This window comes from Rhineura floridana, chromosome 12, assembly GCF_030035675.1.
Source record: "Rhineura floridana isolate rRhiFlo1 chromosome 12, rRhiFlo1.hap2, whole genome shotgun sequence".
NCBI classification, from domain to species: Eukaryota; Metazoa; Chordata; class Lepidosauria; order Squamata; family Rhineuridae; genus Rhineura; species Rhineura floridana.
In genome coordinates this window covers 42,638,420-42,710,007 of record NC_084491.1, presented here as the reverse complement: position 1 = coordinate 42,710,007, position 71,588 = coordinate 42,638,420, and the positions used below count along the sequence as shown (strand labels likewise).

General features: G+C 43.4%; 2 protein-coding genes and 1 long non-coding RNA gene across 7 annotated transcripts in view; 1 reads left to right on the top strand and 2 right to left on the bottom strand.

Moving 5' to 3' along the window:
* ANKK1 (ankyrin repeat and kinase domain containing 1) overlaps window positions 1-4,467 on the bottom strand; it is a 17,388-nt gene extending 12,921 nt beyond the window's left edge. The window contains 2 exon segments of the mRNA XM_061592486.1: window positions 2,719-2,863; window positions 4,132-4,467. Of these exon segments, the coding sequence (XP_061448470.1) occupies window positions 2,719-2,863; window positions 4,132-4,467 (481 nt within the window).
* A 10,489-nt stretch (window positions 4,468-14,956) lies between these two features.
* On the top strand, window positions 14,957-21,775 carry LOC133368651 (uncharacterized). 2 transcript variants are annotated; one of them, XR_009758722.1, is made up of 3 exons: window positions 14,957-15,284; window positions 18,315-18,465; window positions 20,678-21,775. It is a non-coding gene; the product is annotated as an uncharacterized LOC133368651 (long non-coding RNA). The 2 variants fall into 2 exon arrangements; XR_009758721.1 differs by lacking the exon at window positions 14,957-15,284 and adding an exon at window positions 17,614-17,786.
* An 11,805-nt stretch (window positions 21,776-33,580) lies between these two features.
* Window positions 33,581-70,455, bottom strand: TTC12 (tetratricopeptide repeat domain 12). 4 transcript variants are annotated; one of them, XM_061593123.1, is made up of 23 exons: window positions 70,370-70,455; window positions 69,048-69,132; window positions 61,699-61,850; window positions 60,468-60,501; window positions 59,474-59,551; window positions 58,791-58,912; window positions 55,988-56,047; window positions 53,907-53,978; window positions 53,256-53,316; window positions 52,913-53,101; window positions 52,560-52,629; window positions 50,513-50,601; window positions 49,436-49,506; window positions 47,611-47,744; window positions 46,252-46,344; window positions 44,878-44,941; window positions 43,739-43,873; window positions 42,580-42,684; window positions 41,388-41,456; window positions 38,934-39,035; window positions 36,796-36,895; window positions 35,585-35,810; window positions 33,581-33,734 (listed from the first exon to the last, which is right to left on the bottom strand). In XM_061593123.1, exons 2-23 carry the CDS (start codon window positions 69,106-69,108, stop codon window positions 33,659-33,661), a joined length of 2,163 nt encoding a protein of 720 aa, XP_061449107.1. In that variant the 5' UTR covers window positions 69,109-69,132; window positions 70,370-70,455; the 3' UTR covers window positions 33,581-33,658. The 4 variants fall into 4 exon arrangements, with proteins under 4 accessions (XP_061449107.1, XP_061449106.1, XP_061449108.1 ...); XM_061593122.1 differs by lacking the exon at window positions 70,370-70,455 and adding an exon at window positions 70,228-70,333; XM_061593124.1 differs by lacking the exons at window positions 47,611-47,744; window positions 70,370-70,455 and adding an exon at window positions 70,228-70,327 and having other exon boundaries at window positions 49,338-49,506.
* Between the last annotated feature and the right edge of the window lie 1,133 nt (window positions 70,456-71,588).

Sequence of the window (71,588 nt, the reverse complement as noted above, 5' to 3'; positions counted from 1 at the left end):
AAGGACATAGGAACCTTTGGTCCATCTAGCTCAGTGCTGGCTACACTGAGTAGCAGTGGCTCCCCAGGGTTTCAAGCAGGGGATGCTCCCAGCCTTATCGAGAAATGCTAGGATGCAAAGCATGTGCTCCACCACTGACCTACAGCCTCCCTTGTTCTGCACAGAGCCTTTGCCAATACAGGTGGGGAAGCAACAGCCATGAGCCCCCCCAGCCTAACCTTTTCTCTCCCCTGCCTCCTTTTCCACTTTCCCTTGCGTCCCTTGCTCGCTGTGTCATCTCTGAGTCCCCACGCCACTACAACAGACTTCCTAGGAGCCAATCAGCATGAAAAGGAAGGGTGTGTGTTAGCTACTGAGAAGAGTCTTCTTCCCTTGCACTCAGACTGAGGCTGAATGCAATAGTCGCCTACAGCAAAGCGTTTCTATTAGCCACACCTGGTGGGAGAACAGGTTGATCTGCTGATCAGTTGCAAAATCCCTTTGAAGCTGATTAAAAACAAAGACTCGAGCTGCTCCCACCTTTTTACAGTCAAAAGGGGCGGGGCTTGACTAGAGCTGTGTGCCCCTGTTTTCAGAAGGTGGAGAAGCACGGGAACCGGCAGAACAGGGAGTGTCTCTCTACCCTGGCTCCAATCATCACGAAAGGGCAAGGACTCTACTTGCTGGCTTTCATGCTGATTGGCTCATACATAGGGACCCTGCTGGGACCCTGCTCCACACAAAGGAAGGGGTCTACGACCCACAGTGACCCCAGACAACTACTCTCCTGGCTGTCGGAGGCTTTGCACCAATGCCGACCGCAGCTGGAAAGGGCTGTTGCACTCATGCCCCACCTGCGGACCTCCCAGAGACTTCTGGTCGGCCACTGTGATAAACAGGCTACCAGACAAGACTGGTCTTTCATTTGATCCAACAGAGCTCTTCTTATGTTCAGTGCAGGCAGGGAGCCTGAACAGTGCTGCCATTCCCACATTGCATGGTGTGCCCAAGAGAATCTTCAGCGGCATGCAAGCATGCGCCCTTGCCTGTGTGCGGGCGCTTCACCCAAGGAACCCCAAATCCCAGATGCGAGCGCTGTGGTAAAATGTGATTGGGGAATGCTTTGAAGGAACCTGGGGAGATGCCCCGAGGCCCAAAGAGGTGTGTTAAGGAAGAGAAAGGAAATATCCCACAAACATAGAAAACTGTCTCACTGAATCAGACCACTGGTCCATCTAGCTCAGTAGTGCCTACACTGATTGGCAGCAGCACTCCAGGGTGTCAGACAGGGAGTCTCTCCCTGCCAAAAGATGCTGCCGGGAACTGAACTGGGACCTTCTGCATGCAAGGCAGATGCTCTGCCCCTGAGCCAAGACTTCCTCCGGAGCTGCCCCAATTCGTTTCAAGTAGAACGACAGATGCAGTTAGTTAGAATGCAGACTCTGAATGTAATGGTCTTACTGGGGGGAGCAGAGAGGGGCTTTTTTGATGATAATGTGTATTTCTTACTTCAAAATGTGATAAGGCCGCTTGCTGCATTTGGGGGCTTTCCTGCTCGTTCTGCCAAGTGGGGCCCTGGACATCTGCCCCAAAGTTCTGCAGTGACACAGCACTACTTATCTGGTGACTTCAGCCTGTCCTCTTTTTGCCCCCCCTCCAACAGATGCAATTGTTTTCTGCTGGGAAACAATGGGGCGGTTCTATAGAGGGGGGGGCAGAAGAGGTTGGGGGAGGCACGTGCTTTGGGGCATCCTGTCACAAACAGAGGTTTTGGTAAACAGCACTGTGCTGCAGGGTTTTGCAGAACCTGGGGCCTGATCTAGATGCTATTTTACACATAGATGAAAAAATTGACTGCTTCTCCTTACATACCACTACTTTATGAATTGGTCATGTCTTCCCATTATGCCAATTACAAAAATAATTACGTTTTGCTGCAATGCAGCAAACGACACCACTTTTTGAATGCAATAAGAGGGACGCACTTCTTTCACTACACAGTACTCAGCATGAGAGCTTTCTGCTATAGGGCGGTCTAGAAATGTAATTAAATAAATAAAAATAAATAAATAAATATTTGTTTCTCTTAGTTTCTGCATCGCTCCACACTGATTCTAGCTGTCCTACTGCACCTTCAAGAGAGGCATTTCCTCTGAGCATTATAGTGGCTGGGATATATTTTGCAACCAATTTGGCAAAATAGGGACGTGTTGACACCTGTGAAGATACCTCAGCAGATGGTCCAGAAAGCACCTGATTATTCATGATATCCACAAGTTATTTTCCAGGCAGAGTTGATTGTATAGGAGTGTCTGCTGAGGACAGAATAGACAAAGGTTGTGTCTTCAGTCTCTCATCTGCCGTGGGGGGCTTGGATGAAATGGGATGGAACAGTGGCGTTCATATCATAAAAAGGCATTTCTGTTGCAATAGGAAATGCTTCTGCATAGGGGTTATTTAAGGCTGCAGATTCTTTGCGTCCCTTTCCAGTTGAGAGTGCTGGGAAATTTGACATCATGCGGGGTACATATCACACTTTAGAAAGAGTCTTTCCAAACTGTTCATTGATGAAGAAGCCACGTGATGTGGGGCTGAAGGCGTGATATGTCATCCGTCCTCTAATGGCAGATTCATGTTCCTAGGTGAGGATGCAGTCAAAGAGTCTTCAATATTCTTATGATCTTCAGGATGATCTTCAGTGGGAAGCATTAGCACTGAGCTCAGTGGGGGCTTACTTACAGCCTGTGATATCTGAAGGGAGTTTGTCAGTCTCCGAGAGGTAGAGGGCTCCGTCAAGGAGTGCTGTGGGGGAAACTTGGAGAGGGTGCTCAGCATTCAGTTGGGGGTGATAATGTTTTGGTTTGTTGCTCGACAGGCACAATTTCTGGAGGAGAGTGATGGTGCTTAACAGACGTTAGCAGATAGCGAAAGTTGATTGTTCTCTTCCAGTTTTTCGGAATCAAGAGCAGATGACTGAAACTCTTCGCCATGGTCCTTGATCTGTCCAGTTTTTGTTCTCGTGGTATGTTCCATCAACCCGTAGGGGACTGGATTGGCTCTCATAAGAACATAAGAACATAAGAAGAGCCTGCTGGATCAGGCCAGTGGCCCATCTAGTCCAGCATCCTGTTCTCACAGTGGCCAACCAGATGCCCATGGGAAGCCCGCAAGCAGGACCCGAGTGCAAGAACACTCTCCCCTCCTGAGGCTTCCAGCAACTGGTTTTCAGAAGCATGCTGCCTCTGACTAGGGTGGCAGAGCACAGCCATCAAGGCTAGTAGCCATTGATAGCCCTGTCCTCCATGAATTTGTCTAATCTTCTTTTAAAGCCGTCCAAGCTGGTGGCCATTACTGCGTCTTGTGGGAGCAAATTCCATAGTTTTACTATGCGCTGAGTAAAGAAGTACTTCCTTTTGCCTGTCCTGAATCAGGAGGTGCTGGAAGGCTGGTTTGTGGAGAGCTCTTCACTCTCTGTCCTGGGGGTGTGAGGAGTCACAGGCAGTAATGTAGTGTCAAAGTTAGAAGTGCAGGGTTCCTTCATGATAATCACAGCCACACTCCTCCCCCCTCCTTTTTGCTGCAGGGTTGAGAATAAGATCCTTGTGAATGCTTTCTTCCACAACAACAGATGTCCCTAGGAGCAATACGCATGAAAAGAGAGTGTAAGCTACTGAGAAGAGTCTTCTCAGTGGCTGACTCACCTCCTTGCACTCTGATTGGCTCTGATCAGCAGAAAAGGACAAAGAAGCAAGTTAGAAGATTATTTCAGTGGCAACACACTCCCCTTTCATGCTGATTGGCCCATAGGATGCTGGAGACGTAGGGACCCTGCTCCCCAAAAGTAAAGGGTCTAAGACCCCGCGAGACCCTGGACGACTACACCCTTCATCACAAGAAGAACAGGTGCGTCTTGAAGTTACAAACCAGGATGGACAGGTGTGAGTATATTTGGCTTCTTGGTTTCAGCATCTTCAGAAGTGAATACTTCTAGTGATTGGGATTCAGTATGGACAAAGGCAGAGGTGTTGGCTTGAGGTGGACAAGGAAACTCATATCAACTGATGGATGATTGAAAGGGGTAGAGGAAGGCATTTGGGGTATGTGATTCTCATTTGGGGGTAGGGGCTTCACACACCCCAATTTTGCTGATACATCCAACAGCTCATGTTCTGTGACGGCATGGGCAGACATCACTAGCAACTGAGAAGGGACATAGGCATCTGGTCTCTGCGGGTTGGCATCGATAGAGGCTGGCAATCCTCTTTCCAGTGATGCCCCATTTGTCTTTGGCTCATCACGGGCATGAACAGATGTAACCAAACGACGGGACTCATCAATAAAAGAGGCAGAGCCTCCTGTCACTTGTGACTGGACACATGGTGGCCCATTCATGCCTGAAATGCTCACCACTAGCATGGTGTGCCAGTGGGCATATACTTGGGCAGGCAGGGAGAGAGCCTCAGCATTAAAAGGTGCCAGTTTTGGCATAGTACGGTTAAGGAAAGATGTGCTCAGGACATTCAAGTCAGCAGCAGATGTGCCTGTCACATCTGGCTCAACCTGAGAAGGGACAGCTGGCCCTGGGGGTGTTACTCTAATAATGAGTAGTAGCAGCGGAAACGCCTAGCAGTGGCTGCTCAGCCTGCAGAGGCACAAATATGTCTAATGCTGTTCCCTGCAATTCACCATGTGCAAGAGTTGACAACAATGGTCATTTCTGCTCGGAATGGGGAAAATCAGTCGCTGCTGATGTGTTAGATCCATTGTACAGAAAGGCAGAAGCAGAAGCCAGAGCAGAAAGCATAATTGATGGTGCTGAGCATGAGAAGGTGGATCAAGTTCACCAGCTTTCTTTGGTCCATCAAGGATGCCAGGAGCTTGTGGCTTGGGGAAAGCGGGAGCAGCAGAGGTGGCCAGTGGTTCTGACACTTTGAGAGATGGAACAAGTGTATCAAGGGATGGTTGTTGTTCTTCATAGATAGTGGAAGTTGTGTTGGGCAACTGAACCTTGGATATGCCTCACATGATGTACCCAGCAGGAGCAGACATGGTTTGTGATGGTGCCTCAGCATGGAAAGAGATACCCATGCTTGACACTGTAGGTCTTGCACAGCTGAGGTTGACTGGGCTAGTGGAGGCATGCTGTGCATGCTTACCTATGGCTTGCCATAAACAAGGGAAGGAGTTCCTGGTGGTTGTGATGTGGAGTGGGCTGGGAAAGATGCCTTTGGTCAATCCTCAGTCCTGGTTTCTTGCAGATTGGGGGTAGTCAGTGGTCCTCTTAGCTCACCAGCAGCTTGGGAGAGCTTCAAAAGGGTGGTAGGAGTGGTTGTCTGAGGATCAATCTCACGGTGCAAAATTAAGCCCTTGGGAAGATGCTCTGCTTTGTTAAGCATGCCTGATCTGCTGAGCAGGGAAAACTGGGGAGGGAATGGCAATTTGGACACAACCTTTTGGCTGGTGCCTCCTCGCCTGTCAGGTCATGGTGAGGATTCTGAAGAGAGGGTGTCTGGAGTCAACAATAATGGGACAATGTAGGTGCTGCTTTGAGAAGCAGTCAAAGATTCAGGGTTTTCACTCATTTTACGCTCAATGGTTTCATCTTTTGCCATCTCTCTGTGTGGAGTGGAAGCCAAGGAGGTCAGCTGTACCATTGTCATCCTGGAAATAATTGCCATCTACTCTTCTGATGGGCCAGAGAGCTGTGGAAGTCCCCTCAAAGGACAAACTCTGCGCCTGCATCAGGAGACCTGGAGTTCTGGCATCAGCTGTTTTCATATCCAACTGGGTTTGCCGACTCTTAACTTGGCTCCGTTGGCTTGCTTTGACAGTCAATGTGAACAATTTCTCCATCCCTTCCTTTGCAGAAGTTTGCATAGTTTCCATAGGATGTCCTTTGGATTCTGTTCTGTTCTTGACCAAAGCAAAGGTGTGGGGATTCCTAGTGGCTATTACTAGAGAGAGTCTGGCAGACAATCCCACCCTCTTCCCAGCAGTCCCCGAGGGTCCTGAACCAGACAGCAATGTTGCAAGTTGATCCACTGCTGCTGGCTCACTGAGGATGAAGGCAGACTGCTTCAAAGTCATGCTGAGCTCCTGTGAGGTCACCTTCCCTTTTCCTTCTCCCTAGACAGAAATGTTTTGGCAGAGGGCTGAAGGATGTTGCTTTTGACTTTGCCGTGCCAGTGGTAAGCAAAGACTTACTAGTGACAGGAGCTTTGCTTTGGCAATCTAAAATGTTTCCATTCAAGAAGGGAACAGAGCTTGCAGGCAGGCTGGCTAGAATGGGAGGTGCCTGGCCTCCATCTTCTGAGATTTCTTTCACCTCCGTTCCACTGACCTTGTGCAAGATAGAAACACCCTTATTAGCAAGGTCTGATGTCAAGCTGTCAAACTGGAGTGTCAGTTCCTCAGTGTTGTCTTCTCTCCTTGAAGCCAGGTGACTCTTGGACGTCACCAGACTGTCTTCAATAAAGCTTTGGCTCTGATCTGCTGAGTGACTGGACCACAGTTCACTCTTGGAGGCACCTAAAAAAAAACATTTAAAAATGCATACCACAAAGGTTTTAAAAATGGCAATCAAGAAAGTGGCTGAGAATCTGGAAGTAATTATGTTTCAGAAAATAATGGATGAGATTGAGATAACGAAACAAACCCTGCGACAGGGCAGTAAGGAGCTGAAAATTGAACTGAGCAAAATGACGCAGGAGCTTAAAGAAATAGGGGATCCTGTGAGAGAGGAGAATGAGATCAGAGATGAGAAAAGAAAAAATAAAGGGAAGATACAAGCCCTGGAGATTGGAACAAATGTGGAATTGGAAAAAGATCTGGAGTTTATGGATATTAGAAATAAAATCTACTGTTTGGAATTTAACGTTATCTCTGAAGAAATTAATGAAGATATTAGAGATAAAGTTATCAATGGCTTGGATAATCTTCTGGACTGGAATGACGTGATGGAGCTTGATATAGAGAAAATCTATGGAATTAACTGCAGCCATGTGACAATGGAAAAACTCTCAAGAGATGAGCCAGTGCATTTTGTAAAAAAGAAGAACAGAGATATGACTTTACAACAATATTTCAGCAACTTATTCAGAATTGATGGCAAGAAAATATTTGGGATAGAGGAAATTCCCATCAGACTCTTATTATATGACTATGGCTATGACAGCAAGATTATTATGGAATACTGATAATGGAAGATTGGACACTGAAATTACTGGACTTAACAGGACTATTGAAGATGGAAGATGGAATTAATAGGGATAATGGAATAATGGCTATTGAAATTATTGGACTTAACAGATTTGATGAGATGGATTAATCGATATGTTTATTTGGACTATGGTTATGACAATAAGATTATTATTATTATTAACGAGATGGATTAATCGACATGTTTATTTGGAGAAAAATTGATAGATATATTTCTTAAAGAATTGAAACCTCTCTTTGACTTTTTGTGGAAAGAATAAAGTAATGTTTATGAGATTTGATGATTAATTAAGATAACTACTGGAAGAAAGTGATTTTATAATATAATTTAAGAGACAGGATTGTTATATATTGTAGACCTATAACTGATTTGATCTGCGACAAATGGGAAGTCAACATTTTATTTTTTTGTTTAATCATTTTTGTTTTGTTTTGTTTTTTGTCTTTGAATGTTTTATGATTTTGTTTTGTATGTTTTATGAAAATTTGAATAAAAATTATTGTAAAAAAAAAAAATGCATACCACAACAAGAAAAAAGCAAGTGGTAATATGGTTGATTGCATTTGTTTGTGATAACCATTCAGTGCCAAGAGTGAAATCAGTTTTTAAACCTCCACCATCAGTTTGCCCTCTCCTGGAGTTCCTTTGAAATGTAAGAGCAGCCAGAGAGAGCTGTAATCTTGAGACGATTTAGCCATTTAGTGCAGTGTAGTTTTAGTATTGAATATTTATGTTTCACTTATCTGATTTGGTGACGTGCAAATCAGAGCATCCACACAAATGGTGGATACAAATGGATGGTGGCTTTTAGCTGTGGTTTCCCCAATATTATTTGTACACCACTTGAAGATCTTTTTGATCAGGTGGTTTATAAATTTTCTAAATCAATCAATCAACACAGCCCACGACTTTCAGGCTGAATTTGCACCCCTTTAAGACACCCAAAGGAGTGCTGGAAGCAAGGCTGTCTGCAGCGAGACTCTGGTACCAGGCCACCAGCACTCGCTCGCTCTCTGCAAGCCCAGCACACAGATCCCTGTGCTTCAAGAGCACCATCTAGGCTGCCATACCAGGTGCACTTGCGCTTCCAGTCAGCTGACCCTCAAGGGCCAGTCCCATGCCACCAGGCTCTATAAAACCGTAGCATCAGAATTGCTCCTGAGTCCAAGCACTATATTTTTAGCATCCCACGCTTCAACTTCCTTTACCTGATTGCTGCCTTGGAGCTTGGTGCCGAACTGAGACCTGTTAATCAAGTTCTCTGTCCGGCCGTCCCCTAACCATCATCACCGCCATCTCAATATTTTTTTCACAGCAGTAACACACAATCAAGTGACAGGTTCCTTCACTCAAAATTGATCTTGATAAAACTACCCCTGTAAATCCTCATAAATGTCAACCTCCCAATGAAGAGATTTCTCTGCACAACAGTGGAGACCTAAAGTGGCTGTAAATCTGGTTTAAGTGGGAACATAAAGTTGGTTCCCAGCTGCTTTGTGTCATCAGCGAGGTCCAAAACAAACCATACATACAGTATTATCTTCCCCTCAGAGGTCTCCAAATAAAAAAAAACATTATTTTAAATTTCTGGATAATAAAGGGCTCTTTTAAACAATCTCTTATTTTTACTCACTCAATCAATCAATCTTTATTGATACAGTCATAGACCAAAAGACATTTATAAATAAAACTACATACATTTATAATAAAAGGTTACAAAGTTGCAGTCATGTTAAAACAGTAAAACAATAAAACAACAAGGAAAACACTATCACCACTGCTCGGACTTCCGGGAAGGGTGACTTAGCCTGTGCCTGCTTTTGAGACGGGCTCCTGCCTCAAAAGAAGCTTATTCAGATATATCAGTCAGTTTTTTCTTTTTTTTTGACTGATTAAACTTCTCCCGGGTAGGGAGAAACGAAGAGATTAACCTCAAAGCCTATTTTTGTTGGGACGACCAGATCTCATTAATTTATGGGACGAGGTCCAGCCGACGAAGGTGGGACGGATTTTCAACAGCAAGCTCTATCTGTTAAAGCGAACGTTCATCTTATCTTCTAAGAGAGAACGCACTAACAGGCAAGCACCCTTCTTTCTATATTTTTCTTTTACTTGACTTAAATTGTTGCTGTTTAAAAGAGATTTGCCAGATTGATCGGTTTTTGACATCTCACTGGGGAGCCGTAACTTCTCTCTGCTACGCACTAATTAATAGCTTATCTCTGTTTTTGTTGCAAAAAGCTGTCCTGGATTTGCATTCTAAAGATACACACAGAAGAGGGATTTCTATTCCAGATTTTTATTTTGAAAAATATTATACTGTTTTGAGACTACTCTCTTTTTGGTCTATTTTATTTTGACGAATCTGTTTCTTGACGATTGCCATTAATTGCTTCGATCCTGGGAACTGCATTTTGTTTACTTAACTATTGGAGAGATAAGGCTGTCTGCTCTGTTTATACTGTGATGTCACCAAGTTTGGAGTATTAACCCAATTGTTGCTGAAATAAGAAGTGGTTTTCCTATATTTTTCTTTTAAAATGGCAATTAAGAAAGTGGCTGAGAATCTGGAAATAACTATGTTTCAGAGAATAATGAATGAGATTGAGATAACGAAAATTGAATTGAGTAAAATGAAGCAGGAGATTAAAGATATAAGGGTCCCTGTGAGAGAGGTGACCCTGGAAGGGGTCCCTGTGAGAGAGGAGACCCCGGAGATTGGAATAGGGGTCCCTGTGAGAGAGGAGACCCTGGAGACTGGAATAGGGGTCCCTGTGAGAGAGGAGATCCCGGAGATTGGAACAAACGTGGAACAGGAACAAGATTTGGAGTCTATGGACTTTAGAAATAAAATCTATTGTTTGGAACTCAATGTTATCTCTGAAGAAATTAATGAAGACTCTAGAGATAAAGTTATCAATGGCATGGATTATCTTCTGGACTGGAATGATGTGATGGAGCCCAATATAGAGAAAATCTATGGAATTAACTGCAGCCATGTGACAATGGAAAAACTTTTAAGAGATGACCCAGTGTATTTTGAAAAAAAGAACAGAGATATGATTTTACAGCAGTATTTCAGCAACTTATTCAGAATGGATGGCAAGAAAATATTTGGGATAGAGGTAATTCCCATCAGACTCTTATTATATGACTATGGCTTTGACAGCAAGATTATTATGGAATACTGATAATGGAAGATTGGATATTGAAATTACTGGACTTAACAAGACTACTGAAGATGGAAGATGGAAAATGGAACTAATAGAGATAATAGAACAATGGCTACTGAAATTACTGAACCTAACAGATTCTGATGTGATGGATTAATTGAAATGTTTATTTTGACTATGGTTATGACAATAAGATTATCATAATTAGTAATGAGATGGATTAATCGATATGCTTATCTGGAAAAAAAAAATTGATAGATATATTTCTTAAAGAATTGAAACCCCTCTTTGACTTTTTGTGGAAAGAATAAAGTAATGTTTATGAGATTTGATGATTAAGTAAGATAACTACTGGAGGAAAGTGATTTTATAATATGACTTAAGAGACAGGATTGCTATATATTATAGACTTATAACTGATTTGATCTTTGACAAATGGGAAGTCAATATTTTACTCTTTATTTTTTTTTTTTTTCTTCTTTTCTTTTTTTCTTTTTGTTTAACTATTTTTGATTTTGTTTTTTGTCTTTGAATGTTTTATGATTTTGTCTTGTATGTTTTATGAAAATCTGAATAAAAATTATTGAAAAAAAAAAAAAAGGAAAACAGTTACAGTTGGGTGGCGGAAGCTTCTGAAGGGATAGATGCCTTCCGAATTGATTGAGCCGCGAAAATGTATTTAGCAACTGGCAAGATAGTATCCTTATTAGCTGCTGACAAAAGATGTAAAAGTAAACAGTTAAGCGGTTTGTAGGGGTATTTATTTATGATGGGGGTTATGAATTTGGAGCGAATATCGTCATATAGGGCGCACTCAAAGATGACATGAAAGAGAGTTTCTATGGCGCTGACACCACAAAGGCATAATCGGTTTGCATACGGGATATGTTTAAATCTCCCTTCAAGTAAGGCAGAGATAAGACAGTTAAATCTAGCCTTCGTAAAGGCTAGACGATATTTGGGGATCGTAAGAGTTTCCAGATAAGGGGCACTGAGCATAGGCACAAAGCTCAGACCAAAGTGAATAGGAGAACAGGTCGAGGTGGCTGCAGTTATGGAGCATTGGAAGTCCATATCGCTAATACGAGTCCGGATAGAATGTTTAACTGTCTCTGGAGCGAGGGACATCAGATGTTCAATTGAGAGGCCAATACTTGCAAGGTAATTTGTAAACGTTCGGGCCCATTTCGAGGTAAAAGAGTCTTCCCAGAGTAAAGGGAGATAGCCAGTAGATTTTTCATAAGACATTTTAAAACAGAAATTTAGGGCGGCCAACCACGCTTGAGACTTAAGTGAGACTAGGCCAGATTCTAACCTAAGGACCGCCGCAGGAACGCACCTGGGAACGCCAAAAATTTGTCTGAGAAACAAGGAGAGAACTGTCTCCGCAGAAGAGTTGAAGGTGCCAATCCATAAAGGAACCCCGTAGAGAAGTTGAGAAATAGTTTTGGATCTAAAAACCTTTAGGGCTGCCGGAATGTATTGTCCTCCTTTAGTGAAGAAGAACCTTCGAATACCACTGGCTGAGTTGCGAGCAGTAGAAATAGCCCCTCGGATATGGGGAGTCCAGGACAGAGAGGAATGAAAAAGTATACCAAGGTATTTGAAATGAGAAACCTGTTTTATTTTATGGGTATTAATTGTCCATGCGTGAGCAGGAGAGTGCTTGGCAAAAGCTAAGATCTTAGTTTTGGAAAAGTTTATAGATAGTTTGTTATCATGACAGAAACTCATAAAAGCTTTTGTTAGGTGTTTGAGTCCTACTTTAGAAACAGAAAGGAGGACAGCGTCGTCTGCATACAATAACAGAGGACAATGCAGGTTCGCTAACTTAGGGGGGTGGAAGTCCGGGGATTGACAATAGAGGGACAGATCATTCATGAAAAAATTAAATAGAAGTGGGGCTAGTATGCAGCCTTGTCTTACACCTTTTGTTGTAGTAATGGGGTTTGTGAGATGACCTTCACGACTACATCTAACACGAAAGGATGTGTGGTGGTGCAGACGGCTAATTAAGAAGAGGAGTCTCTTGTCGATCGTAGATTTTGCGAGTTTCGCCCATAGTATCTCCCTAGGGATGGAATCAAAAGCCGATTTCAAGTCAACAAAGGCAACAAACAGGCCGTTACCCCAGCGGTTCTTGTATTTTTCAGCTAAGTGATTTAAAATCACACAGTGTTCTATCCCAGACCTACCTTTCCGGAAAGCTGCCTGCTCCCTCCCAAGGATATTATCCTCATCCAACCAAGATGAGAGTCTCTCTTTTAAGTAGCAGGCATATAGTTTGCCAATAATGGAAAGGAGGCTAATTGGGCGGTAATTTGCTGGGTCCTCTTTGTTCCCTTTTTTAAATATAGGGATAACTATGGATTCGAGCCAAGACTCAGGGAAGCATCCAGAATTATTGATCAGAGTAAAGAAATTTGCTAGAAGAGGGGCCCACCAAGCTTGGTGCGCCTTCAACATTTCAGAAAGTATATTATCAGGTCCAGGAGCTTTGCCGGATTTCAAGCTAGCAATCAAATCAATAATTTCTTTTTGGGTTACAGGTGGCCAAGTGGGAAGATTTGTTAAATTATCAATAAAGGAAACAGCATTTACAGTCTCGTTGTTTGCAGAAAAATATTTCTCCCAGAGGTATGGGGAAATGTGGCAAGGGGCCGGATTTAGTGGGCTCATAGAACCAGAAACCAGCTCCCAAAAACACTTCGAATTATTTGATCTGGAAGCTTGAATTAAGGCTTCCCAATCTTCATGCATCACCTGCCTTTTTTGATGACTATCATATGCTTGTAGTATTTTTTGATAATAAAATACTCAGGGGGGAGGGTGGTTAAATTTTGGTGTCGATATTGATGGTATAGCCGTCTCAGCTGTTTCTTAGCATCAAGACAGTCCTTATCAAACCATCTGGGAAAACCAGTGGTAGGAGGAGCCCTGAAGGAAGAAGATGGTGGGATAATAGAGGCTTTAAGTTTTGTAATTAAGGAGTTATACACTATTGACGCTAAATATGAATCAGAAGCATGCATGATCTCCCTCTGTAAGGACAGGGCAGAGGGGGAAGTGAGAAATAAGGCCACATTAGAGGCTACTGTGGGAGTCCAAAATGTTCTTTTATGGGTGGGGTGGATTAGATTTGCCATTGGTTTATGGGTAAGGAGCAAGCGACCGCGTTCTGGTAGATAAAAGGAAAAGGTAAGGGGAAGGTGATCACTATCCTGTCTGGAGCCGACAGAAAAGTCCAAAATAAACCTGAACAGGGAATGCGAGATCAAGGTGTAATCGATGACACTGCACCTGAGGCCAGAAATGTAGGTAAATTCCGCACATGAATCTATCTGCTTATGACCGTTCAACATTATTAGGCTGTGTCTAGCAAGGAATCGGTATAAACATATTCCACCATAATTTATCTTGGGGTCCTTGGAAGTCCTAGCATAGCCTGGGAGGTATGGGGCGGTGTCCTCGCCCCCCCAGAGGTTTGAAGCAAATAGCGCATCATTGTGGGGGCCAGACCTAGCGTTGAAATCACCCATAACAATGAGAGGCGCTTTGGGGAATTTAGCCTCGAGTGATGTTAGATAATTGGTAAGAACGTCCCAGTCACAGTCAATTTGTGCCCGAGAGGCATGAGGGGGAATATAAACATTTACTAACAGAAGAGAAAATGTGCTAAAAGATAATAAAACAGCCTGTGCAATGTTTTTACAAGGGGTTAAACTTATAGAGCGAGCTGTTACAGAAGTAGAAATGAGTATGGCTAGGCCTCCTTTGGGTCTGCCTTTGGAACTGGGTTGGGAATAGGTCGCTGGTAAACATGAACAAGAGAAACCATCCACTATTAATTTAAGGGTACACCACGTCTCCTGTAAGAAAATTAAGTCAAATTTGTTCAGAAAAGTAATAAAGTCAGGAATTTTTTGTTTGGCATTCCACCCTGCAATGTTCCAGGAGAGAAGGTGGAATGTAAAATTAGGTGAGAGAACAGAAACCTGGCATGCATTAATAATTGAATTCGTAGGATTAGAAATTTCCTTTGCTGTATAAGATTTGCAGAGTGAGTGCTGTGATGTCCTGAAATGAGGGTTTACCATTTTTTCAGGAGATTCACAGGTTAGAATCGGGTTTTTAGAATTTAATAAGGGTTGTCAAGTCAGTTCAGGAACCTCATGTACTATCACATCACATATTGTGCTAGGTCTACAAACATTTGAGTAACAATGTGGCAGTACCTTTAAGGGAACTTTCAGAGGAGAAACTTGAATGCTGGATGGTGAGTTCAGTTCATAGTCCTCCAAGTATCTGGAACATGTTCTTTTTGCCCTTAGTTTAACAGGTTCTGCATTTTGTTTATGACCTCACTTTGTTCATTCTCAGTGAATGTATGGAAACTATTTAATAGTTCCTCCTCTCCCTCACAAGCAAAGTCAAATGCAAGATCTTGATTTTCCTTACTGTTTACCGGAGAAGAAGGTGACTGTAACAGAACGAAAATGGGAGCTGGTGGTGGGGAGGAGCTTACTTCATCCAAAATAATAAGATCAGAGTTTATGGAGTTAAGTGTTTCAAAGTTTAAAGTTTCTTGTGCTGGGGGAGTCAAAGGGGATAAATTCTTTTCCAGCATAGTTGATCCTAATGATAGAGAAGAGCAGTTCATGTTTAATGTGCTTTTAAGAGGAAGCTGTTCCAGGAATGGATCCAAGTTTCCAGAGTTTGATATATTTTTGCTGCTGTTCGAGGAAGACTTCCTCCTCTCTTGTGAAGAGATAAGGTTTGTTGTTGGAGTTCTCTTTGTGAACAGGGAAATTGGACTAGCCAGGTTTGTGAAATGTCTCTGAACGGATATTCCATGGTAGCTGAGAAGGGATTTATTTGCAATTATCCGTGCTGTTTTCTCAGCCGATTTAAAGGTAAGTAAAGCAGACGTTTTTGTTGAGGGGTTGTAAAGGAATTCCACATACGAGATATCGTCAGGCCGTAAATCCATTACACCTAACGACTGGAGGGCGTAACACACTCTTTGCTTCCTGATGTTTACTTTTTCTTTGATGTTAAGAAGAGGAAGATTCAGCAGTGCAAATTTGTTTGAATTATATTTGAGAAGCCAATTCCCATTTGTATTCTCTCGTCGTGAAATCTTGTTATTGGTAGAGCATTTTCCGCTATAGGACCTCGGGTTGGGGTGAGTAAGTAGCTCTGGGAGATTTGGACTTTTTTTTCTTTCTGGTAAGGCTTTGCAATAAGATCTAGGGGGTGTTCTCACTGTAGATCAAGCAGATAAATTCTTTGTTTGCGAAGCTGTTTGCTGTTGAGCTTTAAGTACTTTAAAAAGTTTCTGAAAGTTCATCTTCTTACTCCTTGGCGGTTTGTAATTTTTTATGTTTTTGGATTTTTTCTCCTTAGGTGCAATACGAGGTTTCTTTATGTTTGCACACTTCAGTGTTGTTGTTGTTTTGTGGGGGGGAAGAGTGTAGTTTAAACTCAAATATAGTTTGGATAGTTCTTCCATAAATGATTTTAGAAGGTTGTTTGTTTCTTCCAAAAAGGCTTTGATGTTTTCAGTCTCTTTTGCCACGATGGCTAATTGTAACTGCACACATTTTTGGCCAGTTAGAAGTAGTTTTTGGCCAATTTGTGCCAGTTCCGTGGTTTCAGTAACTTCTGTAGAGCAGGAAGAAGATGGCTGTGATTGAGTAAAAATAGGAGTCTGGCTGTCGATGTCTGTAGCATGCACAGTAGACAGAATGTCTAAGGGGGAATGTAAGTCACTGTCCTTGTACAGAGAGGAAGATGGCGTCTCCTTGCTTTCAGGTACCTGCAGCAGAGAGTTGATCAGACTAGGTGTATGCGTCTGCCCAAAAAGGGGATCTGTGGATGTTCCATACACCAGGCTTTGTATAATTTCTGGGTCATCCCTTGCCTGGAATTCCTCACTCAAGCAGGTGCAGAATTGTTCTGTTTCGATTTGGGAAGGAGTTTTCTCAATAGATCGTGACGCATTTCTCTTTGTCTTATCCGCTTTGGTTGGTAAAAAGAAGTTTGTAATTTTAAGCTGTTGATCCCCATTCCCAGATTCTTCCAAAACCTGGTCTGATTTATGGTCATGTTCATAACATCTTTTCCTTGTTTGAACCATTTTAAAAACTATAAAGTTTGCCTTTTAAACTCTAATATGAACGGAGGTATAATTATAAATTGTCGACTCCAAGGCTAAGTAGTTTTATCTTAGGAATCCTTAGATTTTGTTATGGTAAATTATATTCCTTGAGTTAGTAGTGCGAAGCAGAGTTATGACTCACCGGCTGATAAACAGTCTGTTTTCTTGCTGATAAAATGGTTCCATAGCCTTCAAAAAATAGGTGTTGTTGATGCTGTTAGGTTCCAGAATAAAAATTTCCAAAGAATATCTCTAAAGATAGCAAAAAAAGAGGCGAGGCGGGTATGAGCTCCAGAGCTCGCTAGTGGACCTGCCTGCCAGCAGCCATCTTCCTCCAACCTCCCTCTTATTTTTACTACCATACATCTGCTACTGCAGCAGCTGTTGACATCCCCAAGGCCTTGCCTTAGCTCATGATTAGAAGGTTAAACTTTCCTGCGAGCAAACATGCATTTTGGGAAAGCTTCGCTTTTGTGCTTCCGTGAATCCAGGTGGATGCCATTAGCAGGGACAAGTGGAATCTACGCATCTTGCAAACGAGTAAGCCAAGGTCAAGCAATGGCCTCTGCAATGAGCAAATCCTCTAGCCATCTCACTGGCCATAACCATGCTACAGTGGAGATGAGGATCAGAAGTTCAAGTCAAGGGGGCAGAAAACTCTTGGCGAAAAGAAGCACTGCAGCTGTTAATTGCAAGCCTAACAGATGGTTTAATGGATGCATGACATCTCATATAGACGGATAGCAGACTCAAGGGCTGAGTTAGGACAGTTACACAGCCAAAACAGCCCTACAGAGAAGCAAGAAGAAGCTGGGAGTGGACAAATCTGTTCATTTTGGTTTCTCTCAGATTCTTATTTTTTCCAATTTTAAGTTTGGTTCTCCCCATCAGTCTGAGTTTTATTTTTTTTAAAAAAAATCTGAATTGCCCATTTCTCTTGACACTGATATATACATTTTTGTACACCATTTTGCCTAGTATATGCATTTTGCACACAATTTTCCAGCTAGAATGCATTTTTGTAGGGTACTTTTCCTAACATATGCCTTTTTGTATGCACTTTTCATTAAGATGCACATTTTTGTGTACATACTTTGGTTGGAGAACTGCATTGCCAAATTCAGAGAAGTGCAAATTTTGAAGAAAAACTGTGTATCGGTTCACTATTGGCCTTCAAGTGGATTTCGACTTATGGCGACCCTATGAATCAGCGACCTCCAAGAGCATCTGTCATGAACCACCCTGTTCAGATCTTGTAAGTTCAGGTCTGTGGCTTCCTTTTTGGGTTCAATCCATCTCTTGTTTGGTCTTCCTCTTTTTCTACTCCCTTCTGTTTTCCCCAGCATTATACAGGCATACCCTGCTTAACGTCGCTTCACTTAACGTCGCCTCGCTATAACGTACATGCTCCATATGTCTGTATTTCTCCAGAAACGCAGCGTAGCAGCAGAGGCTTTAGCGCGCAGGGGTGGAAATAGACGTGATCGCACCACCGCAAATCAGCTGGGAGGTGCGATAGCGATCAGCTGAGAGGAGCGGCAGCACAGCAGCAGAGGCTTTAGCACGGGGCTTTGAGGCTCCGCATGAAGGAGAGGTAAAAAAAGTTTTAAAAGGTAGTGCTTCGCTTTAAGGACGTTTTCGGTTTACGTACTCGCTCTGGTCCCATTGAGTACGTTAATGCGAGGTATTTCTGTAGTCTTTTCTACTAATGTCTTCTCATTAATAGGCTCACATTAATATGCAAGCCTAACAAATTTATCTGCCCTTCTTACTCACCCACCAGTCTCAGTAGCCCAGCCACCAGCAGCGAGGAAGTGGGGAACCTGTCGTCCATCTTGCTGCTACTCTACCGTGCAGGAGCCCTTGAAGGACTGGTGGGGGCTCTGCTCACACAAGCAGCAGAAGATGGAGCATTTGCAAACCTCGCTTTACAAGTGAGCAGTCTTGAGTTACATACTTTATAAGAGTCTTACGTCCTGAGAGCAGCCAGTTCCACGAAGAGAAATAGAGAAAAAAGTTGAGCCAATTGGAAGGTACTGAGGAGAGAAGAGGTGGAAGCGACGACACAAACCAAGGCTGTGTGCAGTTTATTCTTTTCTGCTTCCAGAAAACTGATTTTAGTTGGCTTGGATGACAGAGAGTTAGTTGGCTAAGCCATCTTTATGACATGTAGTTCCCTTCTTCAAAGCCTAGCTTACAAACAGGGCCATTGTTAGGGGGCGGGCCAGATTGCCTGAGCTCCCTGTCTCCTGCCTCTCCCCCCCCCCCCGTTAATAAACTTTTTAAAAAGAGATTTTGCTTACAAGGGCAACACCAGTGAGACCCCCATCCCGGTGGTGTGTGTGTGTGTGTGTGTGTGTGTGTGTGTGTGTGTGTGTGTGTGTGTGAGAGAGAGAGAGAGAGAGAGAGAGAGAGATGTTAGATACTGGGCAGGACTTGTTTTAGTCTTAATATCTACATAAGCATCAGTTCCTACCATGGGATGGAGGACACAGGTAGAGATGGAGAAGAAAATTGATTTTGATTGTATTTTAATGAGAAACTACCTAATTTGCACTTCTTGAACCGAAACACAGCTGTCCTTCAAAATTCACTCTTCTCTGAATTGTGATGCCGTTCTCCAACAAAATGCATATAGTGTGGGGAAATGTGCATTAAAACATACATATTAGTGAAAATATCATTCAGATATGCAGTATATTAGGCAAAACTGCTTGCAAACGTATGTATTAGTCAAAACTGAATAATAATGTGTTTATTAGAGGGTTTTTTTAATTGCTAATTGCTGAAGAAATGTGGAGAACTGAATTAAAGTTTGGAAAAATGGGAAACTTCAGGAACTGAAATTAACAGATTTGCCCTCCCTAGTGCACAGCCCACATACAGTGCGCGCAGAAAGCCCAGAGCCCAAAGTAAGCCCTGACAGCAAGAGCCAGCATCTTTGTTCCCTTTGAAATATGGCCTAAATTTGCATCTCTACATATGAATGGGCATATGTAAATATGCTCCTTTCAGGGGCTGCCTGACAGTGATGGTCAGGGCCAGAGGCAAAAGTGGGAGGAGCAATAGATGTGACCCTTGCCTTTGTACAGTGGGGTATATTCCAGACACATGGAAGTCAGAGGTATCAACACACCCACTCACCCATCCTCTCTGCAGCCTCCATCTGAGCAAGGAAGAGGAATTATCACAGCCAAAGGATTCTTCAGATGTGTTTAGGGATGGAAAGATCTGCCTGTTTCGCTTCTCTCCGTTTCTCATTTTTCCAGTGTTAAATTCCGTTCTGTACATTTCCACAGTGATTTGCAATTTTTTTAAAAAAAATCCTCATGAAAATTCTCCACCATTTTCATGCGAATGTCTCCAAATAAACACATTTTTGTTGGCAGTTTTGATAAAGGTACACATTTTTGCAAGCCATTTCTCATCATTTCATGCCTCTTTGCATATTATTTTCACTCACATATTCATTTTAATGCAAATTTCCCCTAATGTATGCATTTTTGTAAATGTTGTTTAGTTGGCGAACTGCATCCCAAAATTCTAATAAATGCAAATTTCAAAGGATGGCTGTGTTTTGGTTCTCATATTGTTTTGGAAAGTGTGAATTTGATAAATTCTGCTTGAAATGCAAACTGAATCAAAATCCTCACCCATCCCTGCATGTGATTTGTCTTGTTGAAAAAGGGTTATATCCAGTTAAGTCCTACTCAGAGCAGATCCACTGAAATTAACGGACTTAAGCTAGCCATGTCTATTCATTTCAATGGGTCTGCTCTAAGTAGGACTAGCACTGGATATAACCTAAAGTCTCTCATGATATTTTGGGTAGCAACCTGTGCTGCATTGCTATGTCCTGGGCCCAATATTCTTCAACAATGGCTTCAGCTTCAGTCTAACTGACGTAGGTTACAGGAGGGTAGATTTCAGTCGCAGGTTTGCAGACATTTCTTAGCAGTAAAAGCAGTTTGAGAATGGAACCAATTACTCAGAAGGGTGGTGGCTCCTCCTCGCCAGGCGCCTTCAAGCAGAGGCAGAATAACCATCTATTGGGGAGTTCATGCTCTGGATTTCCTACAGCTTACAAGGCTTCCTCCATCTCTGGTTGCTATGACCTCACACTCTCTCATTATTTTATTTCATCAGGAACATGGGAAGGTGCCTTACACGGAGTCAGACCATTGGTCCATCTAGCTCAGTATTGCCTACACTGACTAGCAGAAGCTCTCCAGGATTTCAGATTAGGGACATCCTCAGCCCTACCTGCAGATGCTAAGGACTGAACCTGGTACCAGTGAGCTACAGACTTCCCCAGGGGGCTGAATCTTCAAATATGAAGATCTTCCAGTTGCTCAAAGCAGTCATATTGTCATGTTGTATGATAGCGTGTCATGTGCCCATCAGTCGCTTGTAACTTAGTGTGCCATAAAGATACTTGAAATTTTCACACTTCCATTCTTCCTACTGAAAAGAAAAATCCTTGAAATTCAAATTGTTCAGATGAAAAGCATCCTTGAGTGGGTTAACTTCAAATGTGAATAAAATGCTGGTTGCATCCCAGGAGAGGCACTGCCTTTAAAAAAAACAAAAAACCACCAAAAATTTTGGGATGAGATTGAAGAGTAACGCTTGATCACCTTCCAACACACGTTTCCCTAATATGGTTTGAAATATCATATAGGAATATAATCCTCTGCAGGCAGTGATTTGAAGATATTTCTTTCTCCAACAGACTGTAGCTGGACAGACAGTTCATTAATGAAATCTGGAAAGGAAAGGGGGTGAAGAAATGTTGTTTCAGGTTTCTGAACACAACCTCTCCAACGCTCATTAACAATTGTCTGTCAAAGTGCCTTTGAACTGACATCTCTTGCTTTTCTTGGGTGGGAATGGGATGTGTGTGTATGTACATAAAATAGGTAGTGTTATGGGTTTGGGGGGTTGACATGGATGATTTCTATGAGTTCCTATGAGCCTCTGATCTGGAACCCTGCACCTGGGGGTGAGAAGACCACTGTGCTGGTCAGATGAGTTCCCTTTGTTAGTCTACTAGAGTGGTCAGGTGAGTTAGTGGGCTGATCTAGTGCCCATTATCTGGGCCAGGGAGATCCTATTGTTAGTGAAACTCTTCAGGAGAGCCCCCTCCCCTTCCGGGGGTGAAGGAGAGGCTTGTGTTTTGAGTGGAGTCGGAGGAAAGGCTGGGAACTGGAGGCAGGCAGAGGGGCTGGCTCTCTGCACCAGGGCTTTAGGGTGCCCCCTGTAAGCAAATGCAAGATCTACTGGACTGCTCAAGCTCAGGTTGGAATGTGTGTAAATAAACTATATTTCATAAAGACACCACGGCCTCCGATGACCTTCTTTCCAAGGAAGCCAAACCCTGGGTAAGCGCAGGGACCCCTGGAGATCTCTCACCACTCAGAGGTTGGGTGGTGTGCAACAGTATTAGATATATATATATAACAGGTATTTTTATCCAACAATTTTCCAGATATAAGACCAAAAGAAGAGCCTGCTGGATCAGACCAGTGGCCTTGTCTTACCAGGCAGGTGGAATATTTATTTACTTGAAATATTTTTATAGCACCTGTCGAGGCAGGTTACAAGTAAAAGCATTAAAACAATAACAAATATAAAATGCAGTTAACTAAACTGGCAGCATACAATGTTCCATTTCAGTGCAAACCAAAAATACCAGTGACAATTAAAACCAACAGTTCATAAAATATAGACCAGCAGCATTATTGTTAAAAACTTTGCAGTCCTTCTCCTCCTGCTCTGAAGATGTTATTTGCATTGGGAGGAACTCCCCCATAAACAGCCATGGAAGATTCCCTTCCCCACCCCCCAGCATATACAGGCCACTTTTATCAGCTCTACACAGAGACCAGCTGCCTTTAGTTTATCCACCTCGTAAACTGACTCTCAGGAGCAGATGGAGGTGGGAGATGGAGCCCCTCTAGCTGACTCTGCTGAGAGATTGGCTCCATTTGGTGCCTCCTCTCTTTGAATGGCTTCCATTCCAGCCGGCTATTGGACGAGCTTTGTAACTTTAAGAACTGGTGCCCGAGTTTGCTTTTTTCCTCTTCCCTCCCCATCGCCTTTTCCTTTTATGTGGTGTTATTTAGACAATCAGAGTAAAGCTAAAGAAGAAGAACAAAGCAATCATAATGCCAAAACACAATTTAAATAACATCGCAGAAGAATATAAAGATCAAATAAGGAACAGATTTGAGGCTTTACACTTAGTTGACAGAGAACCAGAAGAACTATGGAGTGAAGTCAGAGACATTATCAGGGAAGAATGCAAAAAGACAATACCTCTAGTTATAAAGAGAGAAAGACCTCAATGGATGACTGAAGAAACTCTTCAAATAGTTAAAGAGAGAAGGAAAGCAAAAGCAAAAGGAGATAGAAACGCAACAATACAGCAACTAGTACGTAGAGACAAAGAAAACTATTACAATAGTTATTGTATAGAAATAGGACAACAAAAAGGGAAGAACAAGAGCCCTGTTCCAAAAGATCAGAGAAATGAAAGGAAATTTAAACCACGAGTAGGGATGTTGAATAATCGACAGCAGAACACACCGACTGACCGAGATGAAATAAAAGGAAGATGGAAGCAATACACTGAAGAACTCTATAAAAGAGATGCAAGGATGACAGATTCATTCACAGAGGAGCCATATGATGAAGAACCAGAAATTTTAGAATGTGCGGTAAATGCTGCTCTTAAAATACTTGGAAGAAACAAATCACCAGGAATAGATGGCATACCAATAGAGTTGCTTCAAGCTACCGAGATGGAATCTGTCCAAATTTTGACAAAAATCTGTCAAGAAACATGGAAAACTAAACAATGGCCCACAGACTGGAAGCGTTCAATATACCTCCCAATTCCAAAGAAAGGGGATCCCAGGGAATGCAGTAATTATCGAACTATTGCCTTAATATCCCATGCAAGTAAAGTAATGCTCAAGATTCTACAACAAAGGCTCCTACCATATATGGAGCGAGAAATGCCAGATGTCCAAGCTGGATTTAGAAAGGGAAGAGGCACCAGAGATCATATCACAAACATACGTTGGATAATGGAATGGACCAAGGAATTTCAGAAGAAAGTCACCCTGTGCTTTATAGATTACAGCAAAGCCTTTGACTGTGTAGATCATGAAAAACTATGGAATGCTTTAAAAGAAATGGGGGTGCCACAGCATCTGATTGTCCTGATGCACAACCTATACTCTGGACAAGAGGCTACTGTAAAGACAGAATATGGAGAAATAGATTTGTTCCCAATCGGAAAGGGTGTGAGACAGGGGTGTATTTTATCACCTTATTTGTTTAATCTGTATGCAGAACATATCATACGGAAAGCGGGATTGGACCAAGATGAAGGAGGTGTGAAAATTGGAGGGAGAAATATCAATAATTTAAGATACGCAGACGATACCATACTATTAGCAGAAACCAGTAAAGATTTGAAAAGAATGCTGATGAAAGTTAAAGAGGAAAGCACAAAAGCAGGACTACAGCTCAACGTCAAAAAGACTAAAGTAATGACAACAGAAGATTTATGTAACTTTAAAGTTGGCAATGAGGACATTGAACTTGTCAAGGATTATCAATATCTTGGCACAGTCATTAACCAAAATGGAGACAATAGTCAAGAAATTAGAAGAAGGCTAGGACTGGGGTGGGCAGCTATGAGAGAACTAGAAAAGGTCCTCAAATGCAAAGATGTATCACTGAACACCAAAGTCAGGATCATTCAGACCATGGTATTCCTGATCTCTATGTATGGATGTGAAAGGTGGACAGTGAAAAAAGCGGATAAGAGAAAAATCAACTCGTTTGAAATGTGGTGTTGGAGGAGAGCTTTGCGCATACCATGGACTGCGAAAAAGACCAATACTTGGGTGTTAGAACAAATTAAACCAGAACTGCACTAGAAGCTAAAATGATGAAACTCAGACTATCCTACTTTGGACACATAATGAGAAGACAGGATTCACTAGAAAAGACAATAATGCTGGGAAAAACAGAAGAGAGCAGAAAAAGAGGAAGGCCAAAGAAGAGATGGACTGATTCCATCAAGGAAGTCACAGACCTGAACTTACAAGACCTGAACAGGGTGGCTCATGACAGATGCTCTTGGAGGTCACTGATTCATAGGGTCGCCATAAGTCGTAGTCGACTGGCACATAACAACAACACTTTAGACCTGTTTCTTACTGATCTGTAAGCGGCACTGGGAGACTTTTTGGCTGAAGGGTGGGGTAAAAAGGTTTTAAAAAAATAAAAACCATCTCCATGCCTGCTTTCATCCGTCAATATTCACTCTCTCTAGCTGATGCAATGTGCATTTTAAAAACCTGCATGCTAGACGAAAAAACACATTTATTGCCAACAATGCAGGAGACTGGGTGGGTTTTTTTACCCAAATTACCAGTACTGTGGAGGGAGGTTTGGTAAAGATTAGGATAAATTGATCAGTAGGGAGGCTTTAATCCTTTACCCCCCCCACTTTGGTCCCAATCCGGATGCCTGCCCCACACCTGCAATTTGCTCAGAAGAAAGACCTGATTGGAATGAAAGGGAGTCCCCCCCCCCTCCCAATGCAAATTGCAGGTGCAGGGGACCCAATCTCAGTCAGGACCAGAGTGGGAGTAAAGGCTTAAAATCGCTTAACACCCCCCCTCCTGCATGTTAGGGTCCCAATCTGGATCAAGCCCCCTGTACTGGCAAATTGTGTCCTTAAAAACCCTGCGCTTAATACATAGCAAGCATTAGTTTGGCCCTAGACGAGCATGGCTGTTTTGCTGGGTCTAGAGAAGGTCCTGGTCCTTTGCTGGGTGTTCACACCAGGATCACTCTTCTTTGGTGCCTGGCCTGGTGCCGACAAGCAGTTTCTCAAAAGTGACATTTCGTGTGTGTTTTGTTCTTCATCACCAAGCAGCAGCACGATTCGCTCCAGTTCCCTGAGCAGTTTAAGACTCCATTAGAAGCATTACAGTTAACCTTGACTCTGAACCGCACACATAATTTTGAAAGATCTATGGCCTCTGTATGAAGACACTACGCAGATCTTGCTGAATGAAGTCGCCATAACCTCCTGGCACTGAAGATGAGGGCAGATGGAGACAAATGCCGAATGAAGAGCAGCTGCAATACATACCATTTTAGCTGTGCAACTCACAGCTTCTTCCTTACCCTGAGAAGCCACTTGAGTGCCATACTTGGTGGAAAGGAAAGCATTACTGTTTAAATGAATGACGTCTCAGGATTTATTACAAAGCAGGACACCCTTCAGGGAGTTCTTTGACTCTTGGCTCTTCCAACGTTGCTAGACTCGAACTCCCGTCAGCCCCAACCAGCATGGCCAGTGGTCATGGGGATGATGGCAGCTGTAATCCAGCAACAATGGAGGGCTGCAGGAATAGCCACCCCTGCATTGAGCTGCTGCATTTTCCTTTACAAATTGGTCTCTTTCTTGCGAGGGGCTTGTGATGTCCCTGTATATAGATATTACTGCAAATATGGTTTAATAGGGTATATATGGTAGGTGGACTGAGTGAGAGTGGGGAGTACATGGGCTAGAATGCTAGAGAATGCTGTATGATTGGCTGAGTGTTTGAGTGGCTGCAGGTATAAATGATAGGATGACAGTTGAGAGGGGGTGGATTTTGGGAGTTTGGTCGGTGGTTGTTGTGTGTTGGAGTTGGTTGTGGGTTGGATTATATTTGTCTGGTATTGAGGCAGATTATATATGACTAGAAACATAAAGAGTAACAATATATGAAACCATACGCTTGTTAAATATACCTTAAGTAATCTTGTTATTTCCTGGTGTTTATAAATAAATATTTTCTTGGTTTACCAAAAGCATGATCCTTGGCTGGGGCTTTCACAGACCAGAAGGGTGGGCAGGGTATTTACCAAGGCGGAGAAACAGTATCAAATGGTGGCAGCGGTGAAGAGATAGTGTAACATCATCAAGTATCCAGAGCAACCCAGGGCTGTATGCTTTATAGGCACAAAATACAAGGGGGTTGTGGCCTGCAAGTGCACCCAGAAACAAGGTAACAATAAGCCAGAAGGAGACTAAGGCAAAGTCCCAAGGCAATATTGTGAAATAGGGAGTGGCTGGTGGTGCTGCCTAGCAGTAGGATCTTGCGAGATCTGTGCTAGAGCAGGTGAGAGAACAAATAAAAACCAGGATCCTGACAGGTGGGACCTGACAGTGTTGGGCTGGTGACCAGTAGGCATTACTGTCTCTAGTAGTTTTCCATGAAGCCTGCAAGTGTGAAGACGTAACTGTGGTTAAGGGGGAGTTATGTCTATGTTCTGTCTGGGAACGGACTGCCAGGGTCGTTGCTATGGTAGCCATCTGATAACAGCTGGGAAAGTTGTAACAGAGTCTATGTGAGTTGTGCTCTTCTGAATTATGCCTCTGAGCTGAGCGGCTGTCTTTTGTGTTCATCTATGGAGAGAGATGTCCCAGAAGGGGGGGTGACTGAAGAATCTCTACATGTATTTACTCTTAAGCCTCTGGCCTTAATGTCTTAATAAAGACTCTTACATGATTTAAATGCTCTGAAGAAGTCTTCTTGCTCAACTTAACTCCAACGTAATGTATGCTGTTTCACACAACAACACACAAGCCAACAGTGGTAGCAGAGGATGGTTACGCTCCACAGCGCATTACACGGGAGTAAGTTGCTGGTCTGAACTCCAGACGGAGTTCCAGAGAGGGCAGCTTGATTGATTGAACCAGACGGAGGTGAGCAACATGGCTGTAAACCTGTCCGGGGGAGGCTTGCCGATGGAACGACTTAATGAGAAGAATTTTGCCAGCTGGAAGCCGAGGATGAGGGCTTTGCTGATAACAGAGGATTTATGGGACGTGATTGAGGAAAAAACCCCGGCGGTACTGACCGCGGCCTGGAAGCGTCGAGACCAGAGGGCGCAGGCGTTTATAATCTTGGCTCTATCGGATTCTCAACTGATGTGTGTGAGAGATGAGCCGTCGGCTAAACAGACGTGGGACGCGTTGCAGGATATGTCCCAGGAATGGCAGCGGAGGCAGGAGGCGCAGAGAGCCCAGCCGGTGGAAGCTGTCAGAAGCAAAGAGACATGTGCCGAACCGGAGCAGGCTGCCGAAAGCAGACAGGAAAACAAGCGGGAGCAACAGCGGCTGAAGTCTTGTTTTGCCTGTGGGGCCCGTGGGCATCTCCGTAAAGATTGTCCAGTCAAGCGAAACTCCAGGGACGGAGGCTTGAAGCAGGGAAGTGTGAACTTTGTTTGTAAACAGAAGTCTAAAGACTTGGAACAAATTAACTTTATTGTCGACAGCGGAGCAAGCCATATATTAATTAAAGACAGGAGTCTGTTTTACACGTCTACAGATGAGCAGGACTTTGTTTTACTTGCTGATGGATCACGGAAATCCGTAAAAGCACGTGGTCTGGTTAAATCTGACAAACTTGGCATAATGTCAAACTGTTTGTTCGTTCCGGACTTGGCTCATAATATTTTAACTGTGAGAAAAATGGTGAGTTGTCAATTTTCAGTCTGGTTTGATAAAGGAAAATGTTGGGTGCAAAGAGGAGAAAATGTTGTCTGTCAGGGTTTCATGACACAAGGGCAGTTTAAAATGACCGTGGGTGTGAAGTGTGCTAATGCCTTGAGTTTAATGGGGCGGAAAGGGAATGACCGCCAGAGCTGTAAGAAGACAGCTGTTAAAAGCTCACAGCCACAGTATTCATGTAATGCAGTCAGGCTGATGCCTGAAAGAGTGCATCGCAGCCGAGTTTACCAGCCACAGGGTAAGAGATGTGGCAAACGTGCACCTAGAGCACAAGAGAATGCATATTTCAAAGTTTGGTGTCCAGAAACACAGCAGTTAATTCTGAGTAGAAGCATTAAAGTTGCAGAAAAACCTTGGGATCAAAGGGAGCAACTGAGCAGGCAGGTGGACACAAAGAATTTGGGGCCTGTCACACACTATTTAGGCACGGATATTGTGCGTGCAGAAGACGGAAGCATAACATTGAGTCAGGAAAGTAAAATAAATCAGATCATAGAAGAATTCAACATGACAGAATGCAATGTTGTGAAGACTCCAATGGTTGTGGCTTTCCAACAGAATGTGCAGGAAACGCCTTGTACAGATCCTGAGAAGTACAGGCGCATAATAGGGAAATTGCAATATTTGGTGAAGGTGTCTCACCCAGACATATGTAATGCAGTCAGTATTTTAAGCCGGAAGGTAGAGCATCCTTCAGAGGCTGACTGGCAAGGGATTAAAAGGATAGTGCGTTATCTGAAAGGCACGAAGACAAAGAGTCTGGTTTTGTCAGGAGCAAAGACAGGAAGTCTTGAATGTTTTGTGGATGCAGATCATGCAGGGGAGCTGAGCAGTCGTAAGTCAACCTCTGGCATAGTTGTGATGTGGCACGGGTCATGCATTGACTGGAGTAGCAAGAAACAAAATGTGGTTGCAACATCAAGTGCAGAAGCCGAGTATGTGGCCCTATCACAGGCCTGTAATGAGCTACAGTGGTTCGCAATGCTCATGCAGGAGATAGGCATTGATATGCAATTTCCGATTACTGTATATGAAGACAATCAGACCTGCATTAAGATAGCCACATCAGAAGCTCAGACCAAGAGAACAAAACATTAGTGTCAGATACTTTCACGTAAGGGATTGTGTGCAGCAGGGGTTTGTTAACCTAACATTCTGTGACACTAACAACATGGTGGCTGACATAATGACCAAGCCTTTGTGTGAGGAAAAATTTGGCAAACTGATGACAAGGCTTGGAATGAACCAAAGTTTGAGTGAATAAAGTTCTGAAATGTACTGCTATGTACTGAGATATACTTTTGAACTGTACTGAACTGAAAATGCAATGTACTGAAATGTATTGCAAGAGGTATTGTAGAAATGTATGACTGTATGACTATGTATTATGGAGATGTATTTCATGTGTATTTTGCAGTCTTAATGGAAAAAAGGGAGGCTGTTGGGCTGGTGACCAGTAGGCATTACTGTCTCTAGTAGTTTTCCATGAAGCCTGCAAGTGTGAAGATGTAACTGTGGTTAAGGGGGAGTTATGTCTATGTTCTGTCTGGGAACGGAGTGCCAGGGTCGTTGCTATGGTAGCCATCTGATAACAGCTGGGAAAGTTGTAACAGAGTCTATGTGAGTTGTGCTCTTCTGAATTATGCCTCTGAGCTGAGAGGCTGTCTTTTGTGTTCATCTATGGAGAGAGATGTCCCAGAAGGGGGGGTGACTGAAGAATCTCTACATGTATTTACTCTTAAGCCTCTGGCCTTAATGTCTTAATAAAGACTCTTACATGATTTAAATGCTCTGAAGAAGTCTTCTTGCTCAACTTAACTCCAACGTAATGTATGCTGTTTCACACAACAACACACAAGCCAACAGACAGGTGATGGCAGCATGTGGGATCCTGACAGAGCTCACCACGTACCCGGCCTAGTGCCCACAAGCGGTTTCTCAAAATAAACATTTCTTGTATGTTTTGTTATTTATCACCGAGAAGCAGCATGACTTTCTCCAGTTCCTTTGTGATATTTACAGATTTAGTACCATGGCAAGCCATTTGGGATGGAGCTGGTGCAGTTAAAAATCCCAAGGGTACACTGCCCATCCAGGGAAAACACAAAATGGTACAGGGTATCAGAAACAGAAGGACTGCTCATCTTATATTCAACGAGTGTGCAGTCTGTATACCTGTGTGCACAAATAGCTGAGTTGTACAAATTAGTAAGTGTACACTTTCACACAAACCCTTGTACATGTGTAGACAACTTGTACCTGTGTTCAGTGCAACATGTGAAGAAGCCTAGTGACAGGGGGACGCAGGACAGAAAAAGCATCCAGACTAGGTTGCAGAGTAAGTAAACGATAGGACATCAGAAGTCTCTTGCTGGATCGGACCCAGTTCAATCCAGGTAATATTCTGTTTCTAAGAGAAGCAAACAGAACAAAAGTGGGGATGGGATCCTTTAGTAGGAGCTGCAAATAGTGTTAGGACAGCGTGCAACTGTTTGTAAAGTTTTTATTAACCATGCTGCTTTTATTGTTCTTGGTCTGCCGTTCACCACCTTGATGGTTTTCAGAAATGTTTTAAATAAAGCAAACCTCTGCCGTTGTGTGCTGTGCATATGCCTATATTGCAAGAATAAGATCAGACTTATAGGCATACAACTGCCCTCACAATGAGAGAACTGTAATATGAGGCACCGTTGATGGTGCCAAACAGCGCTATCATGTGGCTCCTGGCTCTGCTCCCCTGAAAGGTGGTGGCAGAAAAGCAGGGGCCTGGGGGTGTGGGAGGGCTGGGCAGGAGTCTCCCCCAGTTTCACCAGATGTTCCTGCTGCTTCAGGCAGATGGCATCACCAAGACAGTGGAAGTACTGGGGAGACAGCAAACATGTACAAAAGCCTTCTTCCATGGGGTCTTGTTGGTGCTGACAAGGGTGAGTGAAGTTCCTCAGAATCCTCTCTCTAGTCCACCACATCTCCCTGCTATTGTTGCCTTTGCTGCTCTGGATAGACAGTCAAAGTGGGATTCACAGTGAGCCTAAGGACCAGTTCTTAAGTTCTAAAATTTAAGACAGGTTGTGGGGCTGCAAAACACACCCTCTGCTGAAAGCTCTGTCTCTTCATACCAGCTGTGATTAACTCGTGGCACAAAAACAGACTTATTACACCAAGTCCTTCACTTTTGAATCCTGGCACTGAAAATCAGTTCTAAATTCAAAACTGGCTGGCATCAAACGTCGCCCCAGTAAAGGTTTTTACATGGCTCCAAAAGGAGGCAGCGAATGCCTAGCAGCTTCTTGATCAAGCAGCTCTACGTGCAGGATCAGCAGCTGCCCAGTGAGAGGCTGTAAAGCGACTTCTCATCCCTTCCCTGAGTTGCACTGGCTTTCTTCAACTCTAGCAAACCTATCCAAGGAAGTATCAGGCTAATCTCCCTTAAGCTGTATGCTAGTCTTTAATCACTTGAGATGGGTGCAGAAGGATCCAGCTTTGCAAGCATGAAATAATACCTGAACCATGGGCTGCAGGGTCCATGCTGTAATCCACCACAGGTGATGGTATAAAATGTGACCTTGAGGGAAAAGGGCCAACTGTGCTCAAGGCATGGTCTGAAGGCACATGATTTATATTGTATTTTATATTGTTGTACGTCGCCCAGAGTGTCTGTTAATTCAGACAGATGGGCGACTAACAAATAAAATTTTATTTTATGATGATGATGATGCAGCAGCTTTGCTGAAGCTGAGAAGGTCTAGGGTCTGGTCTAGCCTTTCCCAACCAGTGTGCCTCCAGATGTTGTTGGACCACAACTCCCATCAGCCTCAGCCAGCATTGCCAATGGTCAGGAAAGATGGGAATTGTGGTCCAACAACATCTGGAGGCACACTGGTATGGAAAGGCTGTTCTGGTCAATGCCTGGAAGGAAAAGAAGGGAACAGAGAAGACCTCAAAGATGCACTGAAACATTAAAGCCCAGCTGCGAGACTTGTCCTCCAGCAGCCACTAATTCTCTTTCAGGGATAATTATAACAAAGACATCCTGTGACACTATAGAATAACATACAAGAATGCTTTCACTTTACCCTTGAAGAGATGAGACTAACTCAATGGAGGGCTTATATGTGCTGGGTTTGTTTACATTGGCGGAACCAAGGATGCTGTGTGCATTTAAACCACCACAAAGTGCATTAAATAAATTGTCGTCATTATCAAGATAGCCATGTCAGTCTGTTGCAGCAAGAAGAACAGTCTTGTGGTACATTAAGGACCAACAACTTTATTAGGGCATATGATTTTATGGACTAGAGTCTGTCTGCTTCATCAGATGCACAAAGGGTGATCTTCAGATGAAAGATTTGTAAATGCATGAGTGTACAGGAACATTTTAAAAGAATCTTATAAGCAGCGGGGTCAAACAGAAAAGGAATGCAAAAGTACTGAGACAATTCAATTAAAACGTGCAAAATACACAGAGTAACCACTGACAGAAGCAGGTGATAAAAATGGACGTTCATCAGGGCCCACAACCCGAAGACCGTCAAACTTGCACTGGTGTTCAGTGTCCACTGAGTAGCAGCCCTTTGCACGCACCCACAGTGTTTGGCTTGCACAAGAGAGGGAAGAAAGCTCCACTCTCTCCAAACAGCGCCTTCCTCTGAAGTGGGGAAGATTAATACACTCATCAGCTGCTTCCAAGAGGAGATAATGATATGTAATTTTACATCTGCTACTTTTGCTATAATAGCCATCTAAAAGTGTCAAGGAGAGAGAAGGGAAGAGCCAATCTGAAATCAAAAAAGCTTGCCCTTGACTTTTCTGTTTCTTTTTTCCTCTACATACACTGACTGCCCATTTTGGTTCTATCACTGCAAGATTAGACAGCAAAGACGTATTGAAGCTAAAGCCACCAATCTGGGGGCCAGGCCCACATCCAACCCTGCAATCTGTATGTGCATTCATAGCATTGCTTCAGAAACCTGAGGTCAATGCTACACAGGATCAGGATTCCAAACCACACAAATCCAATTCCCCCTCCACAGTCCCACCTCAAATGGCCTCGGTTCTTTCAACTGACAACTGCCCTTTTTGTTAATAATATTATCATGTGAATGTCTGTCAGGGATATTTATATCATCCTTATCTAAAGGAATAAATCTACTCATTTTTCATTATCTCTACCTATCCGAGCATTAAAATCCTCACCCAAAGTTAAGTGACTGACAAACATTTGACAACTGGCTGCTGCAATAAGGAACCCAGAGGAATCTCAGAGCCCTCTTGAAAGGTTGCAACTCCTGTCCTACCAGGGGATTTGTTCATGGAAAAGCTGCCCGTGTTCAGGAAGGGAACAAAGCATCTTCAATCCAGGCATGGCCCCAAGGTCTGATTTAATTTGGTCATCCTTCCAATACTTTCTGTCTCCTGCATGAGTCACCAAACAGTAGCCTTGTTTCTATTAATCCTCTTTATTAAAAAAAACAAAGTGCAGCCCAGACCAGATATATGGCAGGCTCTGTAAACATTCTCTGGAACATTTGCAGAAGTCTTTAAAATCCCTGCACATACTTCATGGAGGTGCTGAGGACTGCCATTCCATTCAGCTCCCGCAACCGACTGGTGTGCCTGCAAAGTCCATAACAAAGCAAAAAGATTAAGCAAAGAATCATTGCCAGGGCAAGCGATGGATTCCTGCATGCCTCACTTAGCCAGAGTCGCAGGCAGCAATTTTAAAAGGAACCTGCATGCCATATTCAATACATTTCCCAGCAAAGAAAAAACCCCTACTATTTGTACATTCTTCTTCCTCCTGACACAACAAAGTGAATATGCCGAGGGTTGGGGTGCCAGGGGGACGGACTGGCTGGCACCAGACTTCTCGTTGCTTGAATTCAAGGAGAGCTTGCACCTTTCCTGGAAACTGCTCACAACAGCCAAAGGTCTTCTTAGAGCTACTACACTAGGGTGTGTTCGCTTTGCACTGCAACATATTCCTGCTTTTGCTGCACATCATTGCTTTCCTCTTGTACAAATCATATGTACAACACACACCATCAGCTGCATTGGCAAAAGCCGTCCTTCTTTAAAAAGGAGGACTGGGCATGCGAACTGTGTGCCACCCCCTCGCCCACTCTGGCTTGGGGAGCCATTATCAGAACAAATTCAGGCTGGCATCACTACATGAAGAATGGCCAGTCTTAAGGCACAGGCACTGAGCGGGTTTATGCAACATATGGAGGTGTTTCATTTATTTGCATGGTTGACTTTGAGCAATGCTTGAATTTTCTTTGGGCAGACCTGGCTCCCTTGTGCAAGCCCTTGACAGAGAGGACTGGGATCTGGGGATCTGGCAATGGGGAAAGAAGCCCCCCTATATGTGCATGGATTTGTCTTATAGCTCACTGAAGGACCCTCAAACCAGTTTGATCACAGGCAAACAGGCTTGTAGCCCTAATCCTATTCAAGCTTACTCAGGGTTCAAGTAAGTGTGTGCAGGACTGAAGCCTTAGACATTTTGCCTGAGACTGTTAGGGGCAGGGGTGGAATCAGTGCTTCCCATGTTCTCTTTCCATCTGGGAAGTGAGCCTGACATGGTCACTCTGCTCAGCCATCCAGCTTCCCAAGACTATTGAAATGTGTTGTGTAGACAGAAATCTGTTTTGCAAGCCCTGCCCAGGCAAGGGGTTTTGTTCTTCTTTACATGTCACAAAGCATGGTTCTGGATTAACAACTGCGGTGGTGGTAAAGCCACCCCAGAGGTAACCTCTGCTGTGAGGACTCCCCTCCCAACAAAGCCACCTTGCGTGGGCTCACAGCTTACCATCTCCTGACTCACCCCATATGTCAAAAAGGATTCCAGGAGGTGGCAAACCGATGACAATGCAATAATGGCCATTGGCTATAAACAATAAAAATCTGACCTAGTCGCAAACACATTAATGCAATCATCTCTCATACACAAAAATTATTCATCTGCTTGATGGCTTCACCACCTCAGCCATCCATATGAAGCCAGTCAAAGGGGCTGTTCATTAACATACAATATTTATATGCTGCCCAGTAACATTAAGTTATCTGGGTGGCTTCCAAAAGCAATTAACACAGATAAATGTAAAACAAGATTATAAAGCCCTATAAACCGGAGATCTAGGGGGAGATTTGAGCACCTTTGCTCCACCAGCGCCTCCTGCCTCTGCCCCCAGAGCCAGAGACTGGGAAACAGCAAGAGAGGGAGGGGCAGGGTGACCTAGCTAGGGGGAAAGTCATATACATTTCTTGTGATGATACTCATTGTAACTCTTGCCTATTTTGCGATGTTTTAAATATATTGGAAGCTGCCTCAAGAACTCTGGTTAACAGTTTGGCAGGGCATAAATACTACAAATAACTAACTAACTACTACTGTTAACAACAAGAAGAAGAAGAAGAATAAATGTAGCCCAATCTTCAGTAAGCCCACTCCTATGGATACGTGCCTGGCATCAGCTGTGCAGAGCTTTCCTAAAGCAATGGCTGCGTTCTCTTGCACGGAGGTCTTTCGGGCATCCCTGCCAGCAACTTTCAATAAAATCCTCACAATATCTGTATCAAGCAAATCTGTGGCTGCTCCAGGCACCTCAAAGCATTTCCCGAGGCAGAAAGCAGCGTTTCCTGCCATCACCTCATCCTCTGAGCGCAGAAGTTTCAGCAGTATCTTACATTCTGCAAGAGGGGAGGAAAAGGCCAAAGCGATGCTGTGTGAAACACCCACGAAAGAGTAATGGATATAACCAAAGGCCCAGTTCCCTCAGTGTCAAATACCCAAAGTGGCTCTTTAGCAAAGCAAGGTGGAAGGACTAGCAATAAGGCTGCAGTCCTGTGGATGGGTGTGTGGGTGTGTGTAAGCGAATTAAACTATCAATAAGAAAGGCGTACTCAATTGACAAGAGCCAGCCTGCTGATGGCTGCTTCACCTGCTCCCAGGGAAGCCCTGGTGAAAGCTGGCCTATGGGCCCTGACAGAACAGCAATTTAGTGCCAGGGTGTGAGAGAGTTGAGCTGAAAATGATTAGCAGCAGCCAAAGGAGTTCTGTGCGGAGGGAAAAGTAAGACTTAGATACCAAAATCACCTGGTGGGTACCCCAGTGCTATCCTGACCATAGTATCTATACGCTAAGACTTGAGGTGGGTCAGGGTATCTTCCGCTCAGGAGAGGAAATTTTATTTGAAATGTATTGATATTCTTCTACTCTATGTTGTTGAACTGTGTTTTACTGAAATATGATCTGTATTTTAATATGTCTTTTGTATTTTCCTTTTAAATGTATTTAATTGTGGTGGCCTACGGCTCTGAACAATAAAGATTTCATTCATTCATTCATTCTGTGCGGAGGGAGGGACCTGGCCTGTCTTTTGACAAGCTAGTTGGAGTGAGGGCTTAAAAAGAACCTCAGATGTTGTTTCCTCCACCAAGGTGGGGTTTGTTGCTCTGCAAGAAGCCTATTTTCTTAACGGAAAACAGGCACAGCATAACCCACTCATCTCCCGTGTACATCAAGAATGATTGGAGGCCATATTAGGCAGCCAGAAAAGGCCATACTGTTCTGTAAACATCTTTGATTCTCCAGAGCATAAGATAGGATTAATGCTCCTGGTTCATCCTGCCTGTGGTACTTGCCCCAGATTAACTCTTTGCAGTCACTGCTTACTTTTATCGAGCTTTACAATCTGCTCCTGTGCCCGGCGGCTACTCTTGACACAAGCAGCAAGGGTCTTCATTGCATAGCTAGATGTGGTCTGCCCATCTGCCTAGAATGGAGTTAGAAACAGGCACCTCTAAAATGTCTAGTAATGCACCCTAGGGCTCAGAAGTACAGGAAAAGGGCCTCAGGGCTGGAGAGCTGATTTACTAATGCCTTGTGACAAGACAGCAAGCCGTAAGGTATTTAGCCATGCTGAGAGTTGTAGCTTTCTTCCATCGTTAAATATAGTAGCTCCTCACAATCGGAGTCAGACTCTAACACTGCAACAATATTTATTTATTTTATTTATTTATTTATTACTTTTGTATACTGCCCCATAGCCGAAGCTCTCTGGGCGGTTTACAACTATTAAAACATAAAAACAAATTATACAAATTTAAAAATACATCTTTAAAAGCCAATTAAAACACATGCTAATATGCCTGGGAGAAGAGGAAAGTCTTGACCTGGCGCTGAAAAGATGACAGTGTTGGCCCCAGGTGCGCCTCATCAGGGAGATCATTCCATATGTGACCTTTAACAGGAACACAGGTACTCCTAAGAATAAATCTGCAATTCTAACGCTACTTCTTAAGGTGCATTTCCATACATGAATTGCTGATGAGGGAATAAATCTATCAAAGGGATGGCTTCGCTGCACATTAAATAGATAGGACAAAAGGTCTCTTCTTCCAGCTCATGGATACCCGGAGCATTTGCCTGGGCCAAAACATTATTTAGAGATGAACAGGTAATGGGAGTTCTCTGTAAATTATTTTCCTTTCTCTTTGCTCCTGCGAAATGTAACTGTTTTAGACTTTCCATTAATGTTGATGAGCTGCAGCTGATGTCATGCAGTAGCATGTACGGATGAGACTGGAATCTTGGCAAAACTGGGCACTGACTTTATTGCTGCCATGCTAAGATGCCAAAGCAAGGCCTGGAAGTCTTCAAATGGTTGAAGATTGGAAAGGGGCATATCTACACTATGGATTAATCTGGATTAATCCAAATCAGGCACACTTTATCTGACGTGACTCCCTCAGGCATAATAGTTCTGTAAAGAGGTGAGGCACCTCAAGCTCCACATTAAACTACAACTTGTGGGATTCTTGGGGGCAGAAGGGGAAAGCAATGTCAATACTACTGTAGATGGGTGCTCTGTTCCCTTGACTTTAAAGAGCTAAGATGTACCCAGGATCCTGTTGCAAGGTACCATCCCTCCACTAATTCCTTCTTTTAGATTGTAAGGCTGAGGGCAGGGGCTTACTTATTACTGACATTTGTAACCTGCTCCCAGAGCCTTTTTCCAGCTGAAGCATAGGGTAAATGTACTTATAAATAAATAAATGGAGCGACCGTTGCAACACCGGAGAAAGGAGCAGCAGTGGGGATACCTGAACAACAGAACTGGAAGATTTTGTACTGTTGTAATATAGGTTAAGATAAGGCTGGGCCCACAGCACAGTGATAGGGCAGCTGCTCTGCACACAGGAGGCTCCAGGTTCAATCCCCCATGTCTCCAACTAAAAAGATCTCAGGCAGCAGGCAGTAAGAAAGACTTTGGAAAGACACTGCCAGTTCAGAAGAGGCAATACTGGGATAATTGCAGAGGGGTAGCCATGTTGCTCCATTGCAACACGCGAAAAACAGCAAAATCAGGCTAGCTGTACCAACGTTCTGATTCCACAAAATTTAGCTTAAATTGTGAACTTTGCAGGGAAGAAGGAACACAGCCGTCTATAATAAGCAATCCCAGTGTGTGTATAATCAGAGAAGGCAAAGTATGCATTTGGCACTCAGTGCTATTTGTTTCTGATTTGGTGCAAGGCAGGGGAAGGGCCGTAGCCCACTGGCAGAGCGCTTGCTTTGCATGCAGAAGCTCGCAGGTTCAGTCTCCAGTTAGGGCTGGGAGAGACCCCTGCCTGAAACCCTGGAGAGCCGCTGCCAGTCATCATAGACAACACTGGGACAGATGGAACAATTGTCTGACTCAATATAAGGCAGGTTCCTATGCCGCTATGTTCTAGGTTCAAATATACTTACATTGTACAGAGACATTACAACGGCACTGGTGTTTTAGAAAACTGACATTGACAAATTACCTTCAGAAATCTGATCATTTTCTTCACCACACCTTCTTTCATTGCCTCTTCCAGTGCCTCTGGACTTACTGGCAGGATGCGACTGATAAGACCAACTGCTCGCTTAATTAGAAGAAAATTGGGCCGGAAATTGGGGGAGAGAGAGAGAAGTTGATTTCTTCCAAAACAAGCTATCATATTTGTTCATTTCGTGGTCCTTTGCTTGAGCTGACTGAGCCCTTTGCTTTTATATATTGCTGGATACAGCAAAGGCAGAAAATAAAATGGCAAATACATAGTATTAATGATCCAGAAAGCCAGCTCATTATGCCTGTACAATTGTGGTTCTTTGTTTGGAAACACCCAGGACAGCGGAGAAGGAGCTGCTCGAAGTAGCGGGTGAGGCTCCTCCGACGGGCGCCATGGAGGCGTCGTCAGCCTCGCCTTCCTCCTCCGACCCCGCGGCACTTTACTTGCCGAAGTTGCCACCACCTGCTCCGGGAGGAGGTGGCAGCCAGCCTGCGCAAGGCTCCCCCGGCCGAGCCGCTCCTCTCCTGGCACCACGCTGCCCTGGTGTGCCGGCTGGAGGCCCGCCAGAGCCACGGGGACCACTCCGTCAGCCTCGAGCAGTTCTGCGAGGCCCTTGAGGGCCATGCTGGTCCCGCCCAAGCCACCGCCGGCGGGTCAGGAGGAGGCACAGGAGCCGGAGGGGAAGGTGGAGGAGCTGCTGCTGCTGCCTCCGCCGGGGAGCAAGCCCGTGGCGAAGAGACTGGTGCCATTTGATGATCTGGGTTGGGGCAGTCGGTGGTGGCTGGACTGAAATCCACTCTGAGTAGCATGGCGTCGCTAATCCATCATCTCAGTCGTCATGGAGAAAGGATGTCTCCTCCAGGTCTTTCCCCTCTAGATCCATTCCTTTGGACTTCTCCTGTGCCAATCCTTCTTCTCATCCACATTTATTTATTTACGTATTGCTTATCGTAAACTCTAAATTGTATTGTTTCTATTGATGTATTTTATATTTGTGTTTTTTGTAAGCCACCTTGAGGGCCTTTTGGCCAAAAGGCGGGGTAGAAATAAACAATAATAACTATAATAATAATACTACTAATTTTGGTGTTAACCTGAGAAGGGCTGTAGCTCCACGGCAGAGCATCTGCCTTGCATGCAGAAGGTCCTGGGTTTAATCCCCAGCATTTCCAGGCAGGGCTGGGAATGTCTGCAGTCCGAAACCCTGGAGAGCCACTGTCAGTCAGTGTGTTGGCAATACTCAGCTAGATGGCCCAGCAGCCCAAGGCAGCTTCCTAAGGGGAAGCAACTGCCAAGGAGAACGAGGATCCACGAGCTGCATGCTCCTACCTCATTTCATGGTCCTTAGCAGGCAGCTTGTGGATGTTCTCAGCTAGTCCTGGGTTCTTCCCTTGCTGCTGCCTTTACCCCCACACCTTTCCCTGCAGCTGGCAACAGCCCAGTCCCAATCTCCATGCTTCCTTAAGAGACCGTAAGAACATACACAGAACGGAAGAAGAGCCCTACAGCCAAATCAGGCCAAAGAAGGGGTGGATGAGAAATCGGATTCAGTTCAGAAAAATGTTTATACAACACAAACGCCAAAAATATCCCCTCTTGTAATTCTCAGCAACTGGTATTCAGAGACATACTGCCTCCAACAACAGAGGCAGAACATACCCAGCAAGAATAGTGGCTGCTGATAGCTTTATCCTCCATGAATATGTCTAGTTCCCTTTTAAAGCCATCCAAATGTACATGCAGTTATAAGAAAACCTGGTGATCAGGACTAGGACACTGGCAGTCATCACAAGCAGACGGCACACAAGAGCACACTTTATCCCAGTCTGCGTCTGTGTTGGAGTTGCTTTTTAAGTTGTTCTTTAAAGATGATTTGTTTTAATATGTTTTTAAATATGACTATTTTAAGATGTTTTTAAGTGCTCCTTGAGGAAGGGCAGGATATAAATTTAATAAACAAACAAACACATGGTAGCCCATTGGTGTTTAGCACCAGTAATTTGGAACACTCTTCCTACTGAGATTAGACAGGGACCCAACATTCTGACATGATGTTGCCTGCTGAGAATGTTTTCGTTTGGCAGTGTTTTTAGAGAATTAATGCTGATTTAGGGTCGGTCATTTGTTCTGCATTTTATTACTCTATAATTTTATGACATTTTAATGATTTCATTGTATGCTGCCATGATTTTTTTATGAGTTAAAGATTTGTAACTATTCTTATAAACACACAAACAAATTTAGGTAATTTATAACCTGATCTTCGTTAAAATCAATCCCTGAGCAGCGAACAACGTAACACATATATAAAATACATAATAAAACAATTTGAAAAATCAAACCTCAACAACAATAAATTGAACTTGTGTCACAGTACCATGAGAGTGACAATTTAACATTAATATTATCATTAATAATCTCGCTCAACCACTTAGTATCACTTACTGTCACAATTCTTCCATCTTTACAGCTGAAGAGGGGCATAGATTTCTCCAAGATCTCTACTGCAAGATTCTGGAACAATCAATGTTAGAATGCCAGCTTGGAATTACAACTTAATTAGTGCTCCTGGAAGACAATCACATAGCAGTAAAACTCCTCTTAGCTCTCTCATATAATGTGCCTTTTGTCACAGGGCAGCAAAACTTATCCTTGGATTGGGCAGATCTTAGTTTAAAACCCTTCTGAGCCACAAGGCCTGCTGGTTGATTTGGGTTCTACCCAGCATTCTCTGTCCATTAGCAAAAGGGCTCCTGTGCTAGCGGAAGGCTGAGTTTTAATGGTGTGCAACAAAGAAATCCAACACAACAGCTGTGTTAGTGGAAACTTGTTGTGCAATAGAGTGCACAATCTTGTGCAACAAAGTTGCCAGCAAGCTGCTTATGCATTTTCTTGTGCAACAAAATGGCTTAGCACTACATTGCATACAACCCAATGGCAAGATTCTTTGGAAGCCCAGGGGTTTTGAGGGTTAACGTAAGAACATAAGAAGAGCCTGCTGGATCAGGCCAGTGGCCCATCTAGTCCAGCATCCTGTTCTCACAGTGGCCAACCAGGTGCCTGGGGGAAGCCCGCAAGCAGGACCCGAGTGCAAGAACACTCTCCCCTCCTGAGGCTTCCGGCAACTGGTTTTCAGAAGCATGCTGCCTCTGACTAGGGTGGCAGAGCACAGCCATCAAGGCTAGTAGCCATTGATAGCCCTGTCCTCCATGAATTTGTCTAATCTTCTTTTAAAGCCGTCCAAGCTGGTGGCCATTACTGCGTCTTGTGGGAGCAAATTCCATAGTTTTACTATGCGCTGAGTAAAGAAGTACTTCCTTTTGCCTGTCCTGAATCTTCCAACAGGGCTACTCCCTAGTCCAGAGTAAGATACAGGATAAGAATATTCCCAAGGTCTGCATGAGGGCACTGGCTGGTGCATCTGTCCCTAGAAAGACAGGGGGAGGGGAGTAAAAGGCATCGAAGGACTTCAGAGGTACAGTGGCAGAGGTGTAAAGGTTCACAAAAGGTATTAAACTGCAATTCCGCTTTGGGAAACTGACTAATTAACTTGTAAACCACCCAGAGAGCTTTGGCTATGGGGCGGTATACAAATGCAATAAATAAATTAGTCAATTAAGGACAGGGAGCACTTTACCTGAATTAGCAAATTGGGTTGCAGAGAGAGGTTCATCATCAGGCCAAGCAGTGCATAGAGACACTCTGGGTATCTGGTGGCCTTGCTTTCAGTCCAGCACTCATCCTTCACATGAAGAAGACAAAATAAGCACACCAGAGTTTCCCAAAAGCAGCTCAGGGTTGGGGAAATCTCAGTGTCCAGGACTCATTGCTTCCTCATATCCCCTGCTCCAGGGACTCTGCGCTCCCTTCCCAGTCAGTCAGTGGACCTGACCACTTCTGCTCCAGTAGAACCCAACAAGGTCCAGCTGTGTTTCCCACCATCCCTTCTCTATTTGAAATCCCTTTCTGCATCTCAGTCCCTTGGCAGCTTCTCCAGATCTGTGACACTTGCCAGGAAGTCCAAAGCACACACTTTCCAAGTACGAGGTACCAGGTTCAGTTCCTGGATATCTGGATAAAAGGAGGGAGAAGACCTCTCCCTGCCTGCCTGCCTGAGACCTTGAGAGCTACTGCCAAGTGGTACAGCCAGTATTTATGGGCTATTTGGATCAATGGTCTGACTAAGTACACGGCAGTTTCATGTATTTATATGAGACCACAGCACTGCAGTAGCTCCAGATCAAAAAGTACATTATTAAAATGAGAGGCTGTTAAAGAAGGTCACCTTACATTGCAACAGAAAAAAGATTACTGCAGGGACGTCCCTGCTAAATTGACTGACTTCCCTCCCAACCCCAAACGTAAGACCGTGTCTTTCTACTTGTGATAAACGAAGCTGATTTTTGGAAACAATGATTGCTTTGGAAGGGAATAGTTAAAGCAAACATGACTTAAGCTAATGTTTTATACGGCAATTCTGAACAGTTACTTCTCTTGCTCAGTGTGATGGTTTTTAAAAAATTGACTCTGAGACTCTGTATCTGTGACTGTATCAACATTTGGGTTTGATTATTATTGGATGCAATATGCTGCAGCAGTTCTATTTTGTATGTAATATTATATTTTGTACTTGATATTCTTTTTAAAAGAAATAAGTAAATCTTGAGAAATCTTGAAATAAGGTAGCACAGGAGGAGAAGCAAAGGTGGGCGTTGCAGAAGGAAGCATCCGAGGCTGATACAAGAGGGCAGGAGAGAAGAGGGGTCGACGCACACTGCTAGGTCAAGCCTACTCACCACAAAGCTTAAACAGGCCTGCCAGCATTCCAGGCTTTCAGTCATCTGCATTTGGATGACCATGTCGGAGCAGAGGTCTCCCATGATGGCAATGCACTGGGCAAGGGCCAGCTCATTCACTGTCTTGACAGAACCCTTGGGAAACAACAGGGAGAACAGGTTGTCTATTGGGACACTGAATTTTGGCCCCATCACCATATGTCTGCACAGACTGCTCTGCAACCAGGTTTCAAATCACAGAAAGGTGCTGTAATTTAGAAGATTCCGCCTTTTCTTCATTATGGATTTTGAAAATGTACATTCTTTGGAAAATGCCAAATCTCTGTGGGGCAGCAATGAGACAGCAAAAACAGCAACAACACATTTTTGGAATGCAAGATGAAGGGAAATACAGCTATCCAGCTGTTATGTGGATTCTTGTCACTCAAGAAGCAATGAAGGGATTTCCAGGGCTGCTGCTTAGAACGGCTCAATCCTGGCTTGCAACACCAGTCATGAACTCCTTCCCTGTTGCTAAGGAAAGCAATGGAAAAAAACACTGATGAAGAAGAAAAGCATATGGGGACCCTAAAGTTCACTATTTGTAAAAGTACCTAAAAACAGATTCTGGACCACTTCTCAAGGAAAGGGGATTCAGACTCCATGGTGACTCCTGTCTCAATGCACTGGAGTTAAGCACCAGCAGACCCAAAGTTAGAATCATAGTTCTGAAAGGGACTGAGTTCTATTTTTCATTCCAAGAACATATTCTCCACACAAAGACTCCCACAAAAGTAAAGTGCCTGCAAAGCAGATAACCACAGACATTTCACAAAATGAGCAAACACAAGAGATGGCAAAACCAACTGCTCAGCTTACTCGAGACCCAAAATAGTCACCACAGCTACCTGTACAATCCATCTGACAAATCTAGGAATTCAAAAGAGGCTTCAGGAGACATCCAAGCTGCACTTCTTTTTCATTCAACCTCCATTTATTTTCAGCTTTTGATCTTGCCTATCAGCTTCCAGATCTATGTTATTTCAGTTTCAGGTATAAACAATCACATTAGAAGTCTGAAATGAAACAAATCTGCAGCATAGAAAATGGGGAAAAATAACACCTCACAGCAGAATTCCAGAAAAGAAAGGTTTTCTTACCAGCAATTCTATGAATAGTGGCAAAGCCTCTGTGGAAAGTTTGATACGGCACTGGATTTTGAACCTGTTAGCAAAACAAGACTGATCTTTAGGCCTCAGCTCTTGTTTCTCAAGATACAGATGGAGGGATGTATCAAGCCTGCCAAGCCTTTCTAAACAACCGCCCGAATCTCTGACTCACCTTCTGTGCTCCCTGGTACTTTGCGCAGAGTTAGAAACTAAGGAATTCACTAAGATAAGATGTGGTGATGGCTACTAACACAGATGGATTTAAAACTCAAGGAGAGTAAGGCCATCAATGCCTACTAGTCACAGTGGCTCTATGGGACCTCCACTGTCAGAGGCAGTATGCCAATGCCAGTGGCTGTGGGTGACAGCATGGAGAGGGCTACTGCCCTCATGGCCTGCTTGTGGGCTTCCCTCAGGCATCTGGTCAGCAATTGTGAAAACAGGAAAGCAGTCTAGACAGACCCTTGGTCTGATCCAGTTGGTATCTTCTTATGTTGCTACTGCAATGGAGATATAGGGATCAATTGTAAACTGAAGGGGTCCAACATGCAATGGACTCCACTGGTACCACGTCTTTGACAAAGAAAAACCACCAGTACTAAATGTAAATGTACTGCCTTCAAGTCGATCCCGACTTATGGCGACCCTATGAATAGGGTTTTCATGAGGCTGACAGGCAGTGACTGGCCCAAGGTCACCCAGTGAGCTTCATGTCTGTGTGGGGATTCGAACCCTGGGCTCCCAGGTCGTAGTCCAACACCTTAACCACTACACCGCACTGGCTCTCACCCACCAATACTAGCTTGCTGCAAATGTAGCATTCAGAAACCTTCACTACTTGGACACATTCTGTGAGCATCCAATTCCAGCGGATTCCCACCACACAATGACTACACAAGTCAACTCCTGCTTGGACAAGATTGGCTGGCTTCTGAATCCATTTTATTATTGGGAGCCATTAGTCTTAACCATTTTAAATAAGGAAGAGCCCTGCTGGATCAGATCCAGGTGGGCCCATCCATTCCAATGTTCTGCTCCCCACAATGGTCACCCAGAAAGCCGACAAGCAGGGCATGAAGTCAAGAGCCTTCCCCCATTATTGCTGCCTAGCAACCAGTATTCAGTAACATATTGTCTCTGAACATGAAAATAAAAACACCTATTCCAGTCAAGATGACTCCTTGGAGGCCTATATTTTAGTGGTGGAGACCTACATTTAAGTGGTTGCCATTTAGGTCTTCTCAGATACAGGGTGGAAAGTCCTGCTCTGCAGAAGTTGTCTACAGTTTAGGCATGAATGTCTGGAGTCAGTCATCTCCCAAATCTAGTTCTGGATGAGTGACAAGTTGAAGAAATGCCACTTACTTCTCCTCCACGATTAAGCTGGTCAGCAGGTTCATAGCATATCTAGCCCTGCTGTCAAAAATCTTGATGAAGGACATTAAGATCTGCAGCCACCTGTAAAATAAAGGCAAACATGACTTGAGTCAGAGAGATGGCAGCAGTAAGCAAGCAGGGCAGAATCCAGATTAGGCTGCTTGAACCTCGAGCTCAGCCTGGCACCGGAACAGGATTTGCATTCTACGTCACTTTGAGACTTTTTTTGTAGTAGGCACTTAACAAATGAGATAGATAAACTGAGAGATTAAGATAAGATCAGACAGACAGCAGGACTAACCCTTAGTGAGCCCTGATCACTGACAGGGAACGAACCTAAGCTATACTCCTGGTGAAGGACTCAAGGCAGTAACTCTCCCAATGAAAACTATCGATCCAAATATCTCTGATACACCTCCTGTCGTGCTAAAAGAGTCACACAACATAGCTATTAAATGCATGAGTGGGTGGGTAGGGGAGGCAAGCAATTCATTGTGCTACACAGGCAAATGACGTCAACTGGAGCAGCAAGTGGTCAATGAAGTGTGGGGTCTTTTCTTCAGAAGTGGACAAAGGAGGATGACTCACCAAAATATTCACTTGCTGCACTATGAATAATAATGCTATTTTTCAAAATAATGTAATAGCCTTCGTGCCAGAACATAATTTTATAAAATGTTGGTACAAGTGTCAGAAAAGCCTTTTCTTCATCCATTATTTCAAACTGCTATATTAAAACACAAGCCATTCTTCAATGTACAATGGGGGGGAGGGTGGAATTTGACAAGTTGAAGACAACAAGGCTAGGCTGAGCATCCCTCCCACCTCCTTTTCTTAATTCTGTTAAGCAGCATTGAAATCCTAGGAATTATCATAAATTCCAATTACGAGGTGACTAGCAGCAGCTTGAAACTCAAGGCGTACAAAAAGAAATTGATGGACAGTCCAAATGAAGCGCAAGGAGAACACAAGTGTTTCTTCCTCTCCAATTCAAGTTAATAACTAACATTTGCCCAGACTGCAGGTAGAAACACATGCTTATATAAGCATTGATACTGATAAGCTTGATATCATATCTGCAAAAATGTGCTTAGATATGACATTATGCAGAAAGTAAATATTTTCTTTCCCTCATGCTTAACTGAGTAGAATCAATTAGGTAAAAAATCAACATTTTTCTTTACTCCTAACATTTCTCTTTCCCCCCCATGCACTGGTTTAACCATCAGGCTGTCAAAACGAAATGGTATCTCCCTTCTGTACATTCTGTCCCTTGCTATGTCAGTGTTCTCAGCTGGTGTCTTATGCTCAACAAAATGCCACCTATGGCAGACCCTGGACACAGACCTTTCAATCTCGCGACGGAGAAGAGACAAAGCAATTACGGCTGCTCTCACTCCTTCACTCCCTGGCCCTTGCATCTGCCTCCGCTGCAATGTGGCACACCTGGAGACTTGCCTGACATAGCAGGTGTAGGGGACCTGGGAGAGAAGAGATGGGGACTGCTGCAGCTGCACTGGCAGGTGTTTAGGTCCACACCAGTGTCTCCGTCAGCCTCAACCCGAGAAGAGCTTTGAGTCCCAATGAGCTGCGGATTCACTTGCACCTCGCTGCCCATTTGCAAACCACTGCATGATCCACTATGCAGGGATGTGGCAAAACTAGACAAGCTTCAGACAGACTTTTCAAGCAGGCAAAAGCACAGGCCTTTGCCATGACACCAGGTGGGACTTCTTCAATGCACTGAGCTGCTTTTTAATTGCTGGGTTAGGTTTGTAATACAAAAAAGTGAAGTATTTTGCTTTTAATTACACCGCTAGGATGCATTTCTCCCAGAGACTATGTTTGTTTTCTATTGGTGATAATTTTTCTTTTATTATAGGAAAACGTGTGTCTGGGGGAGGGCAGGGGGAAAGACCCATGGAGAATGGCGTGTTTCCCCAAAGAAATTAAGGAGCAACCATTTTGTTTAGTTTGGTTATAAATGCTTTGCCACTTGGTGCACTCTGGTGTCCAGCAGGAAGGCGCTGCTGCTGCTGCAGGAGGAGAATCTCCTTCCCTAAATTCCTCCGTCCCAGCCAAAGAGGCTGCCTTGGCTGCTCCTGCTGTAGGAGAACCTCATGCCCAGGGGCGAAGCGGGACCCTCTGGGCCTCTCTGCTTGGCCCTCGGGACTCTTCCTCGGCCATGGCCTCTCCTCAGCCTACACACCTCACCAGTCATCCTCCACCCACTCCAGGTGTACTTGCCTGGATGGAGAGGGGTGTTTGTTCACAGAAACCTCTGGCTTTTGTGGGGCTGGAATGTCGCCCACTTGCACACACCCACTGCTCTGTCCAATTTTGCCTTTGGCCTCGCCTACCCCAACACGTGCCCCTGGAAGGCTGCCCGTGAGGGAATGTAGCCCTCAGGATGAAAAAGGTTTTCCCCACCCTCACCCGATTAGTGGTTGCCTTCCCTGCCACTGGGGGATTAAATGTAAACCCCCCGGGGTCAAAGCGCTGCATCCAACGTTTTCTGTTCAGCAGATGGGTGAGTTTTAATGCTGCACAACAGAGGAATCTAACACAACTGTTGCTCTCATGGAAGTTGGTTACGCAGTCTGTTGGGCAACAAAGTTACTAGCAAACCGCTTATGCATTCTCTTGCACAACAACGTTCTGCTGGAGCAACAGGTAGACCGCTAAGCAACACTTAGTGCTATATTGGATACCACCCAACTGCAGCATTCTTCAGAAACTGGGGGGGGGGAGGGAGGGAAGGTGAAGACAGACCCAACGAAGACAAGCCCAATTTCAAAACCAAAGGCAAACTGTTGAACGCTCCCGAAGCTTTGAAACGTGGGGTACCATTCTAACCAGCCTGGTCATCTAACATTGGGACTGGAAATTTGCAGAATTCTTGTACTGCTGCTTATCCCTGCTCCACAGAGTGCTTGAGGCACAACAGCTTAGACTAAAGGGGGCTGCTGCACTCCTGGTTTCAACTATTTTTTTCTGCTGAAGGTACTGTGGCTCTTCCATGTCTCTGCAGGAGAACCAAGGCTGTTTAAGCAAACTGGATTAAGATACGATACTTGGTTGTGTTCAGGTGTCGGACCAGCAGGCTCCTCCCATTCTCTGTGTTTGCATAGAGAGATAGCAGGGCCAAGCACTGTTCTTGGATTTCAGGCACCTCAGAAAGTAACAGAGCAGGAAGTTGCAGGTTCACATCTGGATGAGTAAGCAGCAAGCGCTGGTTCTCCTCTGCAAAAGGGAAAAAAAGCACACACAAGGAAGTTTCAACCTGCTGCAGCAGATGCTCTCACAGTCTTTGCCAGCAGTTTTGTCTGTGTTCCAGAACCACTCAGCTGCGTGAATACCGTTCTATCATCTGCTTGAGGGAATCTGTCTGTAGGAGTGATGTGAAAGGAAGAGTGTTCCGTCCATGCTCTCCATTGCTCCCCTCCCCCCCCCAATGTCATTTCTAAAGGGCAAATTATACATCTCATACATGCATGGGAAGCAATGTACATGTCTCATTTAGTTCCACCTTTCAATCATCATGTGAGGGCACAAGAAGTATGACTTAAAGCTGGTTTGGACCATTCATGCTGAAGAAGTGAGTCTAGCCTACTTTCCCCCACTCCCTTCTCCAGACTGAAGCGCTAAGGGGGGACCTCTGGTCCCGACTGCTCCGGCTGTACCCCACAGCCATCTCACTTCTGAGACCACCAGGCCTTTGGAGAAAGCACAACACCAACTGGACTCCTGCGTCTGGCACAAATGTGAGACTGAGAGACGCCCAACCGTTCCAACTTGGCACCGACACGGGTCTCAAGGGTCTTCAGACCCACATAAGCACAAAGGAGAGTGGTCCTACCATCCCTCCCCTTTGTAATCTCCCTACACAGCTGACATTATTAGACGAAACGACTACTAATTACTTGCTAAGAGAGAACTCCTGATGCCCAAGCACATGCACAGAGGAGGCCAAGGTGGGAGTTCCCTCTCAGCCACTTGAGTAAATTTAATGCAAACAGTTTGAAGGGCAGCAGCGTTGTTATTGGCCTCAGGGAGGAGGGGGTGGGGAACTCCACAAGCTTGCTGCTAATGCTATACTTGCTGTCATTACATTTGACCTGTAAATCTCTGGTGAACAGCAAGATCTTGGCAAGATGGGCACCGACAGGCATGAATCATTGAAAACAATGCTCTCAAGCACAGCCAAAATCTTATTAGCAGTACACTAACAACACGTCACGTTGATTACCATTCCCTTTGCAGACCGCTTGCCACAGGATGAGAAGGGACAGAAACAGTTCTACTTCAGCAGGGGATTTTGCCTCAGTATGGAAGACCCTGGAAAATAAGTAAGTTCATTATACATCAAGAAAAGGGGCAGATCTTAGGAGCTGTGTTGGTCCAACTCAACAAGGAAACATGGAGCAAATGAGGCATGGCTTTTTATTTGAGACAAACTGGGGTTTAAAATGCCAGACACAAGTTTCTGAATCGTGAAAGATGCTTTCTCAGGCTGGATGTCGCTCAGCCAGGCCATGTATTTACTCAGCTATACTATGCCAACAAACCTTTCCTTCCCATGGAAGTGTGACTGAGGGCCCCACTAAAAAGACAACAGAAAATCCATGATTATATTTCCCACTTTTAAAATAAAACAAAAAGCTTAAAAAGCAGCTGAAGGGGGTAGGGTTGGGATCACAGCAATAGGGATGTGACCTTAATCCTTTCTGCAGGTGTCATTTTCTCAAACTAAAATCATTCCACGCTCAGTTGCTGTTTCCTTTACATGGGACACACACACAGGTAACAGTCAAGCACCAGTATGTTTTATCCTGTAGGGCAAATAGTAGCTTCGGGAGGGAGAATATAATTTAGGTCACAAAAATGGCATGGAGAAAAGGTTTAAAAAAACTTTAAAAGCAAAAACCCTCTATGGCACCACATTTCCCAGATTTTCAAAGCAGCTACATGGAACTGCTAATTAGGCAGGAGGGAGGGAACTCTCATAGGAGAGCCAGATCATAGGTCGCTGACATTATGACTGCTTCGGCCCTGAGTTGCAGTAGGCATTTAATTCGTCTTCAAGCATGCCATTCTGGAGAGGTTCAAGAGACAAAATATTCTGGTGCAGGAAAATCCATTGTCCCGAGTGCCTAAGTGGGCATTTTTCAAAGTTTTGTACAGAGCGGGAGACGAGCTTCACCAGAACAGAAGGAGTGGCTCTGAATTTGGGAAGGACAGTTGCTCAATAGCAGAGCATCTGCTTTGCATACAGATGGTCCCAGGTTCAATCCCCTTCATCTCCAGTCCGAAATTGAGGAGCGATGCTGCCAGTCAGTGCCGACAGTACTGGAACAATGGTCTGACTCAGGATAAGGCAGTTTACTATGTTCCTGTGCCTCAGACCTGGGTTTCGGCATTTTTACAGGTGCTTTTCACGAGGCCTGCAGTTTTCTCCCAAAGGGTTATTAGAAGATTCCTCCTCTCCAAATGCATTGAGTCATTGTGGACGTCACACAATATGACCGCTGCCATTTTGCACACATTGCTTTCATTCACATATACTCTTTTCACTTACCCCTCCCCTGAATCTCTCCCCTTCCATCTGTTTTCCCAAAGAATTAAAAAGAAATCAGCAGTGAACAAATGCCTTTGATCTCTTCTGGGCGTCAGATTTAGGCAGCTGAGAGAGGCACTTAAAGTCACTGGTGTTATTGCTTTACAAGAAGTATAATCTAGCACACTGCAAAACTGACATAACCGATACGAAGAAAGAAAAGAATAAATCCTGCAGGAAGATCCTCTCCTTTGATTCTAAAAAGATGAGAGAGATACTGAGAAAAAGTTTCAGCAGTTAGAGCACGGGGGCTGGACTCCCTTCCTGGTGAAAAGTAGTATAAGATAACCTGCCTTTGGCAAAGGCACTTTCACTCAAACTAGTGGAGCTCTTTGGCCCTTGGTGAATGTGGTGCTTTAGAACTCCTGGATCGGATACCCTTTTATGCTGTGCTTTCCTAACCTGCTGTCAGGCCTGACAAATTACAAAGACTAAGCCTTCAGAAGGAGCCCAGAGGATACACTGAAGCCAATTTTGCTTTATGCATCCAAAGGAACAGGGTTTGAGTTTTTTTGTCTATAAGGTCACCTAAAAGTCAGTAAGACTTTGCAACTGGCTGCTTCGTTATTGGCTGATCAACCCATATGAATTTCATACAGGTGGTTGCGTTTCTTGCATATAGAGTTGCTATTGCTTCAGCCTGTAACATCCTACTGTTCTCCCAACCAAGAACCCTTACCGTTGTATGACCTCGCTATCATTGATGATAGTGAATCCACTGTTTGTCCTAAATAAGGTTTGCTCAGTGCCTGTAACAGATTCAAAGATAATGATGTCAGAGAAGTATCTCATATGAAGGCAGATTCCTGCTCACCCAATACCCTGTGTTAGGAGACAAGAGCACTAAAGCCACTGTTGACAAAGGCGGAGGGGGGGGGAGGCAGCATGACACACACCATACAAAATGTTACTCTTCCAGACTATCAGGAAACAGCGCTCCAGATCACAAGTGCCGAGCACTACTCACATTTGAGTCCCGCCTACTGATATGCATCAGAGTCTCAGCATATGATCCACATGGGGGGTACTCACAATCTTGCATCATATCCGTCAAAAGCCTAATCCCACCAGCATAGTAGAGAATGTTCTCATTAGGCTTGCTGAGCTTCTGGAGCAACTCTTTCACAGACACGGCTGTGTGTTTCCCAGATTCAAACTCCTCCATGGCCCTCTCCTCCTCATACTGTCTTTTTTCCTCTAAGTCTACTTCATGTACGGCATCTGAAAGTCCAAAAGGAAAAATGGAATGAAATTTAACAAGCAAAAGTGCAAGGTCCTGATTTTGAGATAGCACAAGCATCATGTTTGAAAACCCAAGAAGTTAGATTTGTTTTTAAGCCAACAGCAGGATGTAAAGGGCTCCTGTACTCCTTACCTTTGCACAGCTTCTCTTTTTGGGGATCAATTTCTAAAATCTTCAGGTAGCATTCTCTGGACTGAAAGAGTAAGGGTAGGATTTTACAGCAGGGCCAATTAAAGGGGATTCACAAGTCATTGTCAACTGGGGATTTTCTCCCAATACAAATACTGACTTCATGAAAAATATTTTCCCTCAGTAACACCGCAGGGGAGAAAAGGGTAAAAATCCCTCTCCATGCCTGCTCCGATCTGTTAATTATCACACCCCCAGTAGACAGGCACTAGAAAAGAATTTCAGACTTTTCTCCTGGGTGCTTCAACTCAGGCACTGATCCACTCCCTGTTTTTCCTCCTTCAGAACGAAACGGGCAGACAATTAAAATAAAACCCACAAAGAAACTTTGCAATGTTTTACTCAACAAGATAACTGGGAAAGCAGCACACCTAAAAACTGGCTTCATCAGGCCCAGGTGGCTTAGCATACATCCCTATTTGTTTGCCTTTCTTTCTAAAAACAAACTGGCACACAACCATAAGCAGAAATAAACAGCGCTGACACTAACAAGATTTTGGAAACTGATTCAACAATTGGAGATGCTCTACATTAATACACAAGAATAAATTGGTGCGGAACAGGTATAATTGCTTACAAGTCCATTGGCCTTACCTTGCTGTACTGCTTCTGGGCCAAGTATGCTTTCCCCATGAGGAAGAAAGCTTTGATGCATTTTTCATCACACTGTATAAAACAAAGTTATTTAGCAAAACTGTTAGCTATTTGTTTCCACCAGTGACTTGACACTACACAGTAATGGAAACGGTACAAACTGGCAATTATGCTGTACTTTTAGAGAATTGTTTTGTAACAAAGTGCCGCACTGGGCCAGGCCCAAGTCCAGGCCCATAGGAACACAGGAGTCCAGTTTAGCCCAAAATGACATTTCTCCCAAACTGGATGATGTCAGCTGATGGGTGAGAAGGCAGGGCCACCCATCAATCAGTCACCTGATCTATCGACATTGGCCAAAGGGGTGGGGAGAGATAACAGTCTGGCCCGCTGAGCCAAAAAGGTTCCCCACCCCTAGCCTAGACTGACTGTGATTCTCCAGGGTTTCAGGCAGGGGGCATTCTCAGCCCCACCTGGACATGCCAGGGATTGAACTGGGGACCTGCTGCGTGCAAAGCATGTGCTCTGCCCCTGTGCTACAGCCCTGCCCAGGGTCTTAGGAAAGGGCCACATTTGCCAACTGCTGACCACAAAAGGAATGCCACTGGATGCTGAGGAGCACAACGTGTGACATGATTCAAAACAACACAAGCATCGGAGAACCAAACCGTTTTTTAAAAGAATTCCATTCTAGGCATTTGAAAATGTCTCCAGATTGATTGACACTGAAGTGCTGATAATGGCCTGTTATTACGCTTCTTTTCCAAGGCTGGTGACACCCTCCAGCACAAAATGCTGAACCTGTACAAAAGCTCTGGAATTAGAAGGCATCAACGCTTCTCCTGGAGGTACAAGAAGCGAAGCAATATAGACCACTCTCATCTCTAAGGGCATCACGTATCAGGAAATTTAAAGTATTGTTTAGCCACCTTGGCTGAAATTATTTTGAAAGGTGGTCACTGTTTTTAGTGGCAGCTTCCCATCAGACATTTGGGAAGGCAGCAGTTCTGCTGTGCTGTCGGTGGCCTGCTGTTTAGTGCCCCACCCCCTAAATCAATGGCACTTACAATATTACAAGTGTCAAGGGAAACAATCTTTGAGAAAGCTTTCAAAGCCTCAGTTCCTAAGTGGACATCAGTCTTCCTTCTCATCTCAAAGGCAAATGACTGGGATGGCAATAACAGCTCTGGAAGCCGAAGGAGCCCTTGGATGTAGGCGCTTACAGGATGACAGCCAACAAAGTGCCGTTAATGGGAAGTGCTGTTAATGTGCCTTCTGGCTTTGGGGAGTGTAGAACCCAAAAGATTTTAATCCAGAACTCATAACCAATGCAACACCTTAAATTTGCAGAGCTTTAGAATCTTTCGGATATTTTGAAATCATGTGGTTTTATAGATGAGGGCACATGAACTTATCAGCTGCCCTACTGGATCCGGCCAAAGGTCCCACTTGTCCAGCCTTATTTTTGCACGGTGACCATATGGATGCCTCTGGGAAGACCACAAGCAGACATGAGAGCAACAGCACTCCCCCCATTTGTGACTTCCAGCAATTGGGATGGAAGCTAATATAATCATAATGACTAATAGCCACTGACAGCCTAGTCATGAGGGCTATATTAACTCCAGCACTGGAGGCAGAATGCCTCTCAGCATGGACGAAAGAATGACTAACTTGCCTAATGAGTCCATAGCAGAGACAGGACACAGTCAGGCCTCCTAAATCCAAGTGCAGTTCTTTACCTTCTTGGCCATACGGTTATCCGTAGGTGTCGTTACAAAGCAAGAATAGGTGCATGGCAAAAAAGGGCTGTGAAGCACAAAGGGTGGTATTCAACACTAATCCTACTCAGAGTAGACCCACTGAAGTTAATGACCATTGCCAACTTAGGTTCATTAATTTCAATGGCTCTGCTCTGAGTAGGAGTTATGAACACAGCCAGGAGATTTGGAAAAGTTTTAGAGTTTTTTCTTGACCCTCTAGAATGGGTACAACCTTTCTGTGCCATGAAGTATGGCTCATCTAGCTGCCTACTTTCCCTCTTTAATATTGGTCAGTTGAGAAAAGCGGGACACGCTTACCCTTAAAGCCCAGTCACAGTCACTGATGGCTTTTTCATAGTCCTGCAACTTCATATAGGCCTGAAACAAAATGGACCAACAAAGCCATGTAAGTTGAAGTGGTGTTTCTAATCAAAATGCAAGGAATTTCAGTGTTTGAATCTTTTGCACTTGGGTCCCTTGTGGCCTACTCTGGCTTTTATACTGTGTTTATATATATGGATATTGTTCATGTATTTTGCTTTGTAAATTAATTTGATATGTTTTTATGTTGTACCTTGTGTATTCTATTGTAAACTGCTTTAAGATCTTTCAGATAGTAAGCGGTCTATAAATGGAAATATAAATAAATAAAAATAAAATAAAAGGCAGGTCATTTCTGCGAGGCTTTCCTTAACTCAACTCAACTCAACTGTTCTCAGCTAATTAACTAAATTCAATTTTAATGTGATAAAACCTCTCCACTCTCTGGAAAGCCTGCAGAAAGTAATCCTTAAAGGATGCACCTTACTCTCCCAGGCAGACCTGCAAGTCAGCAGTCTTTATGCCACAATCTTCTGATAAATTAAACCAGAGAAAACAGAGAGGAGCCAACAGCCATGATGCACTGTGTACAGAGCTCTTCGTGAAGGGTGGCTCTTGTGAGCTTTTAAAATATGTGCCCAATCTGCCAGTTAGACACCACAGTGGACAACCTGGTGACTAGAATATGTCCCAGGGGTATGAAAGCAACTTGCCCCTAACACACAAAATATATCAGGCCTACCAGCTCCCAGAGGTTGAGTCAGATGGGATCTCTTCTAAAGATGAAGGAGGCCCTCTCACAGACCCCACTACATGCTGGTACCAGGAGGACTTGTTTCCCCCACCAGTGAAGACTCTGGAATACTCTCCCCATCAGAGGATCCAGGAACTGTGATATTTTAATACAGTCACCTACAAGCCACAGATGCACATTGTCTCCAGCCCTGTTTGAGCCTCAGAGGAGCCAGAGAGTTTGGCTCCATTTCTCGGCACCTCTCAGGATGCTGACTGGAGCCATGTAAGATGTCTGGGGTTGTGCCCTCTTTAACAGAGCAGAATGCAGGGTAAGTGGAATGAAATGAGCTTTGCCAAAAAGCAGGGACCACAATATTCTCTCAGTAACTTTCAACCATATTTTCCTCCTAAATATCCTATTAATATTCATTGTTAAGAACAAGGCAAGAAATGAAGCCCATCGCATCCAATTATAAGGAAAGTGAAAAGTCAGGGAAGTGTTGCACAGAGTTGCTGGCAGCTCATTTTGAACATGCTGAGATTCCACAAAGGCTCACCAAGACTATATCTGTTCTTTCATTCCAAGGTGCTGAAGGTTTGCCTACATTTCCAAGGATCACCTGTAACGTTCATTGTAACTGAATGATCTGTGCCCCCAAAATGGTACTAGTTGGAAAAGGGGCAAACGCTTTGGCTAAACCTGCTAGGCTATTACTTTTTCATTTGAGCCTCTCATGCCTCCTACCATCACAACTCCATCCCTCATTGTATCTATAAGAAACAGCACAACATATTACTTCATTTATTTTGTATGTTTACATCCTAACTTTTAAAGAACAGACTCATTGCATAACAACTTACAATTAAAATAATAAAAACCATAAAATCTCACCAATTAATAAAGCAGGGCAGCATAAAACAAAGTAACCAAGTCACTAGTAACAAGCTGAAACATAAAAAGCATTCGGGAACAAAACTGCTTTTAAAGTCCACTTAAAAACAGACAAAAAGGGGGTGTGATGGATATCCCTGGAGAGGGAATTCCAAAGTCTTGGTGCCCTGGTACTAGCCATGAGAGTCTGATTTAATATGGGGGGTGGAGAGGATGGAGGACCAAACAGCAGAGCCCAAAATGAGCACCTTAAAACTTACAAAGGTTCACAAGCAGTCCCTCAGAAAACCAGGTCCCAGTTTGTATGAGCAAACAACACTTATAACTATGCATGTGAATGTGCAACAATGATGTGGGTTGGAAAAATGTCTGTTTCTTAAGTTCATTAGTAGCAATGAAGAGATGCCATTTGGAAATACACTAGTAGGCAAGCATGGCAGTTCCAAAGAGTTTAGGTTTGTTTACTAATACAACTATTTATTCAATACAATGTTGACTAAATGCAAATAAAATAAACAAGCTAAATTAGATCACTCTGTAGGGCGTCAGATTATTTTCTGGTGCAAACTGAAAGTGTTCCTATAGAAATTATCCTCTCTTTTTCTTCTTCATGAAAACTGAAAACACTGACGAACAACTGTGTGATTCTCCGGAGAGAAGTAAGGGGCAGCTCTTGAAGGGCGGGCATTAGGAGTAGGATGATACCCAGCCAAGGCCAGACAGACCTGAGAATCATGCAACACATGAAAAAAAGCAAATGTGTTTTAAACAGAGGAGATCTGGGAGGAGCTGATGCCCCAAATACAAAGGATGGGGAATCAGGGTTACATGATTAGAATTATGTTGCTATGTTTTCCTTCAAAGTTTATATTATTAATATTATTTTCCAGATAAAGCATTGTGCACCAATAAACTGAGAGACTTGTTTCAATTACAATCCTGAGTCTATGGTTGTACTCAAATAATCCTACGCAGAGTAGAGTCATTGAAATTAATGAACCTAAATTAGTCATGTCTATTAACTTAAATGGGTCTCCTTTGAGTAGGACTAGCACTGAATACCACCCCAAGGTCTTTGTCACTGGGATATTCAGTCTCAGATTAGATCACCCAACTAACTACCTGCATGGAAAAGAAAGTGGGCATCAGTCGCTGTTCTTGCCACGCACTGACCTGTGCTCTGTTGGTGTACAGCACTTGCATATCCTTCTGCTTCCTGAGTCCATCAGTGTACCTCTGAATGGCCAGTGCATAGTCGCCTTTGCTGAAAGCATCATTCCCTTTCTCTTTCAGGGCTGTGGGAATGATAACCGCACACACGAAAAAAAAATCATTCTTAGGTTAGAGTTAAGTACCCATTCAAAAGCGTATGGAGAGGGGGTGAGGGACTGAACTGACATACTGATTCACAATGACCAGCTTGGGACTCGACTTGCAAGATTCTCATCCTGTTAAAACTATCACCAACTGCCTCAGTTATTGCTGAGTTGTAATAAACTGACATCACAGAATATCTGACCGCTGTAACCTATATTTGACGATACATGATCAGTCAAACAATCAATTATTCTTTGAACAGTAAAATGCTTTTAGTGCTATTCATATGGTCAAAACAGGTGGGCTCCTCCTTCCACAGCCTAAAGCATGACGCAGTCATTTTACATAATGGTTTTATTGTTCGTACAGTCTGTATCTTTTGTATTTTATCTCACTGTACCTGCTTCGATAGCTTTGCCTGTGAAGCGGTTTACAAAGTACCCTTCTCATCACTCAGGTTCAATGCAGGAGACTCCTTCCGGTTTCTTCCTAGACAGCTCCCGCCCCCTTGCCCTGCAGTTTCAAAGCCAAACCATTACCATTTGCTAAAGCTTCATTTTGCTTCCTTTTCCTTGTTCGGTCTTCGGCATCCTTCTCCAAAGCGACCATGAAACTCTCTAAAAGACAACAGAGCAGAGAGGCACGTTCAATCAAAAGAAAAGTGTTCGATTATTTTGGAAAAGTGGGGAGGAGGGGTAAAGTAAAAGTGGAGAGCAGTCATTTCCAAGATGTGAAATGGAAATCTAAACAGGCCATTTCATTAATGTGACATCAAATCAAAATGGGGGTAACAAGCTTCAATTTAAAAAGAGATCCATAATGCTGAGAGTGATTTTAATCCCTGCCTTTGAAAGAACCTACATTTCTAGGAGACCGGGTCTTTTTAATTTCTGGATGAGGAAGTGATTAAATGATGCTGAAAAGCACCTTCTCACACATGGATGATGCAAGCCACCTGGGCTTGTTGTATAGATGACTTAAAACCAGTTCTGACTTTGAAACTGGGAAGGAAAACTGGATCTAATTGGTAAGGATTTCACTGAATGACAAGAGATAACTTGCCCTCCAGTCCATCAACTAGATACAGGGAGCTCTGAACCATGGAGCCCATCAAGGCACAAAGGGCTGCTCCAGAGAACGTGTCAGCACTTCCCACTGCTAGTCCCATACAGTTAGTCAGGGGGCTCTGACAAGGTGCAGCATATTTTCCTTTCTCACAGAGGGGTGTACAGGATCTACCATGGCTACATGGAGTTGGTGGAGCAGTCAATCTGTAGGTTGGCAGCAGACCGGCAGACAATCTGGGAACAAAATCTGTTCCTTTCATTCAAGGCATCCCCACAAATGAAAACAACAGAGGAGTCTCTTGCGATATGACCTTCTTATACTTCAAGAACCATCTATATATGGACAACTGTAGAATCTGTGCTAGAGGTTGCTTATGTTTACATCACTTGTCCAGCCTCCATATCCTAGAGATTCCTGTAGTATTGCAATTCAAAATACATAGGACCAATCTATTGAGCCACTTACCTGGATTTATCATTTCCTTCTGTTTAGGCAACTCCTAAAAGAGGTGGATCGAAACAAAAAGTCAGCTGCATGTTCTGAGGGTATGCTGTAACATACTGTTCAGCTTTATGTTTTTTTAACGGCATCTGCTGCATGAAAAATGAGGCTCATTTTTCAAAGCCACTTAAAACACCATAATAGCCTATACCTCAAAAAGAAGAACAGCACTTCCAACAACTGTCAAAATTAATTCTGCAGAAGCATTAAAAGCCACAGGAAGGAACAAAACCAAACACAACCCCCCTCCCGCCCAATAATTCAGAGCTGAGGAAACTAAAATCAATTTGGAAAAGGATTTTGGAGACACTTCAATTGGGCAAATTGCAGTTATGGATTGACACTTTAAAACAGCAAAAATGGCATGCCGTTGTACATTTCATAATGAAAGTCCTTCTTAAAGAAAACTTGTTTGCAGTGATAAAAAATATTTTTGAGGGGTCAATCTCAAGAAGATCTTCTATCATTGCAGAAAGAAACAGTGTGAGTTGCGTAATTGGAACCAGTCTAATACAGCCATGCCTGATTGAGGAAGTTAGCCTGCTCATCAGCAGACATGCGGCAGAATGCAGTGGAACAAGATGGAAGAAGTCCCAGAATGGTAGAATGGTCTGTACTTCTTTGGACTACATATTAGGAAACCCCATTTTCAAAAGCTCCTCCATGTCATAAAAAAAAGGAGGGCAGAAAACCAAAACAACAGGGAGAAGAGTGGACTAGAACCTTCCTCCCTGGTATGCTAATTTTCTACTTGCGTTCTTTTTTAATGGGGGGTGTTAAATGGCATCCCTTAATTGCAATCAGAACTGGCATTGTCCACTCTACTTCCTCGTGGCTCTTCCACCTAACTGCTGCCAATGTAGATGCAGCCTCTGTCAGTATTTGAATAGCAGGAAAAGACTATTAAAAAGGATCTTATTTTTCATAATATTGACACACACTGTTTTCAAATAATAGTGACATGTTTTACAATGTTATGGGCGTTTAAAACATGCTGGAAAATGATATAGCAATTATCGGCATACAGCAAAACCTTAACCAGTTCTTCCACACAGGACAAGAAAGAAACTAACAAGCGGCAAAAGTGGCAGCCTGTAAACAAAAGCTTCACCTGGATTGATATATAATAGCTAAAAGATAAGGTCTGTAATTGTTCAAAGCTCCCAGAATCATCAGGGGGAAAGTGCAGCTTTACCGAGGCTCGTGTATTGATGAGGGTTCTGTCCACTGTGGGCTTGCACTGATCTTCATCTTTGACAGCAGTGGAGCTGAATCTTTTCTCTGCGTCTGCAATGGCCTTCTCCTGGATAGAAGGGTCTGTAGAATTCAAGCCTTGAATCAAGTTGGCTGAAAACAGAAGGAAAAATAAACAGTAAGTGTGAAACAGAAAAGGCATAAAACAAATCAGGAGTTATATCCTGCCCTAATATGTTTTGGAAATTTATATTCCATTCCTCCAGCACACCATTCTTAGGCTGATTAACAGGTAAAAGACAAATAATAAAACAACAAACAAATCAGTAAGAGGAACAAGATAATACAATGTACAAGAGCACTAAAAAAACCAACAAGATAAAAGCTAAGCCAATTAGAATGTTAAAATCCTCAGAGAATAAAAAGGTCTTCGCTGGGCATGGGAACAGCACCAAGGTAGGCAGCTGGTGAGCCTCCCTGGGGAGAGTTTTCCAGAGGTGTTCCCAATTGACATCAGCCTGATATAAAAAAGCTGGCTCCCCCAGAAAAGGACTTCCAAGGAAGATATTTGTGTATGTGCAGATTTGTGCGGTAGGAAGCACTTTTTCACAAGTTGGGCCAGCCCATGCAAAGAGACTGGGCTGGTTTGGACATAATGCTAAACCACAGTTTAGCTTTAAGAGAATGAGCCAAGGCAACCTTCAGAGTCACAAGCTTTCCCCTACCCTCTTCTCTTCTGCTGCAGCTGTGAGAGGCTTTCCCACCCATTTTAGATCATTTTAGCTTGTCATGTTTCCCAAAATGGGATTAAACTGAACCATGGTTAGTGGAAACAAATTAAATTCAAACCATGGTTTATGAAGCTGGCTTCTTTTTATTAATCATAGTTAAGATTAATCACAATTTACCACTCAGATGACAAGCTAAATGTAAATGTACTGCCTTCAAGTCGATTCTGACTTATGGTGACCCTACGAATAGGGTTTTCATGAGGCTGAGAGGCAGTGACTGGCCCAAGGTCACCCAGTGCGCTTCATGGCTGTGTGGGGATTCGAACCCTGGTCTCCTAGGTTGTAGTCCAACACCTTAACCACTATACCACACTGATGACATGCTAAACTGCAATTAATCTAGAACATAAATTCAGTGATAGAACACTTGCTTTGCATGCAAAAGGCTCCAGGTTTAATCCCTGGCATCTGCAGGTAGGGCTGGGAAGACTCCTGTCTGAAACCCTAGAGAACCTCTGCCAGTCAGTGCCAACACACCTAAGCTAAATGGACAATGGCCTGAGTATAAGGTAGCTTTCTACGCTCCTATTTCCTTTTTGTGGCTATACCAGAGGAAGAGTGTTTGTAAGCCCAAGGCTCACCTAGACTCATTCTGGGGATGCTAACTTATGGTTTAGTGTTGCATCCAAAACCAGCCAACGTGTTTGATATGGACAATAATCATAACATGTAATAAAACCAAAAATACAGTTTTAAAAGATAAACTGCTCCAGATCTCTGTGGGTGCTCCAAAACACAATAGAATTCCCTATTTATGCAGGCTAACCCATTCTTTTCAAGGGAGGTACCAAGTCTATGCATTCTTTTGTAGCTCTTGCAGGCAATGATGAGCGTGCTGGTTTCCTGCACCCATTAGAAACTGATGTGTAAGAGTGAAACAGGAGTAATTTCTTTGTAGTAAGAAACACAGCTCTCTCATTTCTTAGCAGATATGAGTATTGTATATGACATTCCTACATCTATGATCCAAAGGGACCAGGTAGATTGAGGGAATTCAAAATGTCAACCCAGAGATACTTTTATGTGACCATCAAGTTCTGGCTAGAATCCTACAAATCTGTCAATTTATGAAAACAAAAGTTCCTAGCCCTCATGGCTGCAAAGATATATTTGAAATTGGAATAGCAAAAAGAAGACAAACAAAAATGGTAATACTGAAAATAATTTTTAAAACCCTTAGAAATATTTGGTTCTACATGATTTCTTTTTAACTTTCAAGAACTCAGAATTCAGGTGAAACTAATCCATCGGTTGTAATATTTGAGACATAATTATGTTAACTGGATACATCTGAAATATGCAATCTGGTTGCTGCCCTCTGGCTCAAAACAACATTTTATTTATTTATTTATTACTTGAATTTATATCCCACTTTTCCATATAAATATGCTCAAAGTGGCTTACAACAGCACAAAAATGCAAATCACTACATCAATAGCAATCATTTCGAAAACAACAATTGTTTCAAATCATTTCAAGACATAACAATCCAACAATAACTCCAACTGATTACCTAAACATTATCACGTTTAAAGTCATCATAAAACAGGCTATCAATCAATTAAAACATATCATATTTTGATGTGGACCTCAATGCCGGACAAATTGCCCAGCTCAGATTTAACTGGGGGGCTTTGCCAGAACATGGCAAGATGCACAGTATCCCAAAAGATACAAAAAGGGATTATTATTTTTTGCAAGGCAGTGAAAATAGGCCAAGATTTAACTCCTAAGTCAGCATTTTATCTTCACAGAACAGATTGGCTGTTCTGGACGCCGACTCTCATTGAAGTTCTGGCTTTGTTCGTACGAAAATGGATGACCCAAGCAATAACTGAAATTTCTCCAAGTAGTGAATTAGAAAGTCATTTCAAGCTGATGCGAGGTATGAAGGGGGAAAGGCTAGATGAGCTGGGGATACTGCACAAAGCAAAGTCAAAACAAACAATAACAATCATCTTTCCATCATTCCATCTTCCCAGCTGACCCATCCAACCCCCACCTCTACCTTGCAAGTAAAGCAGACGGCACAGGAAATGAAAAGCACACTGCACGGCGGAACCACAGAACCACAAACAAAAGAATACAAACTCTTTTTCTGTACAATACAGAGATGGCCCTGTTGGCTGCAATGATCTTTCTCTTTTGTCTTTTGCTACTTTGCTTTGCCTCCCCATCATTTCAGAACACAGCTGATATCCCAATTCCCAAACACATTCTATGGAAATCAGGGAATAATTCAACATCTCCAGCTCAGTCCAAAGTTTCACACACATTTCAATCTGCACACAAAGATCAATATCACTGAGCTGATTCTGACATGCAAGTAACTGGGAAAGCTGCTTAGCCCCTGTGTGCACAACATAATTGTGCTGGATTGGGAAGTAGATGCAACTGTACATATCTTCACAGAGCTCATACATAATTGTTCCTGGGCAACTATTAATTTTAGCTGCTTATTGTTCTATTTCAGTACTTGGCAGCAGGATGGGAAATCCGAATTTCCTCTATCATGTGCTAGCTAGGAATGTTTTTTCTATACTTCCACAATTGCTAGAGATGAGAGTGCTTCTGAACATGCACACGAGGGATGAAATATTTTATGTAGCTATTTTCATCTCTACAGACTTGCTCAGTCTCACAAGGAGAGGAGGGTGTTAGGAACTTCAAAGTAGATATTCCTGTATCATTGGATTAGACCTCTGACCCAGCTAGAACAGATTTTAGAGACTAAACCAAAGAAGTCCTCCCAGATGTATCATATTGTGTTTAGTATTAATGATCAACCAGGTTACATCACAAAATGGAATAGGAGTTTTCACACATCAACATCAATGGAATAGTGGAAATGTATGTAGAACCAGACATGATACACACACAACAGCTACATCTTTAAATGAAAACTGTCAAGATGATGGGACAATAGTATAGGGCTCTGGGGGAAAATATTAAAGATGCACAATGCTTAATCTAACAACTGCTGGAAATGTGAAAAAAGAGAGATGTTTTTACCAAATTGGTGTCAATGTAAAAAAAAAGACTCTCGGAGCAATAAACTAAATTATATCTGGATCCTAAGGCAGCCTTCCCCAACCTGCTGCCCTCAAGGGGTTTTGGCCTACAACTCCCGTCAGCCCCAACCAAGCACAGCCTTATGATGCTGGGGTTGATGGGAGTTGTGGTCCAAAATATTTGGCGGACACCAGGTTGGGAAAAGCTTTCCTAAGGCATTCTTGCAAATACAGTACAAAGGATAAAGAGTCTCTCCTCTTTTATATGATTGTGGCAATGAGAACTGTTTACGCAAAGTATTGGGGCACAAAGCGGATGCCTACACTTAGAGAATGGTACACCCAATTATTGAATATGGCAACTTTAATTTGTGCTACTTGAGCTAACAAAGGAACGTCTGTACAAAATTTGAACCAGACTGGAAATGGTTCAAACAATTTTGGAATGGTAAACTTGGCAATTCCTTTCTACTTTATATGGGGATTCCCTAAAAGGTTTATTTGTATCTAAACAAAGCCACCCAATGAACCATCCATGTTAAGCAATATGAGACTGTAAATGTTTTTCAATCTGACGCTTGGAATGGAAAGTTCAGGGAAGAATGAGAGAATCAATACATACTAGTGGGGTATGTAAACGGTAGAACTGTTTAGTGTTTCCTTGGTTTATCCTTGTAAGGTATTTAGTAATTGTTTGATTTATGAAGTGATGGCATAACTGCTGCATTTATATACTGTATTTATCATCTCCCTCATGTTGTTTTAAATGCTAAAACAATTAAGAAGAGAGGGGGAGTTGGAGCAGATACTTAATTAGATTACAGATGTATCACTCCAGTAAGGCTTCGAATTATTCTAAAATTATTCTACCATGAAGGGAAAACAAAGAATGGAAAGGAAAAAAGCTCCTTTTGGAAATATAAACCTGTGTTAAATAGCAGTTTCTTGAGGAGAACAAGAAGAAAAAAGAAACAGAACAGGACTGTCTTTATATCACAAAGCTGGAGATTAAATTTGAAAGTGCGCTAGGTACAATCAATCAAAGGCTAGTCAAAGTGGATAGCATTACAGCAGCTGTGGCGGGATATAAAACCCTCCAAAGGATCTCATTTTTATAATACTGGCACACACTGTTTTCAAATGAGGATTGGCGTATTTTGCAATACAGTCAACCTTCTTGAGGGAACTGATTTAAATTTCAACTGCAGCCCCTTTCATCAGGTGGGTCTGTGGGGGAAGGTGAGTTCTTTATTGTCTTACTACAACTGCTTGTCCTCAACTACTGTTTGCAATTCACACTACTAAGACTCCATGTTCTTTTGCTGGATTCCAAGCTCAGGATTATCTACTTCAAAAAGGTTTTGAGATTGTGTAAATAAATTAACATTTACAAAGAGTTTTCAAAATTCTCAGATGATATAAGCTGTCAAGCTGCCTAGGCTTATCATCATCATAAAAAAATATCTCACAACACAAGATTACCAACTGGAAAGCTTTCAAATTATTGATTGTCATGAGAGCATTTGCTAGCATCAATTTCTAAGGCAATTTTTGCAACCCAGAAAACAAGTAAATCAAAGGATTACTGACAGCAGAACTTGTCAGATATAGCTGTAATACTGTATTGTGATCAAATATTTGTATCTCTGCACACTCTTACTAGAAAAACTGATTTTATTTAAAATATTTCTATCCCACCCTTCTACCCTGTAATAGGGCACCCAGGGCAGCTTACAAAAATAAAATCAAACACGTACCTAATAAAATTGTAAACAGTAAAATCACGAAAACATTAAAATAAATGAAAATACATAAAATACAATTAAAATACATAAAATACTATACATATACATACACACACACACACACACATATACATATATATATATAGGGAGTGGTACTAAAGGGGTCTACAAGGGTAAAATTTAATGTAGAAGGCATAAAGTAAGTGTCAGGCTCTACCTTCAGTCCCTCCCAAAGGCTCTCTGGAACAAAATCGTTTTCAGAAGTCTCCGGAAAACCATCAGGGAGGGAGCAGAGCGGACTTCTTGGGGAAGGGTGTTCCAAAGTTTGGGGGCCACAGCTGAAAAGCCTGTCAATCTAACATCTTTCACTCCAGGCACACAGAGGAGACCAGAGGCAGATGATCTTAAATCCCGGGCAGGTACATATGGGCATAAAGTTGTTCTAATAAATTATTGACTCCAGTTCTTTCTCTATCAGGGTGCTTTCAAGGCATCTTTCCTACATTACTTAATTCTTTTAGGAAGGAGCTCAAGAGAAGCTTTAACATAACATCCAAGTGGTAAGTTTAAAGCCTGGAAAGTCCTAAACATCAAGAAATGTATACCTAGTACCTAGGCTCTCTGTTAGCACCTAGGCATCTGTTACATACCTATTAAACACTACACAGAAATAAACCTAAATACAGTATTTTACAATTTTTGTTAAGAACATAAGAAGAGCCTGCTGGATCAGGCCAGTGGCCCATCTAGTCCAGCATCCTGTTCTCACAGTGGCCAACCAGGTGCCTGGGGGATTATTTTTAAATCTATGCAAGATGGAGATTAAAGTGCTCTCCAGTGGCCAGCATCTTCATCACAGGTGACTAATTTCAAAGGGACCACCCATGTTAGCCGTTAAGATGTCACAGAACTCTGCTTTAATTTGATTTCAGATTTATAGTGAGTACTAAAGCTTATGCCACAAGAAGTCAGTACAATGTAGAAGATAAATTATTGAGCTTTAAAAGTGACCACAGCTGAATGCTAGAAAACATGTTTTGCATGCAGAACATCCCAGGTTCCATCTCTGGCACCTCCAGTTTAAAGGATCAGGTAGTGAGGAAGCCTTCTTCCTGAGGCCCTGGAGAGTCAGAGCAGGCAATACTGTGCTCAATGGACAGATAGTCCAACCTGGTACAAGTCAGCTTCCTATTTTCCTATAATGAGATCCAGCTTCAAATCCCCAAAGAACTGCAAATCTCTATACAACGCATTGTACAAGGCATATTCTCTTGCCATCACCTGTCTCAGGCGTAGAACACATGTTGGTCACTTAGGCTTGTTTCGCAGAAAGAAATCTAAAGCAATGGCTTTTGTAGAACAATCTTTGTGTAGGCATTAAAATATCATTTAAAGCAATAATTTTGACAAATCTTTCTGCTGCAGCCATATTGGTTAGGTATGTTTACAGTGAACCCAAGAAAATTTGGCCCAGCAGTAATTTCAGCCCCTCCAGCGTCAGAGGGGGGCACTTCTTTGGAAAGGAAGTACTCAGAGCTCCCTTTACTGAGAGAGAGCCAGTGTGGCGTAGTGGTTAAGGTATTGGACTGTGACCTGGGAGACCATGGTTTGAATCCCCACACAGCCATGAAACTCACTGGGTGACCTTGGGCCAGTCACTGCCTCTCAGCATCATGAAAACCCTATTCATAGGGTCATCATAAGTTGGAATCGAAGGCAGTACATTAATTGCACCAAAGGATGCTCTGGGCTGGCTGGAACATGCTCAGCTCAACTGTTCAAACACACTTATGGACCACTTACTAACTTCATCCACATCCCTAAGGAACTTCTGCAAACCCTGTTCTTCCTGCTGATTAGACATCTTGACCTCAAATACTGAGAAAACCTGCATGAAAGGAAGAAAGGGAGGAATTATAAAACATCTCAAGGAATTTTGCAGTGTCTGAAGCTTGCCACCTTGTGGTTAACAGCTTTGTTAGAAACTGCTCTCCACTAATAGTAGTTAATGGGATGCTAACAAAACAGATTTACTACCATGGCTTTTGCTGAGAAAATCGCTGGATCCTGCAGTTCTGAAAGGGGACCAGGACTCGCTTACAGAATCTTCAGTACTACAATCTCACAAAACTATGTATGTCTCATTGGTGCAAACCTGCTACGTCCTGACGAAAAGCGCTCATGAAGTCATAAAGGGGTGGATGGAAGGCAAGAGGAGCTGGAGGGGAAAAGCTTCCAAGGACATCTGATAGGCTTTCCCATATGGACGAATGGTCACTGCCATGAGTGCCTATTTTGTTTTGTTTTTTAATGTATCAGCTGTTTTTGTGTGGTTTTTAACGTTTTTATTGTACGTCACCTTCAGATGTTTGTGTGGAAAGCAATTAATAAAATAATAATAATAATAATAATAATAATAATAATAATATAATAATAATCCAAGAATGGAGGGTGCATCTTGCAATTTTTTTTTGGGGGGGAGGATGCTTCTTACAGGGCAACATCACTAGATGGGAAGGAGTGGGGTAAGTTTTCTAGGCCCTTGCCTTTCTCTTAAATTTAATTTTAGATTTATTTATTTATTACATTTATATACCGCCCCATAGCTGAAGCTCTCTGGGCGGTTTATAGCAATTAAAAACAATAAAAATGCAGGCTGGTGAGGTCCTTCCCCCCCCCAGCCCCAGCCCCAGCCCTCTTTTCTTATTTTTGCTTTTACTGGCTTCCTGGCAGGCAGAAATACAACAGGGGCAGCTTTTGCCCACACCTCGGCTAGGGTGGTGGGTGTTTCAGCTGCACCAGTTGGATTCTACCCACACACCCCAGTGCACCTCTTTGTATAAACATACACACATTTTGGGTATAAATGTCGAAATTGATAATAGAGTGGAGGCTTTTGCTCTCTTGTGGGTTTTGGGGGGCGAGGAGAGATCGTGCAAGGAGTGCCCTCTTCTTACCGCCACCCACTTTCCCTGCAACCCACCTGTGAATTGCAATAGATCTGAGGATGGAGGGGTGAGGTGCGCGCTTGCCAATGTTGGGGGGGGGGGGCGCTGAGAGGACGGGGTTGGAGGGGATCAGCGATTAAGGGGGGTGCTGGATGAAGCGGTGCTAGCAGCGCATACCGGGGACGTAGGGCAGAGCTGGGCCTTGACGCGAGGCGCGTCCCTCTTTTCTTACAGGCCGCACCGCGTCCCGGCGGTCTCCTTGGCAACCGGGTGTCCAAGATGGCGGCCCATTGGTCAGCCGCGCGAGTGGAGGGGCGTGGCTATGCAAAAGACCCAGGGGACGGAGGGGGGAGATGGTAAGTCTCCACTTCTTCGTTGGAGGCGGGAAAACGCGGCGGGTTCTCGCAGTGCATTGTGGGGAGAGTGGTCTCAGCGCCCGTTTTGTTTGGTTTTTTTCCTCGGCGCTGTTGCTGGCATATGCATAGTTTGAACACAATTTACACATCCTCGACAGAGAGACTGGCGTTCTCATGTAAACTGCGATTAAGACTAGCGGACACCTCCTCCCAGCCCCTCCCCAAAATAAAAGTACAAAATCCGAGAATGTTTCACAAGCATTAATGGAAAACACACCAAAGCATGCAAAAGTGGCGTGCAAAAAAGAGAAAAATGTATCTCAAAGATGCCAAAACGAAGGAAGGAAGGAAGGGCTCTTTATTTGCACAATATGCCCAACGTGTGTCGGCCAAAAATGGCTTTTCTACAAAAGAGAATAACACGACAATTACTAAGCAGACAAGCATCGATGGCCAAGCAATGCCTCTTTAAGGGTCTGTAGTAGCCCCTGACAGCAACACCCCGATCCATCCTGTAATGGCCCCATCCTGTCGGATATGCTTTAGTCTGGATTCCTTCACTGAGCAGGGGTTAGACTTGATGGCCTTATAGGCTCCTTCCAACTGTACTACTACACGATTCTATCTGCACCATACGTTTAAAGGAGGATTGTGCCACTTTAAACTGCCATGGCTTAGTGTCCTGGGAACTGCAGTTTTGTTAACTCAGGCTAAATCAGACTTCTAAGCATTTTAATGTGTGCAGCTAGTGTTTTATTCTTCTCTATTTAGTTGTTTTTCACTGTCTTGTCTGCTGGTGTTTTTAAGACTTCAGATGGTATCTAGCTAAGCCATACTCAGAATAAACCCACGGAAATCAATAGACTTCAGTAACTGTCTCTATTGATTCCAGCGGGTCTTCTCGGAATACAACTAATGTTGGATATCACCTTTGTTTTTTTGTTACTTATTTTCTAATGGGGTTGGGATCTTCCAGCTTGCAGGCCACTCTCTTTGCCCCTCACCAGCCTTGCCCCACACTGAGTGCTTGGTTGGAACAT

Bases quoted from the DNA above. Each gene is read 5' to 3' on its own strand.
- TTC12 (XM_061593123.1), bottom strand. From the start codon at position 69,108: ATGTCTAATCAGCAGGAAGAACAGGGTTTGCAGAAGTTCCTTAGGGAT. The intron at 60,502-61,698 runs GTAAAGCTGCAC...CACCTCTTTTAG, and splicing joins TCATCAATACACGAGCCTCG to GAGTTGCCTAAACAGAAGGA. The intron at 35,811-36,795 runs GTAAGCAGTGAC...CCCCTCTTGCAG, and splicing joins GATTGTAAAGCTCGATAAAA to AATGTAAGATACTGCTGAAA.